At 45.3% G+C, this 72,089-nt stretch overlaps 2 protein-coding genes across 2 annotated transcripts; one reads left to right on the plus strand and one right to left on the minus strand.

The window, feature by feature from the left end:
• Nucleotides 1-29,391: 29,391 nt before the first annotated feature.
• Nucleotides 29,392-35,102, minus strand: LOC123072835 (wall-associated receptor kinase 3). The gene is made up of 5 exons (XM_044496496.1): nt 34,145-35,102; nt 33,896-34,036; nt 31,825-32,706; nt 31,179-31,202; nt 29,392-30,794 (listed from the first exon to the last, which is right to left on the minus strand). Exons 1-5 carry the CDS (start codon nt 34,962-34,964, stop codon nt 29,629-29,631), a joined length of 3,033 nt encoding a protein of 1,010 aa, XP_044352431.1. The 5' UTR covers nt 34,965-35,102; the 3' UTR covers nt 29,392-29,628.
• A 14,956-nt stretch (nt 35,103-50,058) lies between these two features.
• On the plus strand, nt 50,059-52,670 carry LOC123072836 (4-hydroxyphenylacetaldehyde oxime monooxygenase). The gene is made up of 3 exons (XM_044496497.1): nt 50,059-50,648; nt 51,319-51,756; nt 51,850-52,670. Exons 1-3 carry the CDS (start codon nt 50,169-50,171, stop codon nt 52,456-52,458), a joined length of 1,527 nt encoding a protein of 508 aa, XP_044352432.1. The 5' UTR covers nt 50,059-50,168; the 3' UTR covers nt 52,459-52,670.
• Nucleotides 52,671-72,089: the final 19,419 nt, after the last annotated feature.

The raw sequence follows: 72,089 nt of genomic DNA on the forward strand, positions 1-72,089 counted from the left end.
CCGTTTGCGCCTTTTGGCTCACGTATATGATAGTGTCGCTAGCATCCATATGATAAAGAGCCCGGGCTGACATGACTAGTCGTAAACCCAAAGTGGCACAGACTTACAGGGACAGGCATCCATGACCCAGCTTCGAACGTGTCGGTCATCAGCAAGTGGGTCCGGGCTGTAGCACTGGGCTAGCAGGACTCCGGTAAACCGGGCTGTAGCGGGCTAACAGGACTCCGGTACTCAAAGCGTGACATTTCCCCGAAGGGACAGACACAGGAACGAAGAAGGACACATGCCGGCCAGCCTAAGTGTTCCAGAGCAGTAGCAAGCTACCATGGCTCAGCGGTAACACTAGGAGACATTTCCCGGTAAGAGAGGCTACTAAAGATAAACAACTAGATAGTCAGATCCCACACATACCAAGCATTTCAATCATACACACAATATGCTCGATATGTGCAAATACAACGAAGCATCACAACATGACTCTACGACACAAGTACTTTATTTAAGGCTCAGGGAGCCATACATAACATACACAAAGGTACGGGTCTCACGACCCAACATACAAGTCATACAGTCATACAAACCAGCAGCGGAAGTAACTTGTCTGAGTACAGACAACTAGTAAAATAAAAGAGGCTTGGAAAGCCTAGCTATACTACGTGGTCCTTCACAAGCTCAGGGTCACCACCTGGGTCTTTAGCCTACTCGTTGATGTCAACGTCTACATAGAACCCATCAGAAGGGGTTGCAGCGTCTTCTGTAAAAATGTAGATTATAGCAACATGAGTACAAAGGTACTCAGCAAGACTTACATCAGATCCTACATACATGCATATTATCAAGAAGGGTTGGTGGAGTTATTGCAGCAAGCCAGCTTTGACTCTTGGCTAGACTATCCTACGATACTCCAACTTGAAATGGTTTTGCGCACACGAGTCCACTACTCACCACTTCAATACACTACCGAGGATCCACCTCCGTCTTCCTACGGAAGAGCCATCCTCGGCACTCACACTTATCTTGAGGCTTTTAGTAGTTTCCATTTACTTGTCTATGAACTGTATAGGCAACCAAGTAGTCCTTTACCGCGGACGCGGCTATTCGAATAGATTATGATAACCCTGCAGGGGTGTACTTCTTCATACATGTTTCCACCACTTAGCGTCTGCACACGACATGTGCTCGGCAGACTTCAAGCGAAAGCCGACGTGGGTGTAGACCACGACCTACCTAAACACTTAAGCCTCTAGTCCAGGTTTATCGCCTATTCAGGTTCCATCCGCAGGGAGTCCGGCCGAGGTTTCCCATACGGCCCCGAACGATGTGAACAGGGTTCCCGAGATACCTAACGGGTATTCGGTACACCGTGCCACGTACCTACCGCATCACAGCCCACCCCTACGGTCAGCGCTGTCCACGGCCTCCAGTAGGCTACAAACACCAGAAACTACTTGCAACTCCTGGACAGAGAGCTAGGGTGAATAAGAAGTCGAGCGGGGTCATATTTCAGGGCCCAATGCATGGTAGTAGCTGTATCTTAAATCACACATACAGATCTCAGTGCTTAAGGTCGGCTTCAATGAAACAACCCACCATGTACTCCTACATGGCCTCTCATCGATACCTTTACCAAATCGTGTTCACCACACCACTCTCATTACCGACATAATCATTTCACTCTAGCCATCACCCAGATGAACCAGACCTGACACGACTCTAAGCATAGCAGGCATAGCAAGGTAGGAACAACACATACATATGGCTCAATCAACTCCTACACATGCTAGTGGGTTTCATCTAGTTACTGTGGCAATGACAGGTCATGCAGAGGAAATGGGTTCAACTACCGTAGCACACAGCAGTTTGAAACGCGTTGTCTTAATGCAGTAAAAGAGAGCAGGAGCGAGAACATGGGATTGTATCGATATGATCAAATGGTTGGTTGCTTGCCTGATGGTTCGATGCACTGATACGGTTCTTCGTTAGGGTAATCACGGTACTCCTCGGAGGCAGAACCTGTCGCAAAGGACACCGATACACAACCATCACCAAACAATGTGCAACAATATGATGCATGCATGAAACATGGCAATATGAGTGTGTTGGGCTAATGCAACTAAAACCAGAAGGGTTTGAACAAATTTGAATCAAGGATTCAAATTTCAAATTCAAATATGGCCTTTTAAAGTGCTTTTCCTTGTTCTGCTTAAAACATCAATTTAACTTGTTTGATCATGCATGAAAATAGTACAGATGGATAGATTGGATTTTTCTGATCATTTTTCATATATAATTTGTCCAATTTGGAGTTACAGAATAAAAGTTATGAATTTTTGAAGTTTAAATAATATTCTGGAATTTCCTGATTTAAATTAAATCCAGAAATTATAATTATTGCGCCAGCATGACGTCAGCATGACGTCAGTGGTCAACTGCGGCTGGCTGAGGTCAAACCTGACGTGTGGGGCCCACACGTCAGTGACAGGGGGGTTAAACAGGGTTAAATTAATCCTAATTACTAATTAGTGGCGCTGGGGCCCACTGGTCAGTGTCAGGGGGTTAACTAACAGTGGTTAGCGCTAATCCTAATTAGCTACAGGGCTGGGCCCACCTGTCAGGGACTCAGGGGGGTTCCTGCCGTGGTCAAAGGTGGGTCAAACCCACCGGCGACGTGACGCCGGCGAGGCCCGAGACGGCGGCGCGATGCGGGATCGCGCTACAGGGCACGGGCGAGGCCGTGCTTGGGCTCGTTGGAGAGCTCTTGCTCCCGCGCGTCGAACGGTGGTGGTGGCCGAGCCTGGGGTGGCCGGTACCGTCGACGGCGAGCTCGTGAGCGGCGGCCGGAGTTCGGGTGCGGTCGGAGTCGGCGTTGCAGGGTGTTTGGGGAGGCGTTGGTGCGTGCTGCGTGCTCCTAGTGAGGCGTGGAGCACGATAGTGTGCTCGGTTGGGCGCTACGGTGACCGTGGCCACGACGGCGACATCGCCGGCGGCGTGGAGCTCTCGGCCAAGGTGGGGCTAAGGCCTAGAGGTCGAAAGAGACCAGGGGAGAAGGGGGAAACGACTCGGGGGCTCACCGCGGTTGCAGTGGGCGTCGAAGCGGGCTCGGAGACGCGCTGGAGACGGCGAATTCGACGGCGATGATGGTCGGAGCCCGAAGAGGGGAACGGCGACGTGGCGGCGATGCAGGGCTTCCGGAGGCCCGTGGAGCGGTGGGGAGGAAGAGGGGGTTGTGGCGGAGCTTCTGAGCTAGTCGGGGGAGCGAGGGGTGGCCGGAGACGGCTGCTATGGCGAACGGCGGCGACGGTGGTGTTCGGCCGTGTGAGAGAGAGAGCGAGGGAGAGGAGGGAAGAGCCGAGGGCGAGTGAGAGAGAGCAGGGGGGAGGCGTGGCGTCGTCCAGGGGCATCGAGGCGAGGAGGGGAGGGCAGGCAGGCAGGGAGAGAGGTGGCGTGGCGCGGTGGCGCGCGCGCGCGCCGGCCACACTCCCCTCCCTCTGTCGGGACGAAGACGACAGAGGAGGGAGGCGGGCTGGGCCGCCTGCTGGCTGGGCCGGCCAGCTGGCTGGGCTGCACAGGGAGGAGCCCAGGTAAGCTTCTCCCTTTTATTTTTTTCTGTTTTCTAATTTCTGACATTTGTTTTGATTTAAATAATATATTAAATCATTTATTTAACTTATGCCAATTTTTGCAGGGGCTAGATATATTATTCCAGAGCTCCTTTATAAATGGCATAATATTTGGACATATATTAATATATATAATAATATATTTCCAATGCAAATATTTATGCATTAATTCCAAATGCCCAAAATAAATACCTATGAGCTCTAAAAATATTGGTTTGATTTTTATCTCTGTCCAATATTTTCAGAGAGCAACATGAGCATTTTCTTGGACCCTTTTGGAGAAATTTTTATTTGGGTCATTTTCAAAATGATTCTGAGGGTTTCACAGATCCCCATTTCAAGTTTCTGATGAAAGAGTAAACATGATGCACACACTCTAATGCATGACTAGCTAGGGTGTGACAACTCACCCCCACTCAAAAGAATCTCGTCCCGAGATTTGGGTTCCTCCGGGAAGAAGGCGGGATACTCAAGTCGAAGACGATCCTCCCTTTCCCAAGTTGCTTCATCCTCAGAATGATGAGACCATTGAACTTTGAGGAACTTGATGTTCTGACGTCGAGTGGTACGCTCGGCCTGATCGAGGATACGAATGGGGTACTCTCGATATGTAAGATTATCTTGGAGATCAAGCGTTTCGTGGTCCACTTCACGGATAGGATCCGAGAAGCAACGCCTGAGTTGAGAAACATGGAAGACATCGTGGACTCTGGAGAGATGCGGAGGTAGTTCCAACTGGTAGGCAACTTCTCCTCGTTTGGCGAGAATGCGAAAAGGTCCAATGTAACGAGGAGCCAATTTGCCTTTGATACCGAAACGATGGGTTCCCTTCAGAGGGGTGACCCGAAGATAAGCCTTCTCGTCAACCTCGAAAGTCATAGCCTTATGTTTTCGGTCATATTGACTCTTTTGACGAGATTGGGCTGTTTTCAACTTTTCACGAACGATGCGAACTTGTTCTTCTGCTTCCTGAATCATATCCGGGCCAAAGAATTGTCTTTCCCCGGTCTCTGACCAGTTAAGGGGTGTTCGACACCGTCGTCCATAGAGAACTTCAAAAGGGGCTTTACCCAAGCTAGATTGATAGCTGTTGTTGTAGGCGAATTCGGCAAATGGAAGACACTTCTCCCAATCCATTCCGAATGAGATAACAGAGGCTCGAAGCATGTCTTCTAGAATCTGGTTGACGCGTTCCACTTGACCACTCGACTGAGGGTGGAAGGCGGTGCTAAAGGAGAGACGAGTTCCCATAGCATTTTGGAAACTTTCCCAAAATCGAGAGGTGAAAAGACTTCCTCGATCCGAGTTAATTTCCAAAGGAACACCATGGAGAGACACTATTCGGGAGATGTATAAGTCTGCCAGCTGACTAGCGGTTATACTCTCACGAACAGGTAGGAAATGGGCTACTTTGGAAAGACGATCGACCACGACGAAAATAGCATTATTCCCTCTCCTGGTCCTGGGAAAACCGGTAATGAAATCCATACCAATTTTATCCCATTTCCATTCAGGAATAGCTAAGGGTTGAAGGGTGCCAGCAGGCCGTTGATGCTCTGCTTTTACACGACGACAGACGTCGCAATTAGCAATATACTGAGCAATTTCTCTCTTCATCCTAGTCCACCAGAACCTCTGGCGTAGGTCCTGATACATCTTAGTACTACCGGGATGAATGGTGAGAGGAGATTCATGAGCCTCCTTAAGGATCAACTGCCGTAGATGCTGGTTCTTGGGAACCACTAGACGGTTCTCAAAGTACACAACACCATGATCATTTGTGGAGAAACAACTAGCACCTCCGCTAGCAATGTTCTCTTTGATTTTAGATATTCCCTTATCTCGCTTTTGGGCAGCGATGATTTGATCCGTAAGAGTAGGTTTTGCTACCAAGGTGGAAAGAAAACCTTGAGGTACAATGTGAAGGTTAAGCTTCCGAAATTCCTCATGGAGAAGCGGTTGACTTTGTTGTAACATCAGGTTGTTACAATAAGATTTACGACTTAGCGCATCAGCCATGACGTTGGCTTTCCCTGGGGTGTAGGTTATTCCTAAGTCGAAGTCTGTGATCAATTCAACCCAACGTCTTTGCCTGAGGTTCAGATCCGGTTGGGTGAAAATGTACTTCAGACTTTGGTGATCAGTGAATATTTCGCAACGATTACCGAGGAGGTAATGTCGCCAGGTCTTAAGTGCATAGACTACGGCTGCAAGCTCTAGATCATGAGTAGGATAATTCTCCTCATGTGGGTGCAATTGCCGTGAAGCGTAGGCAATTACGTGTCGATCTTGCATGAGAATGCAACCTAGTCCTTGTCGCGAGGCGTCGCAGTAGATAACAAAGTCCTTGGAGAAGTCTGGCGGTACCAGTACGGGAGCAGAAGTCAGGCGTCTTTTCAGTTCCTGAAAGCTGTGCTCACATTGTGGAGTCCATTCGAACTTCTTATCTTTCTTGAGGAGTTCGGTTAGAGGTTTGGCAACTTTGGAGAAGTTCTCGACAAAGCGACGACAATAGCTCGCTAAGCCCAGAAAACTCCGAACTTGCTTGACCGATTCAGGTGGAGTCCAATTAAGGACGGCTTGAACTCGCTCAGGGTTAACAGCAATACCTTTACCAGATATTACATGACCCAGATAGGTCACTTCTGACAACCAGAATTCACATTTAGAAAATTTGGCATAAAGGCGATGCTCTCGAAGTTTCTTCAACACTAGCCTTAGATGTTCGGCATGTTCTTCCTCGTTCTTGGAGTAGATGAGTATATCATCGAGGTAAACTACGACGAATTTATCCAAATACTCCATGAAGATTGAGTTCATTAACCGAGAAAAGGTGGCTGGAGCGTTGGTTAAACCGAAGGACATGACGGTGTACTCGTATTGGCCATAACGAGTAACAAAGGCCGTTTTAGGAATGTCCCCGTTTCTGATTTTGATTTGATGGTAGCCCAACCTCAAATCCATCTTGGAGAAGACTGAGGATCCAGCGAGCTGATCATACAGGTCGTTGATCCTGGGAAGCGGATATTTGTTCTTGATTGTGACCAAATTGACAGGTCGGTAATCTACAACCATCCGGTCCGTACCATCCTTCTTCTTGACGAATAGGACGGGGCAAGCCCACGGAGATGAGCTAGGTCGGATGAAACCCTTTTTCAAGGACTCATCGAGTTGTTTCTTAAGCTCGGCTAGTTCTAGGGGTGCCATCTTATAAGGTCTTCTAGCAATCGGAACGGTTCCTGGAATGAGGTCTATTACGAACTCAACATCCCTGTCAGGTGGAACACCTGGCAATTCCTCTGGGAAGACATCCGGGAAGTCACGGACTACCGGAACGTCCTCAAGGTCTGGCAAAGGGCTGGCGTTAAGAGAATATAATTGTCGCTTGGCTATTCGGGTCAAGACATTGACTATCTTCCCCGAAGGATGGGTGAGTTGAACAGTCCTAGAGAAGCAATCAATTTTGGCTTGATGAGCTGACATCCAGTCCATACCCAGAATGATATTAATATCTGAAGATTTAAGGGCTATCAAAGACGCGAGGAAAACAAGTCTGTCGACTTGGATTTCATTTCCATGGCTTACTCTAGAAGTTTGCCACTTGGATCCCGGAGTTTGAATTACCATAGAGGTTGGCATATCACCGAATGCGACGTTATGCAAGCGAGCATAGTTTTCAGATATAAAAGAATGAGAGGCTCCTGTATCGAAAAGAACAGATGCCGGGTGGCAATTAACAAGAAGCGTACCGAGAACGACGTTGGGATCCTCTTGAGCTTCTTCGGCAGAGATACAGTTGACATGGCCACGTGAAGCGGTGACCGGCTTGGCGTGGAATATTTTTCCTGTCGGCTTGCCACGGCCAACAGCTTTAGCAGACTGGTTGGGGTTGGTCTGGGGACACTCACGCATATAGTGACCAGATTCCCCACACTTGAAACAAGTCACGGAACTGGTACGTGGAGGAGCATTGTTAGTTGGACCCCCATAGGGCTTGGCCGGTGCAGACTGTTGAACAGGGCGAGGCGCCTGGAAAGATGGCCTCGGTGTGAACCTGGGTGGCAGGGTGGTGTTGGGTACCCACACGCGGCGCTTCTGAGGACCAGCACCGGATGAGGAACCCATGTCACGGCCATGCTTGCGTGTTGCGTCATAGTCAGTCTGACCAGTTTCAGCACTGATGGCTTTGTTGACAAGTTTCTGAAAAGATGTGCACTCATGCAGACGGAGGTCGCGGCGAAGCTCAGGACTAAGGCCCTTACGGAACCTTGCTTGCTTCTTGGCATCAGTAGACACTTCCTCAGTTGCATATCGGGCGAGATTACCAAACTCCCTGCTGTAAGCATCCACAGAAAGTCGGCCTTGGGTGAAACTGCAAAATTCTTCACGTTTACGGTCCATGAGACCCTCCGGAATGTGATGTTCACGGAAAGCCTCGCTGAATTCAGCCCAAGTAGTGACATGGCCCGCTGGGCGCATAGCTCCATAATTCTCCCACCATAGACTGGCGGGGCCTTCAAGATGATATGCAGCAAAGGTGACCTTGTCAGCCTCCGCTACCAGCGCGGAACGCAGTTTGTGAGAGATACTGCGAAGCCAGTCATCAGCGTCGAGAGGCTCGACGGAGTGGTGGAACGTGGGTGGATGTAATTTGATAAAATCACTGAGTGACACCACGTTAGTCCTCTGATGGTGTGCTGTGTTCTGTTCAATACGCTCCAACAAACGGTTGGTCTCCCGCTTGTTTCTCTCAGCTTCCATCATAACCTCGGCTAGTGAAGGAGGATGAGGCAGATTTTCATTCCTGCCTTCACTGCCTTCGGCCTGCTCTTGAGAAGCAGGGTTAGCGCGCGTGTTGACCATCCTAGGTAAACAAGACAATGATTTAGTCAGAATGATAAAATTCCGACATAGGATACAAATGTAAGGAATAACTCGAAATGCAAGATGATCATCCGTATGACATGGTAGATACAGAAACTGCTTCTTTATTCCATCGTCATACACACCATACAGGGTTTAGTACAAGACCAAACAAAGTACTATTACGGTGAAAAGAGGATTACATCTCATCGGAGGCATTCCAAGCTCCTATACATTATTTTTCTACACCTCCGGAAAGAGTACAAACTAGGTCATATCCCACGAGTCACGCGGGACGATAGACGACACAGCTAGTGCGAACTAGTGATACTATCACTAACTCAGACCGATCCGTAGTAGTCCTCGTAGAAGTCACCTCCATAGCCTGGAAGCTCAACATGATCATCCGGAAACAGACGATCTCGCGGAGCTTGTGGACCATAGGGGCTAGGATGAGGTCTTGGACCAACAGACGGTGGCCTGCGGGGACCGCGAGGTGGGGTGATGCCTCCTACATCACGCCAAACCATCACGTCTGGCAGAGCAGATCTCACAGGATAGAGATCGCGCATATCTGAATATCCAGCTTGCACCGCCGGTGCGAACCGAGTCAAAGTGGCCCAGTGGTCAGCACGGGTATTGAAGAGCTCTAACCTCAAGGCCCGATTTTCACGGTCCTTATCCTCGAGCATCTCAGCAGTGGTGCGAGTCCGTGAATCCTCCTGAGTGGGGTCAGCATAGATAGCCTGGAGATACCCTTGTGCTCCCGGAAGTGATCCTGGCATATACCGGAAATCAGAGTCCCGAAATAAACCAGATCTGACTCGCATAATGGTCATCATAGAGTAGGCGGCGTCCTGCACAGCCATCTCAATAGTAACCCCGAGTCCATAGGAGCAGTGAAGAGGCTCGGTGGATCCAGGATAAGATGGAAATATCCTGACAGTGCAGAGATACTGACTTTGATTAAAGTCTCGGAATTGCTCTTCGACCGTGTACTCAGGATACCAGCGGTATCCAGCCTCAGTCATTACCCTGACCAACTTGGCAGTATGGCCGGGTACATCTAGGCATCGAGTCAGGCGAACCACTTGATTGAGGTCGCGAGTGGCCATCTGAAAGCACAATCATAATGCAAGGCATTAGAATTTCTAGCAAAATTTCGGCAGCATAACAGCTGTAAATGCTCAAGAAGGATTTTGAGACATTTGACAAAGGATTTCGTACACACTCAACATCATCATATCAAGTTCTGAAACCATTCTAACAACATAATGTGGTAGTAGAACTGAACTAGGCTTGTATCCATCAAACTTATAAGGTACTACTGATTAGTAACACGTGATCCTGATAGAGAGAATAGATCCTAATTCCTTAACCCCCGGTAGAAGAATGGACTGACTCAGATCAGAATGTCATAAGATAAAGGAGTAAAAAGAGCCTTACGTTCCAACCCACAAACAATTCCCCTACATATAACTAAAGAATTTCTAGACTCAACATCGACCAGTTTGGCTTGGAGAACCTACAGGCAGTCCGGCTCTGATGCCAACGCTGTCAGGACCCCGACTCGATGTCACATCGATCTAGCCGGTAACACCTCATATCACTTTGCGGCCTCACGCACGGTATCCCCACGGGTGTCGCCTTACCTTTGCCCGGGACCGTTTGCGCCTTTTGGCTCACGTATATGATAGTGTCGCTAGCATCCATATGATAAAGAGCCCGGGCTGACATGACTAGTCGTAAACCCAAAGTGGCACAGACTTACAGGGACAGGCATCCATGACCCAGCTTCGAACGTGTCGGTCATCAGCAAGTGGGTCCGGGCTGTAGCACTGGGCTAGCAGGACTCCGGTAAACCGGGCTGTAGCGGGCTAACAGGACTCCGGTACTCAAAGCGTGACATTTCCCCGAAGGGACAGACACAGGAACGAAGAAGGACACATGCCGGCCAGCCTAAGTGTTCCAGAGCAGTAGCAAGCTACCATGGCTCAGCGGTAACACTAGGAGACATTTCCCGGTAAGAGAGGCTACTAAAGATAAACAACTAGATAGTCAGATCCCACACATACCAAGCATTTCAATCATACACACAATATGCTCGATATGTGCAAATACAACGAAGCATCACAACATGACTCTACGACACAAGTACTTTATTTAAGGCTCAGGGAGCCATACATAACATACACAAAGGTACGGGTCTCACGACCCAACATACAAGTCATACAGTCATACAAACCAGCAGCGGAAGTAACTTGTCTGAGTACAGACAACTAGTAAAATAAAAGAGGCTTGGAAAGCCTAGCTATACTACGTGGTCCTTCACAAGCTCAGGGTCACCACCTGGGTCTTTAGCCTACTCGTTGATGTCAACGTCTACATAGAACCCATCAGAAGGGGTTGCAGCGTCTTCTGTAAAAATGTAGATTATAGCAACATGAGTACAAAGGTACTCAGCAAGACTTACATCAGATCCTACATACATGCATGTTATCAAGAAGGGTTGGTGGAGTTATTGCAGCAAGCCAGCTTTGACTCTTGGCTAGACTATCCTACGATACTCCAACTTGAAATGGTTTTGCGCACACGAGTCCACTACTCACCACTTCAATACACTACCGAGGATCCACCTCCGTCTTCCTACGGAAGAGCCATCCTCGGCACTCACACTTATCTTGAGGCTTTTAGTAGTTTCCATTTACTTGTCTATGAACTGTATAGGCAACCAAGTAGTCCTTTACCGCGGACGCGGCTATTCGAATAGATTATGATAACCCTGCAGGGGTGTACTTCTTCATACATGTTTCCACCACTTAGCGTCTGCACACGACATGTGCTCGGCAGACTTCAAGCGAAAGCCGACGTGGGTGTAGACCACGACCTACCTAAACACTTAAGCCTCTAGTCCAGGTTTATCGCCTATTCAGGTTCCATCCGCAGGGAGTCCGGCCGAGGTTTCCCATACGGCCCCGAACGATGTGAACAGGGTTCCCGAGATACCTAACGGGTATTCGGTACACCGTGCCACGTACCTACCGCATCACAGCCCACCCCTACGGTCAGCGCTGTCCACGGCCTCCAGTAGGCTACAAACACCAGAAACTACTTGCAACTCCTGGACAGAGAGCTAGGGTGATTAAGAAGTCGAGCGGGGTCATATTTCAGGGCCCAATGCATGGTAGTAGCTGTATCTTAAATCACGCATACAGATCTCAGTGCTTAAGGTCGGCTTCAATGAAACAACCCACCATGTACTCCTACATGGCCTCTCATCGATACCTTTACCAAATCGTGTTCACCACACCACTCTCATTACCGGCATAATCATTTCACTCTAGCCCATCACCCAGATGAACCAGACCTGACACGACTCTAAGCATAGCAGGCATAGCAAGGTAGGAACAACACATACATAGGGCTCAATCAACTCCTACACATGCTAGTGGGTTTCATCTAGTTACTGTGGCAATGACAGGTCATGCAGAGGAAATGGGTTCAACTACCGTAGCACACAGCAGTTTGAATCGCGTTGTCTTAATGCAGTAAAGAGACCAGGAGCGAGAACATGGGTTTGTATCGATATGATCAAATGGTTGGTTGCTTGCCTGATGGTTCGATGCACTAATACGGTTCTTCGTTAGGGTAATCACGGTACTCCTCGGAGGCAGAACCTGTCGCAAAGGACACCGATACACAACCATCACCAAACAATGTGCAACAATATGATGCATGCATGAAACATGGCAATACGAGTGTGTTGGGCTAATGCAACTAAAACCAGAAGGGTTTGAACAAATTTGAATCAAGGATTCAAATTTCAAATTCAAATATGGCCTTTTAAAGTGCTTTTCCTTGTTCTATTTAAAACATCAATTTAACTTGTTTGATCATGCATGAAAATAGTACAGATGGATAGATTGGATTTTTCTGATCATTTTTCATATATAATTTGTCCAATTTGGAGTTACAGAATAAAAGTTATGAATTTTTGAAGTTTAAATAATATTCTGGAATTTCCTGATTTAAAATAAATCCAGAAATTATAGTTATTGCGCCAGCATGACGTCATCATGACGTCAGTGGTCAACTGCGGCTGGCTGAGGTCAAACCTGACGTGTGGGGTCCACACGTCAGTGACAGGGGGGTTAAACAGGGTTAGATTAATCCTAATTACTAATTAGTGGCGCTGGGGCCCACTGGTCAGTGTCAGGGGGTTAACTACAGTGGTTAGCGCTAATCCTAATTAGCTACAGGGCTGGGCCCACCTGTCAGGGACTCAGGGGGTTCTTGCCGTGGTCAAGGTGGGTCAAACCCACCAGCGACGTGACGCCGGCGAGGCCCGAGACGGCGGCGCGATGCGGAATCGCGCTATAGGGCACGGGAGAGGCCGTGCTTGGGCTCGTTGAAGAGCCCTTGCTCCCGCGCGTCGAACGGTGGTGGTGGCCGAGCTTGGGGTGGCCGGTACCATCGACGGCGAGCTCGTGAGCGGCGGCCGGAGTTCGGGTGCGGTCGGAGTCGGTGTTGCAGGGTGTTTGGGGAGGCGTTGGTGCGTGCTGTGTGCTCCTAGTGAGGCGTGGAGCACGATAGTGTGCTCGGTTGGGCGCTACGGTGACCGTGGCCACGACGGCGACATCGCCGGCGGCGTGGAGCTCTCGGCCAAGGTCGGGCTAAGGCCTAGAGGTCGAAAGAGACCCGGGAAGAAGGGGGAAACGACTCGGGGGCTCACCGCGGTTGCAGTGGGCGTCGAAGCGGGCTCGGAGACACGCTGGAGACGGCGAATTCGTCGGCGATGATGGTCGGAGCCCGAAGAGGGGAACGGCGACGTGGCGGCGATGCAGGTCTTCCGGAGGCCCGTGGAGCGGTGGAGAGGTGGCGTGGCGCGGTGGCGCGCGCGCGCGCCGGCCACACTCCCCTCCCTCTGTCGGGACGAAGACGACAGAGGAGGGAGGTGGGCTGGGCCGGCTGCTGGCTGGGCCGGCCAGCTGGATGGGCTGCACAGGGAGGAGCCCAGGTAAGCTTCTCCCTTTTATTTTTTTCTGTTTTCTAATTTCTGACATTTGTTTTGATTTAAAAATATATTAAATCATTTATTTAACTTATGCCAAATTTTGCAGGGGCTAGATATATTATTTCAGAGCTCCTTTATAAATGGCATAATATTGGGACATATATTAATATATATAATTAATATATTTCCAAAGCAAATATTTATGCATTACTTCCAAATGCCCAAAATAAATACCTATGAGCTCCTAAAAATATTGGTTTGATTTTTATCTCTGTCCAATATTTTCAGAGAGCCACATGAGCATTTTCTTGGACCCTTTTGGAGAAATTTTTATTTGGGTCATTTTCAAAATGATTCTGAGGGTTTCACAGATCCCCATTTCAAGTTTCTGATGAAAGAGTAAACATGATGCACACACTCTAATGCATGACTAGCTAGGGTGTGACAGCCGTCATCAACAAGCGGATATTCTAGGTATCCCCTTCTCCCCTCTTGCATCTCATTTTACAACTGCCCAGACCAGGATGCCTTCTCCGTTGCTCAGATCTGCGTTTCAGGATGCCACCACGCTCCACTTCCTGACCAGATTTGGTAACGGTGCCGCCAGATCTTGCCACACTAGGCATCAGGACCGCTGGATGCTTCTCTCACGGTGGTCAAGCCAAGCTCTCCTACGGTGGTCAGAATGGGCGTCGTCAACCCCTCCACTCCCTCTTCCCCATGACTCCACCTCGACAACCTGGTAAGGTCCAGGTGCCCTCTACGTACTTCTAGGACTCCCACAAGGCCACCTGAATCTCTATGAATCCAACGCTGCTGGTGGTACCTGGAATATTGCCCCTGTACGGCATCGTTTGTGTTAGCAAGTAGGGAATAATCAGGTGCTCTCTCCTTCTAGTTGTCGCACACTGAAACTATACTGTGCAGTGATGCCTGTTTTTTCTTTTGTGTTAGCAAGTAGAGAGAATAATCATATTGTGGCTGTGAAAAAGGGGTAGCGTTAGGATGGAATCTCTGAATTGGATCAGGGACAACCACTTCATAACATACTGACTGTGCATCAATATATTTGTTGTAAATCCAGTTCTCTGCCATATAGTATAAGTACGAACTGCCCCTGCCGGGCCCCTGTCAAGGGTTCATCCCTGATGCTACTTTGAGTCATTTGCCACAACAAGAGCTTAGTATGATGGTGCATCGCGTTATCACTCGGTCGCTAGCTCACATGTGCTTGTGATTGCATACATGTGGTGCCTGGTGCCTGGCATTTGTCCTGTTATGTTAGTTAGTCACAGTTTTATCCGTTCATGAAAAATTAAGGTAATGTGGTGCACCTATGATTGCTACTCTCTAGTACTTTTAGCTTGGACCACATGAAACTAATAACAGTATTGGTAGTGTCTGTCTTATTACAATAGCAGCCGGCACTTGTTAGATGTGTAGACGTGTATCTGCTCTTGTAAGTATTTGATTGGATGATTTCTGGATTTAATCAGTTATATGTAGATACTACCTCCTTTGCTTGTTTCCAGTGTTGCCTTACATGTGCTCTATTGTTTCCTTTGATGCAGGTACACTGGAATACCTGTCGGCATGCCCTCGATATGTTCGAAGTTTAGCACTAAGACTCTCACACCGCAAGTTTTCCACTGACAGGGAAGTCGGTCAAAATCAATTCTCCGTGATGTTTTTCTTGTGCATGTGCCGGTGAGATAAATAATGGCAACTGTATTACCTAAGCATATCTGACTACCTAAGTTGTATGCATTGTTTGTGGAAGGCGATCTCTGGATGTTGAGACCACGTTTAAGCCAATGTATATGATACAGTTGCATTGCACCTGTCACTTCTAATCTGCCATTAATTCAAATATGCTTGCGAGGGGCTAGTCCTAGCTAGTATTTCTCCGACTAGGCTAAGTCGATCTGGTTGGCATGCTCTTACTCTCTGCTAGCAGCCTGTTCCATTTGACTCATTCTAATTACTACTGCATATATGACAATTCAGACCTGGCATCAGTTACACTTGACAAGAGTATCTTGCTCACTTTCTGTGTTCTGTGTTACTATTCATTTCTATATCTGGTCTCAGTTTCAAGCATGCTTTATAGTCTCATATATATTGTATTTATACATCTCTGTGGAGCTTAATTTGATCCTAAATAAAAGATGCTTGGACATTGGTGGAACTTTATCTAATGCTCTTGTTCTCCTGTGTTTACCAGCTTCAACTCTAGTTAATTTGGTCTATTATTATCCCAGAAGCTGCAATGATGGAGATCACACGCTCCTTCGACCAGCCACGGCTAGCCTCCGTCATCGGCCCCTTCAACCTCGCCCCCGACCTCGCCTGCTGCTCCTTCGACCACACGCTCCGCTGCGAGCTGAGCTCCCCTGTCCTCTCCGCTCGATCCATGCCAGATCCTCAGTCTGGATACATGTGCAGTAGATAGGTTATTTCTGGGCACATGGACGGAGAGTCTGACTTAGCTCTCTCATTCTCCATTAGTGAGCATGGTAATTGGGAAGCACTATATAATGATAAACTGGTTTGCTTCTGGTTTTTGTAATAGAGCTGACTATAGTTATGCGTGAACGAGAATATGCTTGTAACTGGTGACAAATATGTTCTGCTGACCAGCTTTGCAGTTTGCCACATTGGTGATGTAAATGCCCCTAAATTATGATATCTTAGCAAGTGCTTTCTTCGATGTTTAACCTTGTTACTATCGTCCATAAGTATAGCCGTTGATTTTGGTATATGAGCACTAGTGTTTCTTGCTTACAGCAAGCTATGTATTGTACATGTGTCCATTTTACCTCTGTAAATAGTTTGTTTCATACCTAGCAACATGTTTCCTCATAATGAATTATTCATGTCATGTGAATCATTGCTGCTATCCTGCTACTAATAGACACAAGGACGAAATGCACAGTTTCGTGTCAAATAGTGTTTGCTTGGTGACAGGATGCTGTTTTTTCCTTCCAAGTATAATGCTCCATTCATGTTTATGCCTCTTCCAGAAAATGTGCTGCACCTACAGTAATCAATCTAACTTATCCATTTTATTTTATAGGCCTTCGAGTACAAGTGGTGACGCTGCGCTCCCACGGTGACGCTGCGCTCCTCCTACCCCCTGATTCATGTGCGTTTTGTTCCTGTAGTCGTCTTTCCGTTTGATTTTGAGCCATGGCCGCAATGGACAACACTCAGGATATATATGCCTTTCTTATCATATAATATATTGTCTGTTTCCCCTGCTGAAATAGTGTGCCTACCAGTATTATGTGATTTCTATCCTGCAATGCTATGGCGGTACTGTAATTGTTGCTGCTGTATTCTTATATTGTCTGTATCCACCAATCAGCTAGCAAATTAATTAATTCGTGAGTGGTATCCTCTACACCCATGTTCTGCTGTAGCTTCTAGTATGTGTTTATCTACAAAATCTGTATGGTCAAAATCTGTAGTTATTGTGGATAGCAATCTGTTACTGAATTTACTTTATTTGTATGTATGGTCATCTACAGATGCATATCTTGTAGAAAAATATATCCTGTAGAAAAATAGCTTGTGAATGTCAATCTCATGTATCAGGGTCCTGCTCTTGTAAACCTTATGTAAAGCTAAAATTCTTGCTGTGCAGGGTGACTAGTGATGCAACACACCAAGCAGTAGCAGGCAACCAAGCAGCAGCAGGGGGAGGGGCTCTCTCGAACGTCGCCGCTGCCACTCATTGCTACTATCACTGATTGATGATGGATGATCGTTGTTAGTTTAGCTCGGTCGCTGTTCGTTTAGCTCCTTGGTAGTCCCTACTGCTGCTGGTAGAAATAGAAATGGTAGTTGTAGTCCCATGTAGTTGTAGTACCATGTAGTTCCTCTACTCGGGCTGCCCTTTGTTGCTTCATTTCTATGTTAATTTAGTCTGTTGGATGTATCTACTATCTACTTTGTGGCTGTGGCTGTTGAAAGAAATAAAATGGTTTGGATACATGCGTACATGCTGATATGTCAAGCTGGAATAGCTGCCCTTGTGATGTCAAGCTTCTAAATGTATGTTGTGGAGGCCCAAAATAAATTGGATTGTAAAAGGGTTGAGGCCCAAAAAAAGAAATGTATTGTAGAAGGCCACGTCCTAGAAAATAAAATGGGCCAGGCCCATCTACCTAGCCAAAATTAATATGAGAGAAAAAATACATTAAAAAGGCCGAATTGTTGGGCTGGGCCCATGTAGAAAATCGAATCGGACCGGGCTGAATCTTGTGCCACGTCAGATTGCCACGCTGGATGCCTACGTGGCCTGGGGAGGTTGCTAGTGACCAAAACGCCACAGTAGACGTATTTTGGTCATAAACGTTTGCGACCATTCCAGAAGAAAGGTCGCTATAGTCAGTTTACGACGGCCAGCTTTTGACCTTATGTTTTTGGTCACAAAAAGGTCATAAATGGAAATTTGTGACCTTTCAGTGACCAATAGTGGTGCTCATAAGTTGACATATTTCTTGTAGTGGTTTGAGACATGCGAACCATGTCTATTGGTGTATACGCATGAAGAAACTCCATGCAGATGGATCGTTTGGACTCACTTGATTTTTGAATCACTTGAGATATGCAAATCTTACCACATGGGGAAGATGACTGGAAAGCCTCGTTTTCAGTAAGATGGAACAAGATAGCAACTTGTAGGAAGTAACACATTTTGATGTGTGCAGTCCAATGAGTGCTGAGGCATGTAGTGAATATCGTTATGTTCTTACTTCATAGATGATTCGAGTAGATGTTGAGTATATTTACTTGATGAAACACAAGTCTGAATTATTGAATGGTTCAAGTAATTTCAGAGTGAAGTTGAAGATCATTGTGACAAGAGGATAAAACGTCTCTGATATGATCATAGAGATGTGTATCTGAGTTACGAGCTTTGGCACGCAGTTAAGACATTGTGGAAATTGTTTCACAATTAATACCGCCTGGAACACCATAATGTGATGGTGTGTCCGAACATCATAGTTGCACCCTATTGGATATGGTGCGTACCATGATGTCTCTTATCGAATTACCACTATCGTTCATGGGTTAGGCATTAGAGACAACCGCATTCACTTTAATAGGGCACCACGTAATTCCGTTGAGATGACACCGTGAGAACTATGGTTTAGAGAAACCTAAGCTGTCATTTCTTGAAAGTTTGGGGCTGCGACGCTTATGTGAAAAAGTTTCAGGTTGATAAGCTCGAACCCAAAGCGGATAAAATGCATCTTCATAGGACACCCAAAACAGTTGGGTATACCTCCTAATTCAGATCCGAAAGCAATAGGGATTGTTTCTTGAATCGGGTCCTTTCTCGAGGAAAAGTTTGTCTCGAAAAGTTGAGTGGGAGGATGGTGGAGACTTGATATGGTTATTGAACCGTCACTACAACTAGTGTGTAGTAGGGCACAGGAAGTTGTTCCTGTGGCACCTACACCAATTGAAGTAGAAGCTTATGATAGCGATCATGAAGTTTTTGGATCAAGTCACTACCGAACCTCGTACGATGACAAGGATGCGTACTGCTTCGGAGTGGTACGGTGATCCTGTATTGATGGACATGTTGCTAGACAACAATGAACCTACGAGCTATGGAGAAGCAATGGTGGGCCCATATTCCAACAAATGGTTAGAAGCCATGAAATCCGAGATAGGATCCATGTATCAGAACAAAGCATGGACTTTGGTGGACTTTCCCGATGATCGGCAAGCCATTGAGATAAATGGATCTTTAAGAAGAAGACGGACGTGGATGGTAATGTCACCATCTATGAAGCTCGACTTGTGGCGAAGAGTTTTTCACAAGTTCAAGGAGTTGACTACGATGAGATTTTCTCATCCGTAGTGATGCTTAAGTCCGTTGGAATCATGTTAGCATTAGCTGCATTTATGAAATCTAGCAGGTGGATGTCAAAACGAGTTTCCTTACCAGTTTTCGTAAGGAAAAGTTGTATGTGATACAATCAGAAAGGTTTTGTCAATCCTAAGGATGCTAAAAGGGTATGCTAGCACCAGCGATCCTTCTAAGGACTGGAGTAAGCATCTCGGAGTTGGAATGAACGCTTTGATGAGATGATCAAAGATTTTGAGTTTATACAAAGTTTATGAGAAACTTGTATTTCCAAAGAAGTGAGTGGGAGCACTATAGAATTTCTGATAAGTATATGTTGTTGACATATTGTTGATCAGAAATGGTGTAGAATTTCTGGAAAGCATATAGGGTTATTTGAAAGGTGTTTTTCAATAGAAAACCTAGATTAAGCTACTTGAACATTGAGCATCAAGATCTATAAGGATAGATCAAAATGCTTAATAATACTTTCAAATGAGCACATACCTTGACATGATCTTGAAGGTGTTCAAGATGGATCAGTCAAAGAAGGAGTTCTTGCCTGAGTGGTAAGGTATGAAGTTAAGAGTTAAAGCTCGACCACGGCAGAAAAGAGAGAAAGGACGAAGGTCGTCCCCTATGCTTTAGATGTAGGCTCTACAGTATGCTATGCTGTGTGCCGCACCTAATGTGTGCCTTGCTACATATCTGGCAAGAGAGTACAAAGGTGATCAAGGAGTAGATCACCAGATAGCGGTCAAAATTGTCCTTGGAGTAATAAGGACATGTTTCTCGATTATGGAGGTGATAAAGAGTTCGGCGTAAAGGGTTACGTCGATGCAAGCTTTAACACCTATCCGAATGACTCTGAGTAGCAAACCGGATACGTATAGTGGAACAACCATTTGGAATAACTCCAAGTGGAGCGTGGAAGCAACATTTACAATATGACATAGAGATTTGCGAAATACATACAGATCTGAATGTTGCAGACCCGTTGACTAAAACCTCTCTCAAGCAAAACATGATCAAACCCCAGAATTCATTGAGCCTTAATCACATGATGATGTGAACTAGTCTAATGACACTAGTAAACTCTTTGAATGTTGATCACATGGCGATGTGACCTGTGAGTGTTAATCACATGGCGATGTGAACTAGATTATTGACTCTAGTGCAAGTGGGAGACTGTTGGAAATATGCCCTAGAGGCAATAATAAATAAGTTATTATTATATTTCCTTTTTCGTGATAATCGTTTATTATCCATGCTATAATTGTATTGATAGGAAACTCAGATACATGTGTGGGTACATAGACAACACCATGTCCCTAGTAAGCCTCTAGTTGACTAGCTCGTTGATCAATAGATGGTTACGGTTTCCTGACCATGGACATTGGATGTCATTGATAACGGGATCACATCATTAGGAGAATGATGTGATGGACAAGACCCAATCCTAAGCCTAGCACAAAGATCGTGTAGTTCGTATGCTAAAGCTTTTCTAATGTCAAGTATCTTTTCCTTAGACCATGAGATTGTGCAACTCCCGGATACCGTAGGTATGCTTTGGGTGTACCAAACGTCACAACGTAACTAGGTGACTATAAAGGTGCACTACAGGTATCTCCAAAAGTGTCTGTTGGGTTGGCACGAATCGAGACTGGGATTTGTCACTCCGTGTAAACGGAGAGGTATCTCTGGGCCCACTCGGTAGGACATCATCATAATGTGCACAATGTGACCAAGGGGTTGATCACGGGATGATGTGTTACGGAATGAGTAAAGAGACTTGCCGGTAACGAGATTGAACAAGGTATCGGTATACCGACGATCGAATCTCGGGCAAGTACAATACCGTTAGACAAAGGGAATTGTATACGGGATTGATTGAGTCCTTGACATCGTGGTTCATCCGATGAGATCATCGTGGAACATGTGGGAGCCAACATGGGTATCTAGATCCCGCTGTTGGTTATTGACCGGAGAACGTCTCGGTCATGTCTGCATGGTTCCCGAACCCGTAGGGTCTACACACTTAAGGTTCAATGACGCTAGGGTTATAAAGGAAGTTTGTATGTGGTTACCGAATATTGTTCGGAGTCCCGGATGAGATCCCGGACATCACGAGGAGTTCCGGAATGGTCTGGAGGTAAAGATTTATATATGGGAAGTCCTGTTTTGGTCACCGGAAAAGTTTCGGGTTTTATCGGTAACGTAGCGGGACCACCGGGAGGGTCCCGGGGGTCCACCAAGTGGGGCCACCGGCCCCGGAGGGCTGCATGGGCCAAATGTGGGAGGGGACCAGCCCCAGGTGGGCTGGTGCGCCCCCACAAGGGCCCAAGGCGCCTAGGGTTTTGGTAGTGGGTGCTTCCACCTAACTTGGGGGGCAAGTTTCCCTCCTCTTCCCCCTTGGCCGCCACCCTTAGATGGGATTGGGGGCAGCCGCACCCCTTGGGGTGGAAACCCTAGAGGGGGTGCACCCCCTCCCTCTCCCCTATATATACTTGAGGGTTTTGGGGCTGCCAACACAAGAGTTTTGACCTCTCCCTGGCGCAGCCCTACCTCTCTCCCTTCTCCTCTCCCGCGGTGCTTGGCGAAGCCCTGCAGGATTGCAATGCTCCTCCATCACCACCACACCATTGTGCTGCTGCTGGACGGAGTCTTCCTCAACCTCTCCCTCTCTCCTTGCTGGATCAAGGCGTGGGAGACGTCACCGGGCTGTACGTGTGTTGAACGCGGAGGTGCCGTCCGTTCGGCACTAGGATCTCCGGTGATTTGGATCACGACAAGTACGACTCCTTCAACCCCGTTCTCTTGAACGCTTCCGCTTAGCGATCTACAAGGGTATGTAGATGCACTCTCCTTCCCCTCGTTGCTGGTTTCTCCATAGATAGATCTTGGTGACACGTAGGAAAATTTTGAATTTCTGCTACGTTCCCCAACATACCAGAGTGGAAGGACAAAAGGAAACAGCCAAGAAGAAGGAGATTGGAAATCCAAAAGAGCTCTTTTGTGTGAAGTGTAAGGAACAGGGACATGTGAAGAGTGATTGCAAAAATAAGGTTTTCTGTGTGGTGTGCCAAAGACCATCTCATAATACTGAGGAATGCACCATTCTAAAACAGCCTAAGCCAGTTGCTAAATATCTGGGGTATGGAGCCAGGAGTTTGGGGTGTCTTTTGGTGCAGAACACCAAGGAAATTGTAGCTGCTGAGCACATCAATCCTATGGCCCTGGTGACTGTGCATGAGGGGCAGCTGAATGATACCACAGTGGCCTATGGCTTCAGCAAGATGTTTGACTGGGGGTGGACATGGAGAGCCAAGTTCCAGAGTCCTACAACCTTTCTTATGAGATTCCCTAGTAAAGCCAAATTGGTGGAGTGGAAAAACTTTGGCAAATTTACTTTGCTGGGCACTGGTGCCATGGTTGAGGTTGATTTCTGGAGTCCAGGTGACAGGGCTAAGGGGAAGCTACATTCAGTCTGGATAAAGATGTGGGGGGTCCCTGATAATCTGAGACATTATTTGGGAGTTTGTGAGATTGGTTCAGCTTTGGGGCCAGTGGTTGAAGTGGATGTTGATCATATTCACTCTAGGGAGGAGATAAGAGTGAAAGTGGGAGTAAGGGACTTACATAAGGTTCCTGCTGGCACAGAAATCACTACCAAGGACTTGTTGCTATATGATATAGGTTTTGAGTTTGATTCAGTTGCTGAACAAGGTCGATACAAGTTTGAGGAGGGAAACAAAAGAAAAACCTTTGATTATCTGGACTTAGAGAGCTATGATACACAGAGGGAGAAGGAGGTGCAGAAAAAAAGTAAACAATCTGAACCTGCAAAGCCATTGGTTAGTTTAGGAAGTTTGGGATTAAAGCAGTATGAGCAGGTGGTTCTGAAGACAGGGGATGTGCCTCAGAAAGATGAGTTGCTCAAGGACAAGGCAGAAGTGGGGACTGCTGGAGAAAGACAAGGAGAAGAAGAAAGCTTAAAAGCTAGATTGCAGAAAGCAGAGGAGTTGGCAGCAAGGCAGACTGCTCAACTGATGTTGGAGGAAAAAAAGAGAAAGGAAATGGATATTATTAAGAAATCATTAGAAAGGGAAGTTAAGAGACAGCATGAACTTCTGCAGATTAATCTGAAGGTCAGTGAAGAGGTGAGAGGATCTCAATCATGGGAAAAGCAGCTTGGGAGTGAAGATGAGAAGGAGAATTCAGGAGAAGGAGCAGTAGTAGAAGAAAATAAAGAAAGTGGGGGAGGTATGTCAGAACTGGAACTAATGGAACAGGCAGTGGGCCTGGGTTATATGGAGCTTGTGGACTATACTGCCAGTCAGGAAACTGAATCTTTTGAGACCAAAATCAAAAAGGCTGGTATAGGAGAGTTGGAATCCCAGGATGAGGAAGAATTGAGAAGATGCATTAGGCTGAAAGGCAAGGAAGATAAAAAGATCACTGATTTGGCTAAAGAGAGAGTGGCACAGAAGAACAACTATGGTGAGTATTTTCCTTCTGATGTCATATCTAGACCTAATGATATTTTACAGCAGGTTGCTGAGGGGGTTGGTGTTAGCTTAGGATCTAAACCTGATATTGTCAATTACAATCTGGAATTAATTAAAACGGCTGAACAGGCTAGAATTGATATGTGGCTGACTGACTATAACAATAAGCAGAAACAAAACCACATGCCTGAGGAGCATGACTTTCTTGACACTGGAGAATATTCTCTATTAGACCTGTTAGAAGATGAAGATATTGAAAAAGAGGAAGAAGAGAATGAGGAGTGGGAGTTAGTGAAGGGTCTTTTCTCATCAAAAAGAGTTAAGAAAAAAGGCAAAACTACCAGAGGTTCTGGAGTTAAAATTGCCTCAGTTGTCAGAAATTTGGAATTTTCAGATAGGAAGAAAAAGAAAAAAAGATGAGGGGCATTTTTTGGAATATGAGAGGTTTTGGGGGTGATATTAAGAAAAGATTCTTAAGAGAGATGATTATGGATATGAAAGTTGACTTCCTGGGTCTGCAGGAGACCATGAGACAACAATTTTCCAGAAATGATCTACAGCAGGTTTGTGCAGGGAGGGATTTCCATTGGCATTTCACCCCAGCTAGGGGGAAATCTGGTGGCCTCCTACTGGGTGTGAATTATACTACACTAGATATAATTTCTCAGGATGAGGGGGATTATCATATTAAAATGGCAGTCCAAGATATTGAAAAAAGGTTCATTTGGGACCTGGTGGTGATATATGGTGAGGCACAGCCAGAGAGGAAAGCTTTGTTCCTGGCTGAGCTATCCAGAGTTTTTCAAAATTCTATAAACCCTATTTTAATTGGAGGGGACTTTAACATTATTAGGAAAGCCAGTGAGAAAAATAAACCAGGATCCCCTGGACATTGGAGTTTTCTTTTCAATGCCATTTTGGAACAAGTTGGGGTGAGAGAATTGAATATGAATGGGAGGAAATTTACTTGGGGCAATTGTATGCTGAATCCCACATTTGAGAAACTAGATAGAATTCTATGTAGCACTGATTGGGAAGAGGTACGTATACCCCTTAACCCACGTAACAGCTCTAACTAGGGAGAAATCCGATCATACTCCTCTCTATTTGGATTCTGCGGATTTCCAAAAAACAGAACCAATTTTCAGATTTGAAAATGCATGGTTTAAGAGAGATGGGATTAATGAAATTGTTCAGAAAGTTTGGAATGATTCTTCCATTAAGGGGGACAACATAGACAGGTTGCTGGGGAAACTTAGAATGTTAAGACCCAAACTTAAGAAAGATATTCTATTCAAATTAGATATCATTGATAAAAAAATGTGAGGCTAATGGCCTTACAACTGCTGATAGAAAGGAACAGATTGAGTTGAGGGCCCAGCTTGATAGATTGCTCAAACAAGAAGAGGCTAAATGGAAACAGAGAGCCAAAATTGGTGAATTGTTAGAGGGAGGCAGCAATACCAAATTTTTTCATGCCAAAGCAAATGGGAGACTTAGGAGGAATAAAATCTCTAGGTTAGAACAAGAGGAGGGGGTGATAGAAGGAGATAAGAATTTGATGGATTATATCACTACTTTCTACAAAAACTTATTTGGCCCACCAGATAATTCCTCTGTTTCCCTAAATATTGATAATCCTGCTAGGATTCCAATGGAATATGCTAATCTGTTGGTGGAAGAATTCTCTTTAGAGGAGATTAAAAAGGTTGTCTTTAAAATGGCACACAATAAATCTCCTGGGCCAGATGGCTTCATGGCTGAATTTTACCAACACTATTGGGAGTTGGTGAAATTTCATTTAAAAGCTTTACTAGACGATTTTGCCAGTAGGAAAATTGATATCTGTAGACTGAATTATGGTATCATAACCCTGATCCCAAAAGGGATTGGTGCTAATCAAATTCAGAAGTTCAGACCTATCTTTCTATTAAATGTATGCTTTAAAATTATCACCAAAGTCTTAATGAACAGACTTAATTTGGTAGCTGCTGAGGTCATCTCCCCTGTACAAACTGCCTTTGTTAAGGGCAGATATATCATGGAGGGGGTCCTGATCTTGCATGAGGCTTTGAATAGCATTAAAAAGAATAAGCAAAGTGTTGTACATTTGAAAATTGACTTTGAAAAGGCTTATGATAAAATCAAATGGTCCTTTTTGTTTCAAATGCTCAAACTGAAAGGGTTTCCAGACAAATGGGTTGACTGGGTTATGGAAACAGTTAGAGGAGGAAAGGTTTGTGTTAAAGTTAATGAGAATTTAGGAAAATATTTTTGTTCTTATAAAAGCCTGAGACAAGGGGATTCTTTATCTCCTCTAAATTTTGATCTGGCTGCTGATGCTCTAGCAATTATGTTGAATAAGGCTAGAGAAAATGGACTGGTTAAAGGGGTTTTAAGTGAATATACAACAAATGGGGTCAACATGTTGCAGTATGCAGATGACACTATATTCCTACTACAAGATGATATGGACAGTGCACAAAACTTGAAATATATCCTATGTTTGTTTGAACAAATGTCGGGTCTGAAGATTAATTTTCATAAAAGTGAACTCTTCTTATTTGGTGCGGCGATTGATAAGAAAGAGGAATATGCAAAAATATTTACTTGCCCGGTGGGTGCTTTACCTATGAAATACTTAGGGTTACCTATTGATAAAAATAGAATCAGAAATAAACATTGGAAGCCTCCTGAGACTAAGATGGAGAAAAAATGTGAAACCTGGCAAGGGAGACTGCTAGCTAGTGCGGGGAGAGTTACTTTGATACAATCTGCCCTTACAGGCATACCTTACTTTATGATGTCCTTCTATGGGCTCCCGGTGGGGGTTGAGAAGCGCATGGATTTCTTTAGAGCTAGATTATTATGGCAAGAAGATGATCAGAAGAGGAAATACCATTTGGTGAAATGGTCCGAGGTTTGCAGGCCAAAGGATAAGGGGGGCCCGGGGATACAAAATTTAGCCTGTATGAACAAGGCTTTGCTATGTAAGTGGTGGTGGAAATTATATACGACTAAGCGATTGTGACAAGATATAGTTTTAAAAAAGTATGTTAAGAATAAAAGTGTGGGCAATGTTTTGGCCAAACAGGGTGATTCACAATTTTGGAGGGGGATATTAAAACACAGAGATCACTTTGTCTCTCTGTGTAAGTTTAAAATTGGAAACAGCAAAAGAGCTCGTTTCTGGGAAGATTGGTGGATTGGTAGTGCCCCTTTAAAAAAGAACTTTCCTAGACTAGATCTATGCTTTGATAAAAGGAAAATGGTTAAAGAAGTTTTAGATAATGGATTAGACAATGTCCAGTTTAGGAGAACCCTACTGGGAGATGCAAGAGAATTGTGGGGGCATATTAAAGAGGCCTGTAATGTGGTAACTTTGAATGAGGAGAAGGATGAGATTAAATGGACTCTTGATAAGAAGGGAGTTTATACTGTAAAGTCCTTCTATAGACACCTGATTGAAAACGGTGTCAAATATCCACACTTATATATGTGGAAGATTAAAATGCCACCCAGAATCAAGGTGTTCATGTGGTTGGCCCTTAGGAAAAGTATTCTCACAAAAGATAATTTGATTCGTAGGGGATGGAAGGGAGATGATAAGTGCCCTTTCCGTGGGAAAAAAGAGGACATAAACCATCTTTTTCTGACCTGTTCGGTTGCTAGATTATTATGGAACATATTAAAATGTGCCTTTAATCTTAAGGACATTCCAGACACACTAGATGTTGTCATGAGATCTTTGGTAAATACCTTTGGAAAAGATGAAAAAAGCTTGGTCATGATAGGAGTTTCAGCGATTTGCTGGACTATCTGGAAACTTAGGAATAGTGTGATATTTGACAACAATAGGGTGAATGATCCCTGTGTCCCTGTTTCCTTGTTTATTAAAAATCTAAATGATTGGAATATTTTGCAGACAAACCCCGTAAGAAGTAAGCTGATGGAGGCTGGAGTGAAGCTAGTAAGTGAGGTGGCAGAAGAAATATTCAAGGCAGCACATGGGTGGCGCCTGAAGACTGTGAGGATCAAAGGGTAGCAGATGCCCTCCTTGCTGCGATGGATATGTTGGCTCCTGCCTTCTCATGACGGCTTTGCTTCATTTTGCTGCATGTTCGGACTAAGTGGATGTTCCTGTAATATTGAGTCTGCTATTATAACTGGTTGTTTCCTTTGTAGCCTCTGTTCTTATAACAGAGTGGGTTGTCGTTCTGGGGCTAGATCCTCATGTTTCTAGACCTTGGAACACTCTTTCAGGTTCCTTCCCTGCTGTCTTTGGGTTTTCGGAGAGGGGAAGGGATGGCTTCTCCTCCTTTCCCAATATGGCAGTGGGATGGATCAGCTGGAAGAGTGGAGTCTTGTGTTGGGGGTTTTTGTGTTTCTTTTTTTTTCCTTTGTTCTGCTACAAGACTTGGTGATTTCTATTAATGGAAATTGGAGAGAGCGCTCTCTTTTATCAAGAAAAAACAGTCAATCGGTAAAAGGCCCAACAGTTATTGGTCAACTGATTAGCTATCAAGTTTGTTTTTTTAGCAAGTATTAGCAGTTAACTATCTATACTAGAGTAGAAGTATCAAAAACTGACCAAGTGAGCGAGACCGTGAAGTAGGGGTACATGAGTGATCGCTTTTTGTTTGGCCGGTCCAGACTAGCAGGCGCGTGGGCGCCAGTTCCTCCAAGTTGCGCTTAAGGCGCCACTTAGAAGCTCTCATGGTGTCAATGGTGCAAAGTGTGAATGGGGCGGCCCTAACCGAGGCACGCGTGAGCGCTGGAGCCCCGGTCAGCGCCTGAAGCGCCAAATGGGAGGAGGTCTCTATTATCTTGCAATTTGTCAAGTCTTTTTGGGAGGATTGCAATTAGCAAACTGATCGCCCAACAAATCGCCACAGACACCGACCCTAATCGGCCCATGGCAAACTAGATAACATACGGAGTAGTTAGCTTAAAAAAAATAACATACGGAGTACTTACCAGGCCTAATTGGCCTAGCATGGTCCAACGGGCTGGATACTGGTCCTTCTTACGTGTGGAAATCCGATGGATCCCCTACCAGGCGCCCCTATTACTCGCATTATGCGAGACGAGGGGGGATTCTCGCGTCGAGCACTACAAATTGGGCCAGCCCACTATAGCGATTATTTTTTCGAAAAAAACAGAGTTAAAAAATAGGCTAAGCAGGGGTTTCTCCTTCCCAATGCTACTTGCCACAGCAACAGACTCTACTTGCTACTTTCCTGTTTTTGCTTTATTTTTCTTTTCTTTCTTTTTCTTCATTTTTACTCGTCTAATTCAACATGCCTTTTCTCTGTTTTTTCTTTTTACTCGGTTTTCCTATGTTTTTTCCAAAATAATATCGGTTAAAACACACACTTGGATAGACATAAATATTTTCGGAATTATGTTGTCTGATTCTCCTGGCATTTTGGATAACTAAGCTAAGTAGGTGTGTTTAGCTCCAGGAAAAATAAAAACTAAAAAAGAACAACCGATCAGAACAAAGCGAGCTCATTACATTCCTCTGTTTCACTAATAATTTTGCTGCCACCTGGCTAAGCACCCGACCCGGTTACAACAAGATTATAACCTTATAGAGGGTGTTAATGCTAAGTTTATTTGGGAAAAGACAGGATGAAGAAAAGGAGCTGCCATGTAAGCAAGCAAAGAGATCAAATGCACAAGGGAAATTAATTGAAAGAAGAATCTCAAAAAAAGTGTTGAAAACTAATGTACTGATGAGCTCGGGCTTAAGCAAAACTACCGAGGATACCTTGAAGATAACATGAACTCTTCTTCCATACTATGCTGCCTGGACAATTCCTCGCACCTACTTCCATCTGCAGCCCGTTGACAGCTTATTACATCACCCCCCTCATGTCCCCTGGATGCTTGAGTGCCTTCAAGTTTGATCTCCACTTGCTTCATGGACGGGCGCCCTCTTAATCTAATACACATTGCTGCAATTGCTGCGACTTCTTCCATCTCTCTGCCGCCCTCTTCCAGAACTTGTGGATCTAGTATCTCTGATAATTTTCTTTGTGTGAATAAGGTAGAAAAATGTGTGACAAGGCCTTCATCTTCAGAAGAGATGTATGAAAACGGTTTCTTTCTAGTCAACAACTCCAGAAGCAGGACACCAAAGCTATACACATCACTTTTTTCTGTGAGACGCCCAGTATAGAAACACATGGGGTCCAGATATCCTCTTGTACCTTGCACTCTTGTTGTGATCCCTGATCTATCCACCGGAACATATCTTGAAGCTCCAAAGTCTGCAACCTTTGCTGTTAGACTATCATCCAAAAGTATGTTAACAGACTTGATATCTCTATGGATTATGGGTACTGAAGCTGTTGAGTGAAGATAGGCTAAAGATCTGGCAGTCTCAGTTGCTATCCGTAGCCTATCATTCCATGACAACGATCGTGGTCCATCAACATGAAGATGATCATAAAGTGTACCATTAGATATAAACTCGTAGACCAACATGGGGACCTCTGTTTCAAGGCAACAACCATATAGTTTTACCACATTTCTATGATTGATCTGTGATAGGATAGCAACCTCATTAATGAATTCATCAATCTCCTTTTGAATCGCCACCTTTGGTTTCTTGATGGCTACAACATGAAGATCTGATAGCATGCCTTTGTAGACTGTACCATGCCCTCCTCCACCAAGCTCACGAGCTTTATCAAATTTATTTGTTGCCTTCTCAAGCTCATCTAAGGTTATAATCATTCTTTCTGCAATATCAGCTCTTTGTGATACCAATTGTTGCAACAATTGCCCTCGGTTTTTTTCAAAGTTCTTTTTCAACATTAGTGATCTTCGATGTTTGAATTTCTTATGTGCAAAGGATCCAGCGAGAACAGATAGTATGATGCCTGCCCCAAAAGCAACTCCTATGCTGAGGTATATACCTACAAAGATGTACATGTAGTATTACTCATTTTGTCTATAATTAGAATTAGTATTATACACCTAGTCTATAGTTAGAAAACAGCAGGAGTAATCAACAAAGTTCAATAAAGTAACTTTTTGAATTCGTGAGTTCATATGAAAAGAAGAAAATTGCTTTCAGAAAGTTCAGGGTTTTGAGATAAATAATTTTAAATGGCAGAGTTCAATTTGGATCAAGAAACATACCTCAGCTCCTCTTAACTACGGGTAAAAAGCAAACATTTTCATGAGAAGAAGCAAATTAAGTCGATTAATATCTACACTAGAATGCCAATATGTATTGCTTGAAACGAATACTAAGTAAAATATAATACTTGTCTATATCAAGTTGCAGCGGTGCTCACCTGTAGACAATGGCTTGCGGCCACCTGGAGACAAAAGTGAAAAACACTAGGTTAAAAACTATAGAGGAACAAGGAAACTTTTCGAGAAGGGCGTATTATATCTATACCACTATATAGTGTGCCAATAGTTTCAAATATTGGTCGTTGGATATGCCCATCCAACGGTCAAGAGAAGGCAAATCCGAGCATTATCATCCGTTGGATATAGTTTTTAACTCATAGGATTCTGCCACGTGGCCTTCTAATTGAACCCCCAACTCAACCATCTCATGTGTTCTAGAAGCATCTATTCACATGCTTATCTGATACTCAAATAAAAAGAGACTAGAACAATCTGGATTCTCTAGAGGTAAGAACCAAGTTGGATCTTGTCCGATACGGTTCTAGGAAAGATAATACATATTCAAATGTATTTTCCCATGCTTTTTATATATATTTAAATGGCGTGCAAAGCACGCACAATTTACTAGTTGACTCATAGTTTAGCATTAAGACATACAATCATAGTGAGCACACTCGCATCTGCATAAGTAGGATGCACACAACTAATACTAACAAATAGACACACACAAGGATCACGATGGCAAAGAGCAAGGAAATTAATAGCATAAACACTTATATTAGAATTGTAGATAGTTGATCTAACCTTTGCATCCATTGGCGAGGTAGGGGTTGCTGCCGCGCTTGTCATAGCCATCCATGCAATGGCATAAATAACCTCTGCTCCCTCGTTTGCAGTAGCTATTCTTGCTCTTGCAGAGCTTGAGGGCTACCTCCGATGGACAGCCCGGATGCGCCTTCATGTCAACTGGTCGTGGTAAGTCCTGTATTACCTCCCACTGCAGAACTTGAGGAACCTGCACCTTGGAAGTTTCGGATTCCTCCCGCCCCACCATCTCCTTGGATAAACGTCCCTGATCAAACCACCCCTCCTCTGCGATTAGCATGTACGCAGGCTGGGTTGTCAATTCCTGGTCACTGTTCTTGTTGAGCTTTTGATACGCCAACGACGTGGGGAAGCCGTTGGAGGACATGGAAATATGTGCCTGGCAGCAGCCCATGCCATAGCAGTTTCTGCCTGTACCCTGTAGTGTCATCTCGAGGTAGGTGTCATTTACATTGGAGGGGCAGAAGGAAGCACAACCGCTGATGAAATCCTCGGTACCATTTCCGATCAGCAGCGTCGCCTGAAGGTTGCAACCAGATAGGATCAACAAGTTGCTGGTCGATAACGAGTAGGGCGCCTCCGAGTAGTTGCCAAACATTAAAATACTTTTTGAGTCGCTAGGGTTGATATGGTTGATGGCATTGCTATGAAGGATGTGCACCGTGTTGGTCTGGAGGGATATCTCGGTGACGTGGAACATGACGTCCTTGTCGAGGACGAGGTCACGTAGGACGATGAGTAGCTTTGCTGGTTGTAGGAAAGTATCACAGGTGAGGTTGAACCCTGGCCAGTAACAATTGGCAGATCCAATGCCAAAGGGGTACGGTACATCAATGTCGCCGCAGGACGTAATGCAGTCACCTATTTAAGAAAGTTGCAAAGTCATTACTCATTGACTTAAGTTGCTGATGGATTCCCCCTCTCAGAGAGCACATGTGGGGAGATTAGGCTCTAAAGTGATCACGATACAGATTTGTTTTTTTTTTCAAACCAAATTGTACTTGTGATGCAAAAGAAATGCATAGTGTATCGGATGGATATTGTAAACATTGCTGGTGCTAATATTTTTTTTGACAGAAGTTTCTTCTAGAAAATGATTTTCACGTATTTGCCTGCAAACGTTTTTATTGTCAAAACTGCTGAGCTCTTGAAACCATTTGCGCTCTTTTTTTGGTTGGGGCAAGAACACATTTCAATATCATGTTCGGCCTTTCATGTGAACTTTCACCTTTGTTGTTCTTCGGGGGTTGGGGGGGGGGGGGGGGGGGGGGTCTTCTGTAGAAAAAATGACGCTATTCATGAGTAGTTCTTGGGGGTTGGGAGGGGGGGGGGGGGTTCTAAACTGGTAATTCTGTAGAAAAAATGACGCTATTCATGAGTAGTTCTTGGGGGTTCGGGGGGGTTCGGGGGCTCTAAACTGGTAATTCTGTAGAAAAATGACGCTATTCATGAGTAGATTTGTGAAAATTGAGGGAAGAATGGTAATCCCTGATGATTTACGTTCTTGTTCGAGGGAACAATAGTTTCTTACTCTTGCTAACTACTCCGTCGGTTCACAAATATAAGATGTTTTGAATATTTTAATATTGGACTGAAATGAGCGAACAAACATAGTATGATGTGTACATATACATCCGATTCAGAATTTTTAGAACATCTTATATTGCTGAACAGAGGGAGTAAATCCATAAAGCCTCGCTAAAGCGGCTTTTTGTTTGTTTGTGTGCAATTTATTACGCTAACGTCGTTTTTAGTCCTCCATTTGTTCTAAATAACCAATTGTCAACACAGTAGTCGACTAATTGCCGATCCTTTAACAATAAACTTAATTGAATGTATCCAGCGTCTTGTTGAGGGATGGATATGATTTGTTTTTGTTTTTTTACCTTCATCTCAATAAAGAAAGGCAGCCTGATACATGTAGCTCCCGCTTGCACAGGTTCTGACCACACTTTAACTCTTGGTCACAAGGCAACAATTTTACCGCTACCCCAAAGCTCCCCTTCATCTCAATAGTAAAAATAAATGAGGTTGTCGCAATATTTCTTACTTGTGATGGGAGTGCGGCAGCCACCTTGGAGGGTAGCATCGCCATCGGTTCCGGGGGGACACCGGCAATAATATGATCCATCCAAATTGGTGCAATGACCATAGCACTTAGCAGACCCTTCATTGTTGCACTCGTCGATATCTACACATAGCCGAACAAACACATGCTAGCTTTAAGCGAAGAGAAACCCCTAAAATTTATTGCTTCTCTCAAATCAGAGAAAGAAGGCATTATTAACAAAGACCGGACCTTTGCATCCGTCGGTGATGTAGGGATTCCCTTCGTAGCCGTGATTGCAGGAGCATGTGTAGCCTTTCTTGCCCTTTAGGTAGTCGCTGTGCTTGCTTTTGCATATGTTGGAGCCTTCTGCGCCATGGCCAACAACCTCCCAGTCCAGCCGAAAGGGAACTTGCATTGCATCCGCTGACACGGGGGCGTCTGTTCGTAACAGCTTGCGGAAGACTGATGTACCGCTGAACCATCTGGACCTCGCGATAAAGACGTGTGCGGGCCATTGCTGGTCCGTGCTGCGGTTCCAGCCGAACCATTTGAGCTGCACGTCATAGGACGTACTGTTGAAAAGCCTTCCTGCTACCTCTGCAGGGTTGAAGACAATGTCCGACTGGCAGCAGCCATTGCCGGTACATTGGTTGCCCGCTTCGAGTATGGATAGCGCCTCCGAGAGTCCATCGCCGTTTTCACACACAGAAGAACAGCTGCTCACGGTCACGTCGCCGTTCTTGAGCGTCGCCTGGATGTTGCAACCAACCAGGATGAGCTGGTTGGATGAAATCGTGAAGGGCCCATCGGCCGTAAGACCACCGCCGAGCTTGCCTTCACCATTGCCGTCGACTTTTATGTCACCCGTACGTATGACGGTCACAAATGTCGACCAGTTACTCATGGAGAGTTCTTGGACTTGGAGGGTGCCGTCGCCGAGCAGCAACCGCGGCGGGTTGCTTCTGCGGTCGCACGTGAGGTTGAAGCCCGGCCAATAGCACCTGGCTGGGCCCATGCCGAATGGGTATGGCACGCTCATGCTGCCGCAGGTGATGTCGCAGTTGGGCATCCCTTGTGCCTCAGCCGGAGAAATTTCGGCTCAGCAAGGAGCGGCGACACCAGCATCGTCGCCGCTGCGGCCGCCATCACCACCCCTAAGATGGTTGTTATGTGCGCCATTGACTGGTTGAGCTTGTGTGCCTAGCTAGCTAGCTCCTGAACCATGCATTGCTCTTCAGCCGGGCCGGCTTATAAAGATGGTGCGCACTCTGGTTGTCCGGAGCAGCACCTGCTGTCGTGGTAGGCCCATCTATCAAGAGGTAAAAGTAATTTTGGACAAGTGAGAACCAAGGGCATCTCCAAGGGGCGGGGTCAAATGTCCTCTCTATCTGTCAAAAACGTGTACCATGGTACCCAAGGGGCAAGCCCAGCTGTCTACATATTCTATCGAACAGGCTGTGTGCCCCGTGGAGTGTGAAACGTGACGGGGAGGAGTTGCGGTGATCACCACATGCTCTCGTCCGCCGGACTGCCCTGTCGCCCATTCTTCAAATGTAGACGGGTCCTCGGCCCGGCCTATGAATGGAAGGCCGACCTGGTGTGCATCCATAATCCAGGACACTGTCATCATGGTCATTTGGTTATTTTTGTGTCCAAACAATGGCCCAACTTCACATCAATAAATTGGTAAAAGCGGTAGAATACACAAGCTAGCCGGAATATAATGTTACATTTTGACCCAAAATCTGACATGCGAGTAGGCCGTACATGTGGCATGATGCTCGATCTAAATTTTGTGACTGCCAGTATTCCAAGATAACATTTGGGCAGGCAGAACATGTAGCGTGGTACTCACTCAGAATTTTGCATGAGTGCCGAGATTCCAACAAGTGAGCAGGACAGGCGTGAATCACGTTCTCGATATATAAACAAACCTGTCAAAGAAACCTTGCTAGTAATACAGCAGATTCCAACTGAAGTTACTGTCCGGCAGGCCTGGGTTCCGAGTCCTAAGAGCATTACTAGTAGAGCCCTCAAACCCTCAAACCCCTAAATTTTTTTTACAGTTTTCGTCGAAAAAAAACCGTAGACTAGAACCCCTTAACCCTCAAACCCTCAATTTTTTTTAAAGGTCCAACCTTCAAACCCTCTCTCAATCCTCAAAAGTAAGGGTTGAGGAGCAAAACCTACCCCAACCCTCATTTGGCGGTTATCCTCGCGCGGGAGGGAAAAATCCTCCCAACTCCCGCGCCCACGCCCGCGACCGCCGCTGCTAGTCGCCCCCGTTGCCGGCGGCCGCCCCGTCGACCTCCCGCGCGCAACGACAACGTCGTTCATGAAGAATATTCCGTTATAAGGGTTGGGTTTGAGGGTTCTAATCTTTGCCTCTGTTTTTCAACCCGTAAAAGTGCACAAAAAATCATTTTTGGACCCTTAAAACGCTAGTGAGAGTTTGAGGGTTTGAGAGTTCTACTAGTAATGCTCTAAGAACCTCTAGGAGAGTCTCAATATTGGGCAAATTGACATAATAATTGTCGTTATGACAATTCTGACAAAAAAAACGCAGCTAGTGTCTGTCATAAGGGGCGAGCCTGTCAGTGGCTCCTTCTCCGGTCTCAACGGCCCGGACGCGCACTCCAAAATCGGAGGCGGCGCCGCGTGACGCGAGATGCAGCGTGCACGGTGTTGACACACGAACACGTCACGTGTACCCTCGACGCCGGGGGTGATGCACCGCAACTCACGTCGAAGGAGACCCGACCGACAGCGCGATACGCAAGACAGTCGGCGGGCGCTTTTGCAGACCCGAAACCCCACACGCCCGGGAGGGACCCCGTCAGGGAGTGCAGCGGCTATGGGCTGCCCTAGGTCGATTCGCTCGCCCCTAGAGTATCGTGGATCGCTGCCCTCCAACGCGAAGAACGAACGAAGAACGAGAAAGAAAGATACAAGGGTAGGGGATAAAGATAGATGAACACAAAAGTGTAATAGATTGATTGCTTCAATTGGTGTTGTTCAATCGGCCGTCACCCCCAATATATATAAGAGGCGGCTGGACTTCCCGTACAAGTAAAGTATTCATCTAGGCTTTCCTTACAAGAAAAATTACATCAATTCGCGTCCTAGAGTCCTAGTTCTATTCCAACTCGGATTCAGTCTGAATCTGGCCCAAACTCTGTCTTCCTTCTTGCACGGGCCGCCGAGCTTGCATATGATCTCCGATCAAGATGGCCCAAATATCAAACTTGTGCGCCTCGATGATACGAACAACTCTCATGTTGATTACTTTTTCAAATAAGACCATCTTGAATACTCTTCGAGGTCATCTTTACCTTCCAGTCGGACTCGGTCTTGCAGTAGACTGGATTATCCGAGTCTCGTAGTAAACTTGTAGGCCATATACTATCTCCGATGATGATGACTCCAAAACCAAAGTTTACCGTCTTGATGATATGCATAATTTCTTTATTGAACACTTCTTCATCTGAGGTCATCTTGATAAACTTTCGGGCACATGTTCAGTTTCACTCGGATTCGAGCTCATCCACTCGGATATTAGAGTCTTTCACTCGGATCTTCCAACTTGGCTTTTCCACTCGGATGTTTGGAATCTTTCACTCGGAAGATAATATTTCACTCGGATGACTATATTTTCACTCGGAAAGGCAATCTCTTACTCGATCGGCAAGTTTTAATTCCGACGGTAATATCTTTACTCAGATGATAATAAGTTCACTCGGATGTCAAACTTTCACTCGACCGGTAAGTTTTCCCTTGAAAAGTAAGCTTTCACTCGACCGGTAAGGTTTTACTCGAAAGGTAAGCTTTCACTCGACCGGTAAGTTTTCACTCGACCTTTTACTCGATCGGTAGGTTTTCACTCGGATGGTAAAACTTTCCACTCGGATTTCCCGACTGAAAAGACAGCCTGATCTTGATTTGCCTCTCCAGGTTGCATATGACCTCGAATTGAGACAAATTGTATATGAAAATTGATCGGCTCGACGAGACGAAACTTTTTCATGTTGAAGATTTTTCCATTCAAGGCCGTCCAGAAGGCCGAATTGCTCACGCATTGTATCAGACACTCATTAACATGTGTCTGGTGTCGAGCGTAATATTTTGGTCTTTGGTAGGGCTGGTCTGTATTGATTGTAACTTTTGCATACAAACTCGGATTGAGATGATTTATATATCAAAATTGATTGCTTCGACGAGACGAAGACAATTTCTTTAGTGTGCTACTTCATCCGAGTTCATCTTTAAGGCGTGATTGGCCAAAAATCACTCGGAACATTGAATTATGCCACTCGGAGTATAGTTTCAGTCCGTAAGATAAGGTCGAATGAATATAACCGAAACATCAAAGTTGTTCCTCTCGGCGACGTGAATCTTTTCATGCTGAAAGCCTGTTCACTCGAGACCATCTTCATTGTAATCTGTATCTTGCCAAAAACAGGTGTCAACACATGCCCCCCTGTTTTTTGGCAGAGCTTGCGTGCCAGAAAATACCTTGCCTAGGGTAATGTTTAAGCACGATTTCAACACTCCATCGGCTGTGCATGTTGAGTATGATAATTTTAATCATCCATATGCTCATGTTTGTTGCTTCTTCGGTCGAGCCTCTTGGATAATAGTTGTCTGAAAACAACAATTGGATCTCACAAATGCTTCCATGTAAGTTTCTTATGTCAATCCGGACCTTGCACTTGTCCAGGCCTTCCCTGGGAATATTAGAACCCTTCAACAAAGACGATTGCCAAACGATTATGACCATGCACCTCAAAGGAATACCGTCAACTGTTCGGCGACTCAACTCATTATCAAAGTACACTATCAAGCCTCCGCCGAACAATGTCTGTCTCCTGAGTTGGATCCTGCAAATAAATAACATTTGGAGTCGGGGCTCTTTTAGGCACTAGACCCTTGATTAGTGGTCAACTCAATAATTAAGTCGGCCTCGCCAGTATTGGCAAACACTGAGCATCGGCTATAGGAGTAAAAAATCAACCATGGTGAACACCGTTAGCCAGATGCCGGGTTTGCCAACACAATGAATTCTGAGGGCGATATGCAAATATCGGCCATGCGTTCTTATCTCAAAAGTGATCGGGGGTCCGTCCACCAGAGTGTGAATAGTCGAAATAAGTCAGATGTTTCGGCTGAGGATAAATTCCATAGCGTTGATTTTGATGGTACGATTGAAGAATATGGATGAGACGCCTCCTGGAGTCTTCGATATGAAAATTGTCGTCCTCGCCTACGGGCCTTACACTTGTACTCCCTTATTTTTGCTGGCTTCGCAACAAGAGATGTGATGCCGCTCTTAACTCGAGGATTTCCCTTAGGAACCCAGGCCATGTTCCTCTTTCTCAACTCATGTGCACTAAGTTTTTGTAATTCCTTCTCTTGCCAATGCGCTAAGCCGAGTGGGCACCTCGGCTGTGATTCTGTTTCAACCAATGCCAACTCTTTTTTAGCCTTGCGCACTCTCAACTTCTTCCCCTCAGATTTGACACTTGATTGACTTGCCTTGTTGCCTTTTGTAGCCAATGTCAATACTTTAACTGGCTCTTTGTTATTTGAGAACAAATCTAAAGTAGCACACTTACGACCATCTTTCTTGACCTGGTACACTTGCTTGACCACCTCTTTATTGTTCCTTGAGCTCCGGACCGATTCCTTATGATTGAAGCGGTCTTTGACGTATGATTGTTCATCAAATGTTGATCCTTTTGGAGCTGCATAATGTTGGCGAGATGATCTAAAATAAGATGGATAATGTGCCCTTGTATCATACCTGCGCCATGATGGATATTGGTTTACATGAGTGTAGGGAGGCATCCACGACATTGGTATTGGCTGCCCAAAAGGAGGATATGAATTCTGCTTGCTCAACGTCTTCCTATGCCAATCCCAGTCTTCAGATTTATGCCTTGGGGGTGACTTCGATGTTTTTTCTTCACTCGGCCGATAAGCATTCTTCTCCTCACTTATCTTCTGATATTTTTCCAATAACTGCGAGAAAGTGACTTTCATCTTTTTGCATTTGTGCTTACCGCGGCCTTTGCTTTCTTTGGTTTTGTGTGCATCGGTCTTTGAATTTTCTTGTTGCCCCCCAGTACTAGATGTGCTAGTCATAACTTTGATGGAATTCCTGTCTTCAATATTATTGCTGATGCACTTTTGAATGATTACCTCACTTGAAGATTTGATCCCATCATCATTAGCATATACCTGTCCGTCTTTGGATGAGTCGGGTTGAGGTAGCCGAGTCAATGCTTGATCTCCATCAAGACCAATCTGAGTCGACTGGCCGTATGCTTGTGCCTCAACGAGCACCAATCGTCCCGTGTAAGTTGATTGTGTGGCTTGATGAATCACATTGTTGTCTTTGACATTCTATTCAAACGATCATTGCATTTGTTCTTGTCTTGATAGCTCGACATCGTGATCAATTATAATAATAGGATTAGTTGATGATGTACCAATGATGTGATCACCTATGCCGAGATTGAAGGTACGCTTCTCATCCATTAACCGATATTGTGATACCAGCTCTGGAACAAAACAACCGAGTGGTGCCGGTTTAACGCTGTCTGACTCGGCTATGCGTTGATTTTCGTCCTCCTTCCCCGATGCTCTTGAATCGGCTATCTCGGAGGACTTTGGACCTGGCTTTATGTTTCTGCAACCAAAGTAACTACAGAATATACCTCTCATTTGATACCAAATGTTAGCCAAGCATGAAACAATCAAAGCTACCCATATGAGCATAATTCTCAGTCGGCATAATGGGAAAAGCTTTGGTTGCGATAATCTATCACTAGCAGTCTCCATGAATGGTACAATATGTTGACTAGCATAATTAGTGACAAGACTATTTCTAACAAACAAGTTACTCATCTCGATTGGTCTTTCCAAGTTAATTATGAACTTGCTAATAGATGCATCAATGATATATTTTTGACCGAATCGGAAAGCGAGTAAATTATCTGCTAGACGTACCTTTGCGACAAGGTTGGTGGAATATGATGATCGTATATGTGGAACAATGTCTTGCTCCATCCCAAGATGATCCTCCAATGCCTCATCTTCTTCTTCTGGATTTCATGCCTCGTCACTCGGATTACCCAAATGGATTCCACTCGAACGCTCTTTGTCAGCTGAACTTTGCTTGGCTGCATGTTCTTGTTCTTGATGTTCATCGTTAACCGAGCTGTGTTTGGCCGTATTACTTTGTTCTTGATGCTCATCAATTTCTTTAGCACGAAACTCATATGGCAGCATGTAAGCTCCCTCGCATTTAGAAAAATCGAGCATAGCCAATTTGCTGTGTTTGTTGTTCCTCTGCTTGGTGAAGCTTGCATAATCTGTTTTGGTACACTCGGTAATAACTGGCTCGATGCACTCAACATTAGCCGGTGATGCACTCGATATTGACTCTATGCACTCGACCTTAGCCCTCTCGGTGCTCAATCTGGTTTCAACCGAATCCACCATTGTCTTGTCTTTAAAGGAACCATTTGACACGGTTGTAGATGACTTAGTCATATTTGACTCGGTTTCAAACGAATCAACCGTATTAGCCGAGTGAATCCTTTTTTGTTGTTTGGCTTGAAAAGCTTCTGTGTTATCTTGCCACAACATCGCCAAGGGGCCAACACGGTTGATGCATAGAGGAAGGGACTTGACATATTCTTGCAAATATTCCACTCCACGCTTCTTCTTTAGTGCTTCATAAGCATGTCGATATTCTGCTGGTAATTCATCAAGAGTTGGCGTAGTAAATTCGTTGACGCTATTCCCTGTGAGCTTTGGCTTGATCTTGTCCACTTGGGCCACATATTTTTCTTTAAACTCAGCCCTAGTTGGATTGGCTTGCCCCCCAATACTTTTATGATCTTTCGGCAATGAATTGATGTTGCCGAAACTTTGCAATTGTATAGGGGGTGTATAACATGCTGCAATGATAGGTGAAGATGTGTGCGCTATTGTTGAATATTTTCTCACGCCAATTTGATCAATCGGCAACACTTTGTCTTCTTTTAAAACCCTAGCTTTTATTGCCTCATAATCAGGAACCAAACCTTTATCATGTTGCTCAAGGCAAAGAGCGGTAATCTTCTTATTTTGCGCTAAGCTTTTTAACGCAGCCAAAGTCACCTCATCTCCTGCAATATTAGACACATACACTCCTGTAGAATCTCCATTCACTCGGCCATAAAAGTGAGCCGAGTCATGAATACTTTTAGTCGCATATGATGCTGAACAATTAATATCATGAGGTGCATCATATGATGACTGAGGATAACCGGCCAAATAGCTAATGGAAGCATAGCCGATTGCCTCATTCGTCGGCATGTTTGGGGATAAACCCGCATATTGTGAGTTGACTGCCGATGGATAAAACTGTGAGACGCCCTCCTGCACATGAGGTGTCATATATTGATCACTCGAACAAATCGTGTTATTCATCGGCATATTGAAAGGTGTTGCCGATGCACGAAAGTTCAAATTCATAAGTTGCATGTCGCGGTTCTGTAAATTCCAAGTTTCTCCAATGGAATAACTAGTCGGCCTTTGCTCGTTAGGGCTAGCCGACATGACATGTCCACTGAAAGATCTAGCAACATCAACATAATGGCTATTTGCATCTACGTAAGGAGATTGATGATACATGTTACCGTTGTAGATTGCAGCCGCTTAATGACGCTCTCCTCGTAGCAAGAACAGGCTGGAGATTGTTCAAAACTTCGTCCCCAGTGGAGTCGCCAAAAAGTGTGTTGACACACGAACACATCACGTGTACCCTCGACGCCGGGGGTGATGCACCGCAGCTCACGTCGAAGGACACCCGACCGACAGCGCGATACGCAAGACAGTCGGCGGGCGCTTTTGCAGACCCGAAACCCCACACGCCCGGGAGGGACCCCGTCAGGGAGTGCGGCGGCTATGGGCTGCCCTAGGTCGATTCGCTCGCCCCTAGAGCCTGGTGGATCGCTGCCCTCCAACGCGAAGAACGAGAACGAAAGATACAAGGGTAGGGGATAAAGATAGATGAACACAAAAGTGTAATAGATTGATTGGTTCGATTGGTGTTGTTCAATCGGCCGTCAACCCCAACATATATAAGAGGCGGCTGGACTTTCCGTACAAGTAAAGGATTCATCTAGGCTTTCCTTACAAGAAAATTACATCAATTTGCGTCCTAGAGTCCTAGTTCTATTCCAACTCGGATTCGGTCTGAATCTGGCCCAAACTCTGTCTTCCTTCTTGCACGGGCCGCCGAGCTTGCATATGATCTCTGATCAAGATGACCCAAATATCAAACTTGTGCGCCTCGATGATATGAACAACTCTCATGTTGATTACTTTTTCAAATAAGACCATCTTGAATACTCTTCGAGGTCATCTTTACCTTCCGGTCGGACTCGGTCTTGCAGTAGACTGGATTATCCGAGTCTCGTAGTGAACTTGTAGGCCATATACTATCTCCGATGATGATGACTCCAAAACCAAAGTTTACCGTCTTGATGATATGCATAATTTCTTTATTGAACACTTCTTCATCTGAGGTCATCTTGATAAACTTTCGGGCACATGTTCAGTTTCACTCGGATTCGAGCTCATCCACTCGGATATTAGAGTCTTTCACTCGAATCTTCCAACTTGGCTTTTCCACTCGGATGTTTAGAATCTTTCACTAGGAAGATAATATTTCACTCGGATGACTATATTTTCACTCGGAAAGGCAATCTCTTACTCGATCGGCAAGTTTTAATTCCGACGGTAATATCTTTACTCAGATGATAATAAGTTCACTCGGATGTCAAACTTTCACTCGACCGGTAAGTTTTCCCTTGAAAAGTAAGCTTTCACTCGACCGGTAAGGTTTTACTCGAAAGGTAAGCTTTCACTCGACCGGTAAGTTTTCACTCGACCTTTTACTCGATCTGTAGGTTTTCACTTGGATGGTAAAACTTTTCACTCGGATTTCCCGACTGAAAAGACAGCCTGATCTTGATTTGCCTCTCCAGATTGCATATGGCCTCGAATTGAGACAAATTGTATATGAAAATCGATTGGCTCGACGAGACAAAACTTTTTCATGTTGAAGGTTTTTCCATTCAAGGCCGTCCAGAAGGCCGAATTGCTCACGCATTGTATCAGACACTCATTAACATGTGTCTGGTGTCGAGCGTAATATTTTGGTCTTTGGTAGCGCTGGTCTGTATTGATTGTAACTTTTGCATACAAACTCGGATTGAGATAATTTATATATCAAAATTGATTGCTTCGACGAGACGAAGACAATTCCTTTAGTGTGCTACTTCATCCGAGTTCATCTTTAAGGCGTGATTGGCCAAAAATCACTCAGAACATTGAATTATGCCACTCGGAGTATAGTTTCGGTCCGTAAGATAAGGTCGAATGAATATAACCGAAACATCAAAGTTGTTCCTCTCGGCGACGTGAATCTTTTCATGCTGAAAGTCTGTTCACTCGAGACCATCTTCATTGCAATCTGTATCTTGCCAAAAACAGGTGTCAACACACGGGAGGGGGACGCGGCGGAGCAATCCGCACGCCACCGCCGTGGGATTGCGGCGAACCCCGATGAGGACGCGTGGCTCCTCGTATGTGTCTCCTACTGGTCCCTCACGACGGCGGAGATGGATGCTCACCGCCTCCGACGGAAGAACATCAAGGCGCTCCAGCTTGCTATTGAGCAGTCGAAGCGCGAGGCGACGAAGGCAGCAACGGAGGCGGCTCGGGTCGCAAATATGAAGCGGGAGCAGGACAGGGTGGTCCGTCGGATGAAGGGGCTCATCGTCCTCTTTGACTCCGACGAGGATGATGGTGATAGCTGCACCTCCTCCTTGGACGACAAAGACCCTCCACCAGCCGCGGACGCCTACAGCAGCGCCAGCGACTTGAAGGTCAAAGGCCTGACGAGGAAAGGGTGACGAACTAAGATGATATTTTGGATGTAGCGAAGTTTGTTAATGTCCTTTTGCAGCCGATCTTGTGTTTGTTTGCAGCCGATTTTTGTTTTCTGTTGTTTGATCACGTAGAGTAGATCAACGTTGCATGTGTAATATGAATATTTTTTTTTAAAAAGGATAACTCCCGGCTTATGCTATGAAATACGCAGATGCAAAGTGATAAATATGTGGTGTGCCTGGTAAGTGCCCACGCACGCGCTTTGAAGGGCCGAATTTGCTACCAAATACGAGTAGTGTGAGTACTTTACTACCCATTTACGTTTCTTTTGAGAAGAAGAATAATTTCAGACCTCTGCATCAAGCGATGCACACAATCGTTACTGCCCATTTACTTACCAGTGAAGGTCGAAGTTCGCAGACCAGAGGTCACACGCTCTATGCACAAGATATTGAGCTGTTTTGTTCTCATCACGAATGTCTTGGCAAGGACAAATCATGATGTTGACGATGTGGATGCTGCCCACTGCAACACGGTGTACGGACGCTGGCCGGATGCTCTTGACACGTCGATGCCAGTCAATGAATGGCTGTCCCGAAATTGCGTGTGTGGTTGTTTTTCCCATGAAGCGGGCGGCATTCAGTGAACTGGAGCAATGATTCAAGCTGTCAGTGCAAATGCATGCATGCATGGCGTGACGACCAGCGCGCGACGACTTCCTACCAAGGTTGCGACAGCGTGCATTGATCGACGCGGTGACGAAGTTGCAGGGCGGATTCCACATCTGCAAAGTTGAGTAATTTTTCCCCACACAGAAAAACGACGCAGTGACAAGTTGCAATGCGGATTCCACATCTGCACAATTCAGAAATTTTCCCCACACAGAAAAATTGGATGTAGCCGATGGAATACAACATTTTATAAAGTGATAGGAATATATGACCGCATGTCCCAATGGAATATCACAGCAGCGACATCTCCTCTGCAATGGAAGTAACTGCATCAAGCTCCATCCATGATTTTACACTCTAGAGGAGAGAACTGCCGTGAGCCCGCCTAACTCCATGCCATATCTGGGCGTAAAGGGCACGTAGGCGGCCTCATACAGAAACAACTGAAAACACAGTTTCTAACATTGCATCGGGCCTCCTCACCCGGAACCTTTGGGTCGCTGTCTCGTCATCCCTTTCTTTCCTCAGCCGGACAAGGTTGGTCTTGGAGCAGCAGTTTTATCAATTCACCCAAGATCAGCAGGACAAATAACTACTAGGTTTGTGCCAGAAAAGCGTCTTGCATGACGGGAAAGGAATGGAAAAAGAAAGAGATTCATCACCTATGAAGAGGCAACAAAGTGATGCAGATCGCGAGTGTTTTAAGCAAAGATTTTACTGTCATGTTCTATAAACAATAGCAACAGTTAGATCAAGAACGAAAATAGAGCCAACAGATAACTATATAAAACTGGTATGTCGTCAAAAGTAAGCCTTATTATTACTCATACAACAGAGTTGGCTATAAGAGCATCTACACCCGGAGGGGCTATATCCGCCACATACGTTCGGGCGGCCTGCCCGGTGACTGCCCGGGCAGAAAAACTAACCACAATCGTATGCTTGCCGTCAAAGAAGACATTCAAGAGCCAAGGAGCAAAATAACCTCTTGGGCACCAATTACACCTTATGATAAATGCTTGTACATTCCACGAACAAGTTTACCTGAACTTTCTGACAAAAAGAAAAAGAGAAAACACGCTGTCATTTACATGTTCAGTAGTAAAGTGAAGTCCATAATACAACCACAAACCAAGGACCAGAGTAGTCTCATGAAAACTACTATTTAAAACAAGGTTTACTCGAATCGAACCATACTAACATTTCTTAGATTTTGACTACACAAATGGTAGTATAATACCATTAACTAGAAGAAATATCACTTCCTATACCAACATCTATGAGATCAATTATGTTTGTGGGGTGCAGACAATTTTGCATGCGATTGGGGCTATAGTACGTACCTGTGTTTGAGGTAAAGGTCCAACTCCGCGGACCAGTCGTCACGCTCTGTGAGCACCACATGCACCAAGACATGAACTTCTTTTGTTCGCATCAAGAATTTCTTCGCAAGGACAAATCATGATGTTCACGTCGCCGATGCTGCACTGCAACACAGTGTACAAGCGCTGGCATGTCAGGTCTTTGCATGGAGAAATCATGATGATCATGCTTTAGGTGCTGCACTGCAACGGTGTACAACTCTAGCCTGACATTCTTGACTCGTCGATGCCGGTCATGAAATTGTGTGTCTGGTTGTCAGGTCGAGTATCTCGACATTTACTCGCCGATGTCTAGTTGAGTACAATCGCTATTATGTTTAAGATGTTTTGTACTTCTAATAAACTTTTTATAATAGATTTGAATCTTTTACAAAATAATTAATGTTTGATTGGAGGCTTTGTGCATTTACTTACCCGTGGAGGTCCAAGTTTGCGGACCAGTGGTCACGCTCTGTGAGCGCCGCGTGCACCAAGACTTTTGAGTTCTTTTGTTCCTATCAAGAATGTCTTCACAAGGACAAATCAAGTTGTTCACGTTGTCGATGCTGCACTGCAACATGGTGTACAGACGTTGGTCTGTCATGTCTTCCCAAGGACAAATGATGATGTCGATGACTCGATGCTGCACCTCAACAAGGTGTAAAACTCTGGCCTGACGTTCTTGACTCAACGATGCCAGTCAATGAACAGCCTGCGGCGGTCACGAAATTGCGTGTGTGGCTGTCTGGTAGATTACCATGAACCTTCCCAACCAGCAATCGGTGTTGCAATGACTCAAGCTCTGACGGAGATGCATTTTCGGTGCATATCCCATCCATGGCGTGACGACCAGGGCGCAACTGGCGCGAGGACTTTGCATGAAAGGTGTTTGTACGTCCCTTGTTAAACACGACGGCTGACAGTCACATGCTCGGAGCAGACAGTGTGAATCAATGGACATGGTGACGAAGTTGCAGGGCAGAATCCACCACTCCACAGTCTAGTAATATTTCCCACAAAAAAAATCCTGCCGATCGAATACAACATTTTACAGTAGAAGCGATAGGGCGATATGACCTCAGGTCCCAGCGGAATAACACAGCAACCACATCTCTTCTACTCCGCCGCTTCCTAAATATTTGTCTTTTTAGAGATTTCAAATGAACTACCACATACAGATATATATATATAGACATATTTTAAAGTGTAGATTCACTCATTTTGCCTCGTATGTAGTCACTTGTTGAAATCTCTAGAAAGACAAATATTTAAGAACGGAGGAACTAGGATGGAGGTAGCTTAAGAGTGAAGAGGGAAAAACCCTAATGCATGTGATTCATTGTTATATGAACTAGACGGTCTCGGCGGCAGGGCCGCCAACCCTAGGCCTTTGCGTGCGATCGTCGTGGTGGTGGGCAGGGCGGTGCCTTGGTGTCGGGTGGTGCCCCGAGGTCTTGGGTGCTTCCCGCTGGTCCGTTTTGCTGGCTGGCGTGGTTTAGGGGAGTCAGGAGGCGAGGAAGGGGAGGACCGACCGTCTGTGAAAAATGAGCGGACTCAGTCATGATTGGGGACGGTGGTGTCTACGCGCCGTTACCCTGACAATGGCATAGTCACTGCAGGTCCCGTCTCGTCGCTCGGGCTACTCCGGTGGAAGCCCTAGATATGGGTCTTCCAGATCAAACAACGGCGACGCTTGGCACCGCTCTTCTTCTTGGGGGCATCTTTTTGGAGCAGCCGCTGGAGGGGCATGGAGGTGGAGCTGTGTCCTAAACACCACATCGATGACAGCGGGTCTCGGCGGCATGCCGCAACGGAGTCTCGGTGGCCGATGCATCTTGATGGATGAGCGCAGAGTGGTGGTGTTGTTTGGTGTTGTCGCAGCTGGCCTAGCAAGGATAATGCGGATCTCTATCCAGAAGATGTGTCAACAGTTCGATGGTGGTGGCGACTTCTGAAGCATGTGCATGTGGTACATGCTTAGGGTCTGCTGGATTGGATATGTGCTCCCGGTATGTCATGCGGGTGGTTTCGTGATGACCCTGCTGATCTAGATAGTGAAGTGTTGTGATGGCATTCCTATTGTCTACTCCCTCCGTTCGGAATTACTCGCCCGAGAAATAAATGTATCTAGATGTATTTTAGTTGTAGATATATCCATTTTTATCCATTTTTGTGACAAGTAATTCCGAACGGAGGGAGTAGTTTGTAGGTGTGGAGTGGTGGCTCAGGTTGTTTGATATATGTTTTTACCAGACCTTTCTTCCTTTTATGGCAAAATTCAATATATATTCATAAAATATCATGGCAGTACGAAGAACACAAGAAGTGATAAAAAATACATCCATGTCCGTAGATCACCTAGTGACAACTACATGCACTGGAGCGAACCGAAGCCGTGTTGTCATCATCGCCCCTTCCTCACTGGAGCCTGGCAAACTTTACTGTAGTAGACAGTCAGAAAATCATCATGCTAAGGACCCAAAAGATCAGCGCACCAGAATAGCAACGATCGCCCCATGAACAGAAGCATAGATCAGAAGGATACAACTTGTAGACACATGAACATGACAAATGAAGACCGCATACACACAGATCCGCCAAGGACAAACACTGACAAATCCAGCAAGATTCACCAGAGACACATCTTCACACGCCCTCCAATGATGTGAGATGCACTGCCGCGATGGAGTTAGACAGAGAGAACTTTATTCCATCTTGAGGGACCTATCACGGCCTTACCTTCCCGAGTATAACACAAAACTAAAAAGACTAAAAAAAACACCTAAAAATGAAGCATGAGCCCTCCAGCCGGCCAAGGCCAGGATCCTCATTGATTAACATCAAATTTAGAAATGGTTGTGTGCTTCATTGAAAAATTTATGTTAATCAATGAAATATCCAATGCCTTTATTTATTTATTTTCATTATATTTTTCATACCAGTATGACCCATTTCCATTAACTGAATAACGAAAATACAAAACCATCCAGAGTTTAAGGAGACGGGAAAGGGAGAGCGAGTCCAAAGCATCGCGTGAAAACCCACCACAGGAGCTCGCCCACGAGACACCTGCTTTGGGGTGAAAACTCGACGACACCTGGCTAGCCAACGTCTCAGAAAACAGTACCATAAGAGAACAGGTTCACAAGCGAGAAATAAGTTTCTAAGGGGACGCTCACGCAGGAGCAAAACATAGGCAGCAAAAGGAGTTTAAAAGGCCTCTAAGGCTCCAACACATGTATAAGAAGCAGCAGCAGGAGTAGCACATCACCAAACACACAACTAAGAAAATCAATGGCCATCTCACTCAGCTCGGAGCTCCTCTCCCAGCCCCAAAAATGGCAGCTTCTCCTCCTTCTGGCACTCGTCTCCCTCGTGCTCTTCACGAGGAGACTGAGCAACAAAGGGCTCAAGCTACCACCAGGCCCAGCCCGGGTTCCGATCCTGGGGAACCTGCACCAGCTAGGCGTGCTGCCGCACCGGAGCTTACGGGATCTTGCACGGAAGCACGGGCCGGTGATGCAGCTGCAGCTCGGCACCGTGCGGACGGTGGTGGTGTCGTCGGCTGAGGCGGCGCGCGAGGTGATGAAGACGCACGACGAGGACTGCTGCACCCGGCCCGTGTCCCCCGGGATGAAGCGGCTGTCCTACGGCCTCAAGAACGTCGGCTTCTCGCCATACGGTGCCTACTGGCACGCCATGCGCAAGTTCTTCGTGGTCGAGCTCTTCGGCGTGCGCCATGTCGAGGCAGCATGGCATGCACGCCAGCATCAGGTACGCACAACCATGCGTGCAGCATGCAACATGTGTAAATTAATGCATACACCGTGCATGTGCCCGAACCGTCCGCATTATGTGTAGAATTATCTCCACTCCAACGTATTCTCCTCCAAAAAAAATCTCGATTTATGTGTTCTCCGGTATTTGCATTGTGTATTTCTTTTTCTTCAAGAGTACGCCAATGATGTACCATATTTTTATAGAAGGTAGCAAATAATTACAAGAATCCTACGATTGATGCCAACATCAATCGTCGGAACACCCACACCAACCAAAATTCTACGGCTAACTTTTCACAAATCTATCTAGTCCACCCACATCTACTCCCGCTCGCATTGTGTATTTCTAAGCACACAGAAACACGACACGCAAGGCGCAACCGCAAACTGTAACACTATAATGTGCTCCAAAACACGGTAAAAACCAACAAAACTGGTTTGAAAACACACAGAAGCAAAACAAACTGTTCTGGTGCATAGAAGTACAAGGTACAACTGGCATAGAAGAACAAGGCCCACAAACAGAAAATAAGAGATGGTATATGCTATTTACATATTTCAGTGGATTAATGTGGCACACGTCCTAATAAAATAAGAGATTGTGGATACAAGTTGTGCATAGTATAAAACCTCATGTATACTGTATTGGACCCATGGTCGATTAGGTGGAGAAACTGATGAGCACCTTGAGCGGCTTCGCTGGAGAGCCGGTAGCGCTCAAGGAGCACATCTTAAGTCTGGCCGATGGCATCATCGGCATGCTTGGATTTGGCGACATGTACAACAGCAACAAGTTCCCACACCACAAGAACTTGCAGCACGTGCTTGAGGAGGCCATACACGTGCAGGCCAGCTTTTCGGCCGAGGACTATTTCCCCAACATCGTCGGCCGCCTAGTCGACCAAATCACCGGCCTCACCTCTCGTCGTGAGCGCATCTTCAAGCAGCTTGATACATTCTTCGAGGTCATCATTGAGCAGCATCTTGACCCTCAGCGTGTCAAGCCTCAGAACGGTCACCTCGTTGACCGTCTCATCGATCTATGGAAGGACAACAATGGCACCCTCAACATCACAAGAGACCACATCAAGGGCAACATATTTGTAAGTCATATTAGTTGCCTCTACATCATGTCATGTCTGGATTGAGGAAAAAAAGAACTGACTGACATCACTCACCACCATGCATGCATGCAGGGCACGTTCATTGGTGGCTCGGACACGACCTCAGTGACAATTCTATGGGCGATGGCGGAGCTGACCCGGAATCCCCGACTTCTGAAGAGGGCGCAAGACGAGATCAGGGCTGTGGTGGGAGTTAACGAGAGGGTGCGACCAGATGATCTGGCCAAGCTGGTCTACCTCAAGATGGTGGTGAAGGAGACCCTACGGCTGCACCCACCAGCGACGATGCTACTGCCGAGGGAGGCCATGCGGGACATCCGAATTGGGGGCTATGACGTGTTGGCCAAGACGCGGATCTATGTGAACGTGTGGGCCATTGGTAGGGACCCAGCAAGCTGGCCAGACGAGCCGGAAGAGTTCAAACCAGAGAGGTTTGAGACGAGCAAGATAGACTTCAAGGGAGGGCATTTTGAGCTAACTCCATTTGGCGCAGGGCGGCGGATATGCCCCGCTCTGTCTATGAGCACGGCCACCGTGGAGTTCACACTGGCCAACCTGCTATATAGCTTTGAGTGGGCACTACCGGAGGGGATTATAGTGAGCATGGAGGAGGAAGGTAAGCTTATCCCCCTCCTAAAGACACCGCTCTTGCTGGTGCCCACCCCATACCGGCACATCTAAGCACAACGAGGCATGGCATGACACACCCCAGAGATCCGCTCAAAATTAATTTGCCCCCATGTATGGAGTAAACATGCATGTAATCTTGTCACTATTATCTACTTTGTATGTAGTAACAGTCTATTACCTTGAAAGACAATGCATCTAAATAATAAACTTGGCACCTGCATGTTGTTGTAAAACGAGATGAATATACAAGAAACATTTTTTAATTATTAAGCCTCAAGGGCAAGTACATATAGATAGGGCTGGAAAAAAAGCTCGAAGCTCGTGAGCTAAACGAGTAGCTCGTGACTCGGCTCGAATCGACTCGAACTCGAACAATAACGAGTGGAGCCGAGGTTTAGTTTAAGATCGTTTACAGGACGAGTTAAACTAGCCGATCTCACAAGTACTCATATAACTCGTTAGGCTCGGTAAAAGAATCAGTGTTTCTTGATGGATAGTAAAAAAACAGCCACTAAACACCTTGCGTCCAAGCACAAGGCCCAACCGCTCATGGCCTAGTCACCTAGGAGACTCGCACGTACATGACCATATATGTCCACGTTAAATTCATAGTTAATCTTTTTGTCGTATTCGTAAGGTTTTTATGTTCATATTTTTATCGAGCTTAACAAGCTAAACGAGCCAGCTCGCGAGTTATACGAGTCGAGCCAATCTTGGATTTGAGCTCGTTATAGTAATGAGTCGAGTCGAGCTAGCTCGTTAATGAAACGAGCTTTAGCGAGTCGAGTCGAGCTGGCTCGACTCGGCTCGATTTCCACCCTTACATATAGAGGTACAAACTTAGTGGACAAGTAGCCTAGAGCCTAGGAGTGTTATAGATGTTTATTTCTAGACTTCATAATATCTACTGTTTAAAATTAAACACATATTTGTATTCTAACATCCCCCTTGAGTCATGGTGGTGGCAACACACACCATTAAGACTGAACATAATTAGAAAAGATGAATAAGCTGCCTTTCGTGCAGCTTTTGGCATCGTAGACGTGTAAGCCACTGTTTGTGTATGCCTCGGCCACCTTTCCATTGCCGGGTCATGAGCTGTCTTGATGACCCCGTGTGTTTTCGAAGTTGTAGGAGCATCATGAACAGTAGTGGCAACGCGGACACTTTTGGCTGGAGTAGAAACCATCAAAGTTGCTCAAGCGACGTGATAACCATTGTTGTTGAAGCCATTGTGGTCAAGAGTAAGGGTGTGGTAGCCCTGGTCGGTTAAGCCATTGGTGATGACGCTGAGGGAGGAGCAACAAAAAATGTAGAAGTAGCATTAGACATGCAAATATGTTGAGCGTCATCGGTCACCGAGGGAGGAATCGACGTTGTGGGGGTTATCCTGGCATCGAGAGAACCATAATCTATTGTAGGCTTGTAGCAAAGATGAACCTAAGGTGAGCGCGCTGATGTGGGTGCTTCTTCCGATTTTCAGCATCAAACATTATTAGCATAGGGGTTTGAGTTTATGGACAATATTTTGGCAGTGGTCTGAATGTGTATGCATGCAAAAGAAATGTGTTGGGCGGCATATTTTGTTAGTGCTATCGGTGGAGCATTTTCCAAGAACTATTTTTTTGATAGACCTATGCGGATTTGAGATCATGGACAGTACTTGACCCCCTTGTGTAGTAGAACCGAAATTTTAAGATGCTACCACTGAAAATTTTATCTACTCATCGGCTTACCAAGCATAAATTTGGCTATCTATAGATGGTAAGTATAACTGGATAGAAAAATAATAATATTTTGACAGGTTTAATGTCAACACCTTTGAAATATATGATGTGTTATACATTTATTCTAGCAAAAGGAACATTTTTATATGGAATTTGGAAGCAATCAATAATTAATAAGTAGGATTTGTCAAGTGCCACCAAAGCAAATAACTCAATGCATGTAACACTTGTAATGGATGGCTTGTCTCGAGGCTCAAATTTAAATTGTGTAATATGTTCAACTCCAATCTCGTTGACATGATGCTACTCTACCAGTGTGGTATTTCTTATTTATTTTTTAATATTTGTTTTTTCTAGCGAAGATTTTTTTAATATTTGTTACTTATATGTAATCAACATATTGTTCGGCTACTCAATTATTTAATATTTGTTACTTATATGTAATCAACATATTGTTCGGCTACTTTATTTTGGATTGCTAACTCACCGGGACAAATTAGTGTATTTTTTTTTATTCCTTCACACTTGGGACAAGACATTGTATTGGTATCCTTGTATTCAACTCAAATTTGACGCATCACCTACACTCTCACGACGGTGGATGTTGCAGGTCGATATGCACCGGCATGGAGTGGCAGCAGGACCCACCTCCACCGCCTTGCTAGTCGCACGCCGGGGGGGGGGGGGGGGGGGGGGGGGGGAGGGGGGTTATGCTGCGAAGATGTCCTGCCCTTCCTTGAACGCCACTCCGGCTTGGTGTGGAGTACAACCATGAGCTAGTTAATTTGTATGTCCATTTGAATCTGAATTCATGCAGAAGGGACTACACGTCCTTATGCTGGCAATGCAAAGCTATTGTATCAAGAAGGTAGAGGGAGTTACTAACTAAAACATCAGTAAAGCTGCACATACGGGGTCTTTACGGGGATTTTATGGGGTTGATCCACTTGGCACTTTGTTGTTGGCCATTAGGGAAAATTGGCCCACACGCCCCAGGAAATTAAGAGGGGGGCGGGGGGGGGGGGGGGCTGGTTTAATTAGTTGAATGAAGCCCGTACTATCCCCATAAAGATCAGTGAGTCTAGAATTTTTGCTAAAACAATACGCAAGGCACACATCACTAGTGGTAGTGCTCCTTCTGACAATTATCTTCACCGTTGCTTTCACTCTGCCAGGAGGATATAGTAGTGATACTTGAAGCACGGATTTCCCATCATGTCTGGAAATATCGCATTTTGAGCATTTTTTGGTCTCTGATACCTTAGCAATGTACTCTTCATTTAGTGTGGCCTTCATGTGCCTCGTGGAAAGAGAGGAGGACGATAAGTTCATGACTTATTATATCTTCTTCACTAAAAGCTTACATGGTTTGCATACATGGCAACAACTACGAGTTATTCAACTAGTTTGTATACGGCGCTGGCCCCATGTCTACTAGAGGCCATTTGGATTCTCCCCGTCATAGCTTTACAATCCATTTTTAATTACTAGTAGATGAGTTGTTGCACCCATGGCGCACATGCCAAATGCAATCGAGAAGTTAGATAAACTATATGAAAAATATGAATTGTTCGTAAAGTATGATCTTAATTTATGACATGACAACCTACAATATGAACTTATAATGTCAACTGCCATGGCAATATATATGATACAATTCATGATAAAATCACTTGTGCTTGAGGTGTCCGAAACCATTTTTTGAAGGTGCTCAAACAACCCATGAAAGCCTCACCGAATATTCCTCAAAGTGCTGAGAGTAGTTTCAAAAGTTTTCATCGCTAATTTTGAGAGTGGCTGATCTACTATCAATAACGGTTTTGAATAACTGTGAAAGCACTCGAATTATTTCCAAAAGCATTGATAAATTATGTAGTCATAACCTTTCACATATGTTTTACGTAAACCACACATATTTTTCCATAAACATCACACATTCCCCCTGAACATATACATGAGCCAATACAAATAGGAACCGTGTGGTTCTCTGCAATTGAAAAATACTATACGAACAACATGTTGACCTAATTTAAATATTGTACAAATATAACTCCTAAAAATAAACCAACATTCCAATTAAGCATAGGCATCTAAAAAGAAGCAACCTATCACCTGTAGTTTCCCTTCTGGCATTTGTAACCGCTTGATGATCCCCCGTCTTCCTTGTTTCGGGGTAGGAGCCTTTCCCTCAAGGATGGTCGAATAAATACTCCGTTGTTTAGTCTTGGATGGTGACGCAACCCATCCTTTATGGTTAAAATCGCCGGATAAATCTCAGAGCTCACGTAGGCATCCTTCCCTGCATAGGTTAGGTGTAATGGAGTAGAAACAGCTTCCACTCCTAGTAGCCGTGGTATGGTTTCAGGAATGTCGTTTTCAAGTCCTTCTACGAGAGGTCTATGATGGACACTATGAGGTCCCTTCACCGCCACTGTTAACCTGAAACTGTGGATGTCGACGTGGTATCTGAAATGACGATACTCGTAGAAAAGAGATTTCTTTCCTCTCTAATGTCCACACTAGCGAAAGTTATCTCCCCGCATTTTATAAATCGTCAAGTGCCTGACACCACTTCTTTGGCCTACAAAAGTGGTAGAGAAGGACATGCACATATCAACAGTTGCAGGACTACGACCGCTTGTGGCCGAAAAGGCACGTGAGAACGCGGGCACCGATGCGGTCGGTAGACGTGATCCTCTGTGACAGTAGGTAACACAGTCATCACACACCATTTCTCTTTAGTATGTGCGATTGGAAAGCAGTGATTTGGATCCTGGGCTCATCTACACCTGCCCATGAACAATAAATTTGGAACGGTTCAAAAAGAAATATGACATTTTTAGGCATCCAACATGCTCAGTTGTGCTTGATGCTTGAAAATTTTCATGGTTAAATGACATCCGAGGAACTCATGAAAAAAAAGTTGACTATCAAAGAAACTTTGAAAAACAGCATTGTGCAAATCAGGTTTTTCTTCACAAGCTCCTCAGATGTCTTCTGACCTCAAATTTTAGTATGCTCCTAACGCACTTGAGCATCTTGGATGCCTAAAAAATTCTCTCTTTTTAGTTTGTTTACTATTATTTTGGCATTTACTGTTCACTAAAAGTAGATGAGGTTGGGCTCATCCCAGGATTACCACTGCAGGTGATTGGGGCTATAGTACGTATATGTCTAGTCCCTATTATTAAAGCGGAGTATGTGGTCGTATGGTACGTGTTGATTTGGTTTGAGGCAATTATACTACTAGTGCTAAAACTCGGCGTAAACGGTCACTTTAGTGCTAGAACTTGTGGTGTACATCAAAATGATGCAAAAACTTGGATAGGGCGTGCAAATATGGTGCTAATCACGTTTGTATACGTTTGTATACGGCATGCTAATCACGTTTGTATACGGGGTCTGCTATCAGTGAAAGCACAATGCTCTTTTTGCAAAAATCACATCATTTTTTTTATTATTTTCACAAAAATCTCCCGACAAAAAATCACCTCGACTTTTTATTTCTTCCACAGAAAAGCCCCCGACAAAAATCGCACGATCGGCATTCGACCGGGTGACCTCGAGTACCCTGTATGTGCAACTAACCACAATACCCAAGTCTTGATTTATGTACAGTAAGGAAACAATTTTTATATATCTTCAGTTAGACAACATAAATTAAGAATTTTAATTTTTCAAAACAAAAGGTGTACTGCCGCTGATATTTGAACATACAACCTTAGGTCAACAAGCGAGCCGAGCTGCCCCCCAAACAATTGTAATTGCATGTTTACAAATAATTGTCACACATTATGTCTATCGCAGAACATGCTCATGGGCTAAAACGGACTTCAGTTAGTGTGGCCCATTTTCAACATGTTTGTTTTTCTTGAAATTTCATAAAGCATTTGAATTATAATTTTAAGTAATATACATATTAAAAAGTAAATATCATTATAAAAATTTACATATAATTTCATAAAATGTTCACCTATTGAATTCATAAAAATTCAAAAAATAATTTATGTATTATAAAAATTATTAAATAATTAAAAACTGTTTTCATATTAATTAAGAATTTTTAATACATTACTATATATATTTATATTTAAATAAATTCTCGTATAAGTTCTTTTTTGGTCTTTTCAATAAATTATTCATCGATTGGAATGAGTATAGCATATAAAAGTTTCCATGACCCGCACAAAAAAAGTTTCCATGACATAAAAATATTATGTTGTTTTATAAGTCTTCATGTGTTTTCAATAAAGTTTTTGTGTTTTCTAAAAATAAGTATACATTTTAAAATGAATATATTTATGGGGAAAATGAGCGTAGTTTGCCATCAGACTGCAATTCTTCAAATGAATACACATTTACAACTATATGTATATTATTTATAGCTATAGTTTAAATCCTTTTACAAACTTCACAAAATGAAAAAAATAAACCTAACATGTTCAAAATGGGCTGCACTAACTTCTGTCCATTTAAGCCCACGAGCACATTCTGTCGTAGACATAAAGAGTAACATAACGTGAAAAAAAAACAAGGTGGTTTTGGAAAAAAGAGCATGCACACACCTCGTCTTCATTTTTCGGTCGATGACTGCAGGCCCCACGCCACGCTCGCATGCCTCGTCAGCGTCGCGGTCGTATACAAACGCAATTAGCACCGTATTTGCACGCCCGATCCAAGTTTTCGGACCACTTTAATGTACACCACAAGTTCTAGCACTAAAATGACCGTTTGCGCCAAGTTCTAACACCACCGGTGTAATTGACTCATTTGGTTTGGTTTCGTGTGTTTTTTGGTTTCACGTTAATTGTAGAAAGTATCATTCTTGGATGGGAGGATCACGTTAATTATAGAGAAAATTATTTTTTGGACCGATGGAAAACGTTAATTCTGAAGAGTATCATTATTTGGACGGGAGGATCATGTTACTTATAAAGGGTATCATTCTTTTGATAAAAGGATCTGATTAATTAGGAAACTTACCATCGAGCGTTGGACGGGAGGATCACTAAAATATGTTGTTCCTATTGCAACGCACGTGTAATTAGCTGGTTTGAGCTATGTTGGTTTTTTATCCTAGATCAAATCACCCAGGAACTCTACGTACTTGCAAAGCTAGCAAGCAAGCTAGCACACAGCCAGCTTGATCGATTCTTTTGATAGAAGTATCTGATTAATTAGGAAACTTACCATCAAGCGTTGGACGGGACGATCACGAAAATATGTATGTTTCTGTTACAATGCATGTGCAATTAGCTTGTTTGAGCTAAAGGTCCAAGTTCGCAGACCAGTGGTCACACTCTGTGAGCATCCAGACATCCAGTGCAGCAAGACATTGAGTTATTTTGTCCTCATCAAGAATGTCTTGGCAAGGACAAATCATGATGTTCCCGCTGTGGACGCTGCCCACTGCAACACGGTGTACAAAGACTCATCGATGCCAGTCAATGAACGGCCCACAGAACAATGATTCAACCTGACACGGAAATGCACTTTCGGTGACGACCTGGCGCGAAGACTTCGTACCGAAGGTGTTTGGATGGTGGATGCTCCTTGTCTAACGCGACAGATGGAGCAGCAGACAGTGTGAATTAATCGACGCGGTACGAATTTGCGGGCAGGATTCCACAAATCCACAGTGTTGTATTACGAAGTTGTTCCCACGAAGTTGTAGTTGTTCCCACTAACTGTTTTATTTTTTTGCGGGTCGATGCACTCGCTACCCTCGCACCCCCCACACAAAGCAAAGGCGCAACTCTGCCCCATAGATTCTTGGCTGGGTAAAATGAATCGTGAATGCATTGCAATCCAAGGCCGCCGCCTCGGCGTACATCCACCGTTGGAAGCCGCCGCTCCGGCATCCACCAAACCTGAGCCACATGAGAACACCATCACCGTAAACGAAGAGCTCCAATCAACCGACAACAGCCATGATGCCTCAGGGCTATTGGTGCAGCCGAAGGGCAGTGAGTGACCGAGTCCACACCTGGACGAAGAGTCACACGCGCCCGAGACTACAACACACAGCGGCACAGTCGGCGAAACCGAAGGGCATCAAGGAGCCGGGTCTACATCTGGATCGCTTCACCATGCACACCAGCGCCAGAGGCACCGCCGACGAAGTCCAAAGAACACCACCGAACAACCACCGTCGACTCCAAACTAGTCGCACCATCACCACTACCACTGGTCCCTACTCCAAAAAAGATGCCCACAAAAGGGGACGGACACTCAGGGTGGACACGGTCCGAGCCGGTCCAGTCCCGGTCCGAGCCGTCGTCTGGACCGGCCATCGGCGGTCCGGTCCGGACCAGACCGAGCAGCATGGCGGGCCTGTTTTCTGGGATCGGACCGGCAGTGGTGATGCCCGGGCCGGACCGAGAGGACCGGCGGTCCTGTTTCCATGGCGGTCATGGCGAGGCAGCGGTGACCATATTATCGGTAAGAGATGGGTGTTGTGACGGAAACAGTATACAGAGGCAGCGGCGAGGTGGGAGACATGCGCGGGTGCTGTGGCGAGGTGGGCGACATGCGCGAGCGCAGGCGGCATTGCGGGCGATGTGCCATGGGATGCGCCGTCTGCATCACGGCTGTTAGGCTGTTAGCCATGAACATTCCTTAACAGTTTATTTTCGCTGCATGCAACTAATGTAAAACGTGCATGGGCCCATGATTTTCTCTCTGCGGGCCTCACCATAAGTAGCCGATCAAACCTGACGTGAAGTTAAACGCCAAATGGCGCCGTGGTTATCGGATCAGGCCATGTTTCTCTCGTACTTCCTATTTATTGTTCGACTGAATAAAAGTGCAGAAAGGAAAACACGAACAGGACTGAATACACATGTAGGTGCAGCCACTAACCCAGTTTCCACTGCATAGGATCATGGCGCGTGATTATAGGTGGAGCATTTCTGCCACGATTTGGGCCTTCCAGAAAATACTTGCTTGATTTGTTGGACGCGAGAATCATGGCAAAGAGCGTTTCTCCCACAATCCGAAAATCATGGCCGATTGAGCTCCCCCCCCCCCCAGTTGATGGTGTGCGTGCTGTCCTGAAACGGTTGCCATGGCGAGGGTTGAGAGCGCGAGATCGTCCACGGTGCACGCACGACAGTGATGGCGAACGGCGGCGAGAGGCTATGGCGCATGTGAAGGAGAGCAAAGAAGGAGTGAGGAAGCTTGGGGGCACGCTCAGTACGTCCAGCCCTAACGGACACAATGCACCGCCATATCCGAGCCGAGAAAGCACGGATATGTGGTTTCCCCCGGAGTAAGGGACAGTAAAGAAGGGAAGCACCTCGCCACATCACCTCCTTCAAGAAGGTAGTGACGCCCTCAGATGCCGCTGCTGCTGGCTCCGACCATAGACGGAGACAGACTGGCGCCTAGCATTGTCTTCCACAACACATACCAAACTAGCCGGCCCACCGCCTCCGCCATCCAGCACCGACCACCATCCAACGCCCCGCCATACGTCCACACGACCAGAGCACCACACACCATCCACCACTGCCCGGAGCCGCCGCACTGGCAACCACAGACACCAAGATTCAGGCCCAGACCGATCTTTTTTTTGAACCGGGCTAACCCCTTTCCATTACTTAGAACGGAAATACAACAGTGTGAAACAAAGATGAGTCTAAGAACAGGGAGAAGGGGAGAGCGAGTTCAACGCACTACTAGGAAACCCACGGCACCCGCCCGCCGTCGAAACGAGCGCTATGTGGCGAAAACCTAGTAGCACCATTGAACTAAACCTATTACAAAAGATAGCCAAAAGCCACAGGTTTGTAAGACAGCAGAACATCAGGAATCGTAGCTCGAAAACGCAGACATCTATCCACTTGAGCAGGCCAAAGAGAACAGCAAAAGCATGTGGCGCTGGGAGGGATCTGTTTTTGAGCTGCTTCAGTCTCCAATCTTGATAGTCGCATCACAGGCTCGCATTAGAATCATCGTCCCGTCGCGAATCATCTCCGCCCCTGCTCGAAGCTGCTTGACGTCGTCTCCCACTTGAAGCCCTGCAGATCAAAGCAGCAGGACCCCCGCCACTTGTCAACACAGCACCAGCAGGGCCGATGCAGACCTTCGCCACCAGCTTACATGGGCAACGCGTGGACGCCTGGAGGTACAGGAACACGCAGCCCATGCACAACCCGGCTCGAGGAATGGAGGCCAGATCCGCCGCCTAAGGGAGACACCCACGCGCGGGAGCAGCCATGGTGAAATAGGGCAGGTGACGGCCGCGAGCTAGCCCAGCAGCCGGAGCTGAAGTAGAACAGCACCGAGTGAGATGGCCGTCCAACGGACTACCGCCGCCCGTCCAGTACACGCGTCCACCGCGAGCTCTCTCCGAGCCTCCTTTGGAAGCAGGGGTTCGCTGCCACCGCGGCTAGGCCGACAGCAGCGGCGGAGTAGAGGGGGCGATGGAGGGGAGACCTGCTGGCGGCGGCTAGGGTTAAAGGGTTGTCTATTAATTAACTTCTACCAAGTGTCCAGTTCACATTCTCTCTTTCGACTATGTCTCGTGCATACCTCAATTTTAAGAATGGTCATAACTTTGACGCGCATTTTATTTTTTATTTATTTTACAGGGGTAAAGGGTTGTCTATTAATTAAGGACGCGGATAATGGCTGAACGTTCGGTCTGTGGCCACCCCAGATCAAACGATCGAACGATTCGTTCGGAAGGAATCTGGGCATTGATCCAACAAAGTAGTTCGGGACCAGAGGAGCCCCAGCCCGAACACCCGTACAGGCTTCTGTTGTGACTAATAAAAAAAGAAAAAGGAAAGCCCAGTGGCCCAGTTTGTACTGTGACTAAAAGACATTTTTTAAGCTTGTGAAATAAAGACTAGACTTTGCTATGCTATGAAAAAAATTGCCATTAAAAAGGGGGAAATTGAGAACTAAAAAATCCCATTGATGCAAACCAGAAAATGACATTCGTCTTCCACAAAAAAGATTTTGCCATGGACAAAAAGATGCAATGGCACGGAAAAAATGTCATGGCAACTTGCTTTGTACGTAAAAATCCTTTGAAAAAAGATGAAAGTGAAAATTTCCATGTTGCCAAGTTGATATAGACAATATAGCCATGGAAAATTAATGTAAATTGCCATGGAAAAAATAAAGAGCAAAAAATGCCATGGCAATAAAAAACTAAAATTACCAAGGCAGTTTGAGTAAATTTTCCATGGCAGTATTGGTAATTTTGCCATAGCAAATAAATGTGTTCAAGAAAAAAAAAGAGTAAACATTGCCATGGCAGAGAATAAAGTGTGGACTTTGGTGGACTTGCCCGATGATCGGCAAGCCATAAAAAATAAATGGATCTTCAAGAGGAAGACGGACGTTGATAGTAGTGTTGCTATCTACAAAGCTCGACTTGTCGCAGAAAGGTTTTCGACAAGTTCAAGGTGTTGACTACAATGAGATTTTCTCAACTGTAGCGATGCTTAAGTCTGTCCGAATCATGTTAGCAATTGCCACATTTTATGAAATCTGGCAAATCGATGTCAAAACGGCATTCCTTAACGGTTATCTTAAGGAAGAGTTGTATCTGATGCAACCAGAAGGTTTTTTCAATCCTAAAGGTGCTAGCAGAATGTGCAAGCTCCAACGATCCATCTATGGACTGGTGCAAGCATCTCGGAGTTGGAATATACGCTTTGATAAGTTGATCAAAGCATATAGTTTTATACGGACTTGCAGTGAAGCCTGTATTTACAATAAAGTGATTGGGAGCACTACAGCATTTCTGATAAGTATATGTGAGTGACATATTGTTGATTAGAAATGATGTAGGATTTTTCTGAAAAGCATAAAGAAGTGTTTGAAAGGAGTTCTTTAAAAGAAAGACCTCAGTAAAGCTACTTACATATTAAGTATCAAGATCTATTGTGATAGATCAAGACGCTTGATAAGATTTTCAATTAGCACATACCTTGACAAGATTTTGAAGTAGTTCAAAATGGAACAGTCAAAGAAAGAGTTCTTGCCTGAGTTGCAAAGGTGTGAAATTGAGTAAGACTCAAATCCCGACCACAGCAGAAAATAGAAAAAGAATGAAAGTCATTCCCTATGCCTCAGTCATAGGTTCTATAAAAGTATGCCATGCTATGGACCAGACCTATTGTATACTCTGCCCTGGTTTGGCAAGGGAGTACAATAGTGATCTAGGAGTAGATCACTGGACATTGGTCAAAATTATCCTTAGTGGAATAAGGATATGTTTTTCGATTATGGAGGTGACAAGAGGTTCGTCGTAAAGGGTTACGTCGATGCAAGTTTTGACACTAATCCAGATGACTCTAAGACTCAATCTGGATACATATTGAAAGTGGGAGCAATTAGCTAGAGTAGCTCCGTACAGAGCATTGTAGACATAGAATATTTTGCAAAATACATACGGCTCTGAATGTGACAGACCCGTTGACTAAACTTCTCACGAGCAAAACATGATCACACCTTAGTACTCTTTGGGTGTTAATCACATAGCGATGTGAACCATATTATTGACTCTAGTAAACTCTTTGGGTCTTGGTCACATGACGATGTGAATTATGGGTGTTAAATCATATACAGATATGAATATTGGTGTTAAATCACATGGCGATGTGAACTAGCTTATTGACACTAGTGCAAGTGGGAGACTGAAGGAAATATGCCCTAGAGGCAATAATAAAGTTATTATTTATTTCCTTATTTCATGATAAATATTTATTATTCATGCTAGAATTGTATTAACCGGAAACATAATACATGTGTGAATACATAGACAAACATAGTGTCACTAGTATGCCTCTACTTGACTAGCTCATTAATCAAAGATGGTTAAGTTTCCTAACCATAGACATGAGTTGTCATTTGATTAACGGGATCACACCATTAGGAGAATGATGTGATTGACTTGACCCATTCCGTTACCTTAGCACTTGATCGTTTGGTATGTTGCTATTGCTTTCTTCATGACTTATACATGTCCCTATAACTATGAGATTATGCAACTCTCGTTTACCGGAGGAACACTTTGTGTGCTACCAAATGTCACAACGTAACTGGGTGATTATAAAGGAGCTCTACAGGTGTCTCCGAAGGTACTTGTTGAGTTGACGTATTTCGAGATTAGGATTTGTCACTCCGATTGTCGGAGAGGTATCTCTGGGCCCTCTCGGTAATGCACATCACTATAAGCCTTGCAAGCAATGTAGCTAATGAGTTAGTTACGGGATGATGCATTACGTAACGAGTAAAGAGACATGCTGGTAACGAGATTGAACTAGGTATTGAGATACCGACGATCGAATCTCGGGCAAGTAACATACCGATGACAAAAGGGAACAACGTATGTTGTTATGCGGTTTGACCGATAAAGATCTTCGCAGAATGTGTGGGAGCCAATATGAGCATCCAGGTTCCGCTATTGGTTATTGACCGGAGACGTGTCTCGGTCATGTCTACATAGTTCTCGAACCCGTAGGGTCCACACGCTTAAAGTTTGATGACGGTTATATTATGAGTTTATGTGTTTTGATGTACCAAAGGTAGTTCGGAGTCCCGGATGAGACCGGGGACATGACGAGGAGTCTCGAAATGGTCGAGACATAAAGATCGATATATTGGACGACTATATTCGGACTTCGGAAAGGTTCCGAGTGATTCGGGTATTTTTCGGAGTACCGGAGAGTTACGCGAATTCGCCGGGGAGTATATGGGCCTTATTGGGCCATACGGGAATAGAGGAGAGAGACCAAAAGGATGGAGGCCTGCGCCCCCCCTTTGGCCCAAATTGGACAAGGGGTGCAGCCCCTTTTCCTTCTCCCTCTTCTCATCTTTCCTTCTCTTCTACTCCAACAAGGAAAGGAGGAGTCCTATTCCCGGTGAGAGTAGGATTCCCCCCTTGGCGCGCCCTCCTCCTTGGCCGGCCGCCTCCCCCCTTGCTCCTTTATCTACGGAGGCAGGAGGCACCCCATAGACACAACAATTGATCATTGATCTCTTAGCCGTGTGCGGTGCCCCCCTCCACCATAATCCACCTCGATAATATCGTAGCGGTGCTTAGGCGAAGCCCTGCGTCGGTAGAACATCATCATCGTCACCACGCCGTCATGCTGATAGAAATCTCCCTCGACACTCGGCTGGATGAGAGTTCGAGGGACGTCATCGAGCTGAACGTGTGCAAGAACTTGGAGGTGCCGTGTGTTCGGTGCTTGATCGGTCGGGCCGTGAAGACGTACGACTACATTAACCGCGTTGTGCTAACGCTTCCCTTTTGGTCTACGAGGGTACGTGGACAACACTCTCCCCTCTCGTTGCTATGCATCACCATGATTTTGCGTGTGCGTAGGAATTTTTTTGAAATTACTACATTCCCCAACACTACAACCATTGAGGAACCCTTCTTTGCATCCATTTAGGCAAATGAACAATCCATGAAACCTAGGGTTCTTGCTAGGATACCCCCTAATATATTTTGTTGTCAGAATACATCTAGAACATGGATTAGTGTCTAGGACAGCCTGTAAATAATCCCTAATCCTGGTGTATTGGGCCTTCTGATCTCCTAACACAACACTCTTTGCTGCCTTCCTAGCCTTGTAGGCCATGTGGGTTGATATATCCACTGCATACTTGCTCTTTGCAGTGTTAATAATTGTAGTTATTGTTGTGTTAGGGTCATTCCTCACTGCCTCCTCACAATGTTTTGCAACCCACTTGGCAGTGACTTTGGTGCTCTCTGACACAGAAGGGCATGTATGCACCAAATACAACTTCCTAATGGTAAATGTCTTCTCATTTGCAATCTGAGAAGCTGCCATATAGAAAGGGTATTGCTGATCTATGCACTGTGCTATAATCATGTCACTGTAGTTTCTATGGTACTCAAAGTGTTGGGGAAAGTTGTAGAAAATAAAAAATTTCTACGCTTCACCAAGATCAATCTATGGAGTTCATCTAGCAATGAGAGAAAGGAGTGCATCTACATACCCTTGTAGATCGCGAGCGGAAGCGTTCAAGAGAACGGGGTTGAGGGAGTCGTACTCGTCGTGATCCAAATCACCGATGATCCTAGTGCTGAATGGACAGCACCTCCGCGTTCAACACACGTACGGTTGGGGAAGACGTCTCCTCCTTCTTGATCCAGCAAGGGGGAAGGAGAGGTTGATGGAGATCCAGCAGCACGACGGCGTGGTGGCGGATGCAGCAGCGATCTCGGCAGGGCTTCGCCAAGCTCTACGAGAGGGAGAGGTGTAGAAGAGGGAGAGGGAGGCTCCAAGAGCATGGGTGCGGCTGCCCTCCCTCCCCCCCTCTTTATATAGGGCCCCTAGGGGGGCGCCGGCCCTAGGAGATGCAATCTCCAAGGGGGGCGGTGGCCAAGGAGGGTGGCTTGCCCCCCAAGCCAGGTGAAGGCGCCCCCACCCGTAGGGTTTCCAACTCTAGGCGCAGGGGGGCCAAAGGGGGGCGCACCAGCCTACCAGGGGCTGGTTCCCCTCCCACTTCAGCCCATGGGGCCCTCCGGAATAGGTGGCCCCACCCGGTGGACCCCTGAGACCCTTCCGGTGGTCCCGGTACAATACCGCTGACCCCCGAAACTTTCCCGATGGCCGAAACCTGACTTCCTATATATAATTCTTTACCTCCGGACCATTCTGGAACTCCTCGTGACCTCCGGGATCTCATCCCGGACTCCGAACAACTTTCGGGTTACTGCATACTCATATCTTTACAACCCTAGCGTTACCGAACCTTAAGTGTGTAGACCCTACGGGTTCGGGAGACACGCAGACATGACCGAGACAACTCTCCGGTCAATAACCAACAGCGGGATCTGGATACCCATCTTGGCTCCCACATGCTCCTCGATGATCTCGTCGGATAAACCACTATGTCGAGGATTCAAATAACCCCGTATACAATTCCCTTTGTCAATTGGTACGTTACTTGCCCGAGATTCGATCGTCGGTATCCCAATACCTCGTTCAATCTCGTTACCGGCAAGTCATTTTAGTCGTACCGTAATGCATGATCCCGTTACTAACTACTTAGTCACTTTGAGCTCATTATGATGATGCATTACCGAGTGGGCCCAGAGATACCTCTCCGTCATACGGAGTGACAAATCCCAGTCTCGATCCGTGTCAACCCAACAAATACTTTCGGGGATACCCGTAGCATACTTTTATAGTCACCCAGTTACGTTGTGACATTTGGTACACCCAAAGCACTCCTATGGTATCCGGGAGTTACACGATCTCATGGTCTAAGGAAAAGATACTTGACATTGGAAAAGCTCTAGCAAACGAACTACACGATCTTGTGCTATGCTTAGGATTGGGTGTTGTCCATCACATCATTCTCCTAATGATGTGATCCCGTTATCAACGACATCCAATGTCCATAGTCAGCAAACCATGACTATCTGTTGATCAATGAGCTAGTCAACTAGAGGCTTACTAGGGACATGTTGTGGTCTGTGTATTCACACATGTATTACGATTTTCGGATAACACAATTATAGCATGAATAAAAGACAATTATCATGAACAAGGAAATATAATAATAATCATTTTATTATTGCCTCTAGGGCATATTTCCAACAGTCTCCCACTTGCACTAGAGTCAATAATCTAGTTACATTGTGATGAATCGAACACCCATAGAGTTCTGGTGTTGATCATGTTTTGCTCGCGGAAGATGTTTAGTCAACGGGTCTGCGACATTCAGATCCGTATGGACTTTGCAAATATCTATGTCTCCATCTTGAACATTTTCACGAATGGAGTTGAAGCTACGCTTGATGTGCCTGGTCTTCTTGTGAAACCTGGGCTCCTTGGCAAGGGCAATAGCTCTAGTGTTGTCACAGAAGAGGGTGATCGGCCCCGACGCATTGGGTATGACTCCTAGGTCGGTGATGAACTCCTTCATCCAGATTGCTTCATGCGCTGCCTCCGAGGCTGCCATGTACTCCGCTTCACATGTAGGTCCCGTCACGATGCTCTGCTTGCAACTGCACCAGCTTACTGCCCCACCATTCAAAATATACACGTATCCGGTTTGTGACTTAGAGTCATCCAGATCTGTGTCGAAGCTAGCATCGACGTAACCCTTTACGACGAGCACTTCCTCACCTCCATAAACGAGAAACATATCCTTAGTCCTCTTCAAGTACTTCAGGATATTCTTGACCACTATCCAGTGTTCCTTGCCGGGATTACTTTGGTACCTTCCTACCAAACTTACGGCAAGGTTTACATCAGATCTGGTACAGATCATGGCATACATAATAGACCCTATGGCTGAGGCATAGGGGATGACACTCATCTCTTCTATATCTTCTGTCGTGGTTGGGCATTGAGCCGAGATCAATCTCACACCTTGCAATACAGGCAAGAACCCTTTCCTGGACTGATCCATATTGAACTTCTTCAATATCTTATCAAGGTATGTGCTTTGTGAAACACCTATGAGGCGTCTCGATCTATCCCTGTAGATCTTGATGCCTAATATGTAAGCAGCTTCTCCAAGGTCCTTCATTGAAAAACACTTATTAAAATAGGCCTTAATGCTGTCCAAAAGTTCTATATCATTTCCCATCAAAAGTATGTCATCCACATATAATATGAGAAATGCTACAGAGCTCCCACTCACTTTCTTGTAAACGCAGGCTTCTCCATAAGTCTGCATAAACCTAAACGCTTTGATCATCTCATCAAAGTGAATGTTCCAACTCCGAGATGCTTGCACCAGCCCATAAATGGATCGCTGGAGCTTGCATACCTTGTTAGCATTCTCGAGATCGACAAAACCTTCCGGCTGCATCATATACAGTTCTTCCTTAATATAGCCGTTAAGGAATGCTGTTTTGACGTCCATTTGCCATATCTCATAATCATAGTATGCGGCAATTGCTAACATGATTCGGACGGACTTCAGCTTCGCTACGGGAGAGAAAGTCTCATCGTAGTCAACCCTTGAACTTGTCGATAACCCTTAGCGACAAGTCGAGCTTTATAGATGGTAACATTACCATCCGCGTCCGTCTTCTTCTTAAAGACTCATTGGTTTTCTATCGCTCGCCGATCATCGAGCAAGTCTGTCAAAGTCCATACTTTGTTTTCATACATGGATCCTATTTCGGATTGCATGGCTTCAAGCCATTTGTTGGAATCTAGGCCCCCCATCGCTTCTTCATAGTTCGAAGGTTCACCGTTGTCTAACAACATGATTTCCAGGACAGGGTTGCCATACCACTTTGGTGTGGAACGTGTCCTTGTGGACCTACGAAGTTCAGTAGCAACTTGATCCGAAGTACCTTGACCATCATCATTAATTTCCTCTCCAATCGGTGTAGGCACCACAGGAACATTTTCCTGAGCTGTACTACTTTCCGGTTCAAGAGGTAGTACTTCATCGAGTTCTACTTTCCTCCCACTTACTTCTTTCGAGAGAAACTCTTTCTCCAGAAAGGACCCGTTCTTGGCAAAAAAGATCTTGCCATCGGATCTAAGGTAGAAGGTATACCCAATGGTTTCCTTGGAGTATCCTATGAAGACGCATTTTTCTGACTTGGGTTTGAGCTTTTCAGGTTGATGTTTCTTGACATAAGCATCGCATCCCCAAACTTTTAGAAATGACAGCTTAGGTTTCTTCCCAAACCATAATTCATACGGTGTCGTCTCAATGGATTTAGACGGTGCCCTATTTAAAGTGAATGTAGCTGTCTCTAGAGCGTATCCCCAAAATGATAGCGGTAAATCGGTAAGAGACATCATAGACCGCACCATATCCAATAAAGTGCGATTACGACGTTCGGACACACCGTTATGCTAAGGTGTTCCAGGCGGCATGAGTTGTGAAAGAATTCCACATTTTCTTAAGTGCGTACCAAATTCGTGACTTAAATATTCTCCTCCACGATCCGATCGTAAAAACTTTATTTTTCGGTCACGTTGATTCTCTACCTCATTCCGAAATTCTTTGAACTTTTCAAAGGTCTCAGACTTGTGTTTCATCAAGTAAACATACCCATATCTACTTAAGTCATCAGTGAGGGTGAGAACATAACGATAGCCACCGCGAGCCTCAACGCTCATTGGACCGCACACATCAGTATGTATAATTTCCAATAAGTTGGTTGCTCGCTCCATTGTTCCGGAGAATGGAGTCTTGGTCATTTTTCTCATGAGGCATGGTTCGCACGTGTCAAATGATTCGAAATCAAGGGACTCCAAGAGTCCATCTGTATGGAGCTTCTTCATGCGTTTGACACCAATGTGACCAAGGCGGCAGTGCCACAGATATGTGGGACTATCGTTATCAATCTTACATCTTTTGGTATTCACACTATGAATATGTGTAACATTACGTTCGAGATTCATTAAGAATAAACCATTGACCAGCGGGGCATGACCATAAAACATATCTCTCATATAAATAGAACAACCATTATTCTCGGATTTAAATGAGTAGCCATCTCGTATTAAACGAGATCCAGATACAATGTTCATGCTCAAAGTTGACACTAAATAACAATTATTGAGGTTTAAAACTAATCCCGTAGGTAAATGTAGAGGTAGCGTGCCGACGGCGATCACATCGACCTTGGAACCATTCCCGACGCACATCGTCACCTCGTCCTTCAGCAGTCTCTGCTTATTCCGCAGCTCCTGCTTTGAGTTACAAATATGAGCAACCGCACTGGTATCAAATACCCAGGAGCTACTACGAGTATTGGTAAGGTACACATCAATTACATGTATATCACATATACCTTTAGTGTTGCCGGCCTTCTTGTCCGCTAAGTATTTGGGGCAGTTCCACTTCCAGTGACCCTTCCTTTTGCAATAAAAGCACTTGGTCTCAGGCTTGGGTCCAATCATTGACTTCTTCCCGGCAACTGGCTTACTGTGCGCGGCAACTTCCTTGCCGTCCTTCTTGAAGTTCTTCTTACCC

This window comes from Triticum aestivum, chromosome 3B (genome assembly GCF_018294505.1).
Source record: "Triticum aestivum cultivar Chinese Spring chromosome 3B, IWGSC CS RefSeq v2.1, whole genome shotgun sequence".
Taxonomy (NCBI): Eukaryota; Viridiplantae; Streptophyta; class Magnoliopsida; order Poales; family Poaceae; genus Triticum; species Triticum aestivum.

What these genes read in the sequence shown, in the direction of transcription:
- LOC123072835 (XM_044496496.1), bottom strand. Translation starts at nt 34,964, where the DNA reads ATGCCCAACTGCGACATCACCTGCGGCAGCATGAGCGTGCCATACCCA. An exon ending in CCTCGCCAATGGATGCAAAG is followed by an intron (nt 31,203 to 31,824) that starts GTTAGATCAACT and finishes TTTTGTCTCCAG; the next exon opens with GTGGCCGCAAGCCATTGTCT. An exon ending in CCGCAAGCCATTGTCTACAG is followed by an intron (nt 30,795 to 31,178) that starts GTGAGCACCGCT and finishes ACATCTTTGTAG; the next exon opens with GTATATACCTCAGCATAGGA.
- LOC123072836 (XM_044496497.1), top strand. Translation starts at nt 50,169, where the DNA reads ATGGCCATCTCACTCAGCTCGGAGCTCCTCTCCCAGCCCCAAAAATGG. An exon ending in GGCATGCACGCCAGCATCAG is followed by an intron (nt 50,649 to 51,318) that starts GTACGCACAACC and finishes ATGGTCGATTAG; the next exon opens with GTGGAGAAACTGATGAGCAC. An exon ending in ACATCAAGGGCAACATATTT is followed by an intron (nt 51,757 to 51,849) that starts GTAAGTCATATT and finishes GCATGCATGCAG; the next exon opens with GGCACGTTCATTGGTGGCTC.